Source organism: Polyodon spathula, chromosome 16, assembly GCF_017654505.1.
Source record: "Polyodon spathula isolate WHYD16114869_AA chromosome 16, ASM1765450v1, whole genome shotgun sequence".
NCBI lineage: Eukaryota > Metazoa > Chordata > Actinopteri > Acipenseriformes > Polyodontidae > Polyodon > Polyodon spathula.
The window spans coordinates 23,007,432-23,076,468 of record NC_054549.1 but is presented as its reverse complement, the minus strand read 5'-3'; the positions used below and the strand labels follow the sequence as shown (position 1 = coordinate 23,076,468).

At 39.3% G+C, this 69,037-nt stretch overlaps 3 protein-coding genes and 2 non-coding genes across 9 annotated transcripts; 2 read left to right on the top strand and 3 right to left on the bottom strand.

The window, feature by feature from the left end:
* Positions 1–1,556: 1,556 nt before the first annotated feature.
* ccdc115 (coiled-coil domain containing 115) lies at positions 1,557–13,997 on the bottom strand. Of its 4 annotated transcripts, none has more exons than XM_041273790.1 (6): positions 13,374–13,997; positions 10,923–11,026; positions 10,241–10,353; positions 9,917–10,117; positions 8,688–8,848; positions 1,557–1,640 (listed from the first exon to the last, which is right to left on the bottom strand). In XM_041273790.1, the coding sequence occupies exons 1-5, from the start codon at positions 13,488–13,490 to the stop codon at positions 8,733–8,735; spliced, it is 651 nt and encodes a 216-aa protein (XP_041129724.1). In that variant the 5' UTR covers positions 13,491–13,997; the 3' UTR covers positions 1,557–1,640; positions 8,688–8,732. The 4 variants fall into 4 exon arrangements, with proteins under 4 accessions (XP_041129724.1, XP_041129725.1, XP_041129723.1 ...); XM_041273791.1 differs by lacking the exon at positions 1,557–1,640 and adding an exon at positions 4,411–5,145; XM_041273789.1 differs by lacking the exon at positions 1,557–1,640 and having other exon boundaries at positions 8,522–8,848.
* An 862-nt stretch (positions 13,998–14,859) lies between these two features.
* Positions 14,860–14,931, top strand: trnah-gug. Its single transcript has one exon. It is a non-coding gene; the product is annotated as a tRNA-His (tRNA).
* A 482-nt stretch (positions 14,932–15,413) lies between these two features.
* On the bottom strand, positions 15,414–15,485 carry trnae-uuc. Its single transcript has one exon. It is a non-coding gene; the product is annotated as a tRNA-Glu (tRNA).
* A 13,842-nt stretch (positions 15,486–29,327) lies between these two features.
* LOC121329375 lies at positions 29,328–34,401 on the bottom strand. 2 transcript variants are annotated; one of them, XM_041274954.1, is made up of 5 exons: positions 33,918–34,401; positions 33,036–33,528; positions 32,778–32,870; positions 32,082–32,191; positions 29,328–30,951 (listed from the first exon to the last, which is right to left on the bottom strand). In XM_041274954.1, the coding sequence occupies exons 2-5, from the start codon at positions 33,499–33,501 to the stop codon at positions 30,868–30,870; spliced, it is 753 nt and encodes a 250-aa protein (XP_041130888.1). In that variant the 5' UTR covers positions 33,502–33,528; positions 33,918–34,401; the 3' UTR covers positions 29,328–30,867. The 2 variants fall into 2 exon arrangements, with proteins under 2 accessions (XP_041130888.1, XP_041130887.1); XM_041274953.1 differs by having other exon boundaries at positions 33,036–33,485; positions 33,918–34,398.
* A 5,001-nt stretch (positions 34,402–39,402) lies between these two features.
* On the top strand, positions 39,403–68,468 carry LOC121328396 (histone-lysine N-methyltransferase SUV39H1-like). The gene is made up of 6 exons (XM_041273031.1): positions 39,403–39,463; positions 46,764–46,909; positions 56,474–57,133; positions 64,969–65,115; positions 65,430–65,559; positions 67,648–68,468. The coding sequence occupies exons 1-6, from the start codon at positions 39,445–39,447 to the stop codon at positions 67,779–67,781; spliced, it is 1,236 nt and encodes a 411-aa protein (XP_041128965.1). The 5' UTR covers positions 39,403–39,444; the 3' UTR covers positions 67,782–68,468.
* Positions 68,469–69,037: the final 569 nt, after the last annotated feature.

Sequence of the window (69,037 nt, the reverse complement as noted above, 5' to 3'; positions counted from 1 at the left end):
ACTCTACTTACTCCCCCCCTTGTTCCTCCCCTTGCCTGTCCAGCAGACTACCTTCCCCCTCCCTTCCCAACAAGGCAGGCACCCCTTCTACCCCGGAGAGCCAGGTTTGGGGTGTCACGCAGAAAGAGGACAAGCAGCAGCCTTCAGTTTCCCTGCCGCCCCCCCAGGAATTCGGCAAAGGGAACCCCTTCATGCTTTTTATGTGTCTGTCCATTCTCCTGGAGCACAGGGACCACATAGTGAAGAACGGGCTGGATTACAACGAGCTGGCAATGCATTTCGACAGGCTGGTCCGCAAGCACAACCTGAACAGAGTTCTGCACCGCGCCAAGGCTCTATTCGCAGATTACCTGCACAGTGAGGTCTGGGACTCGGAGGAAGGGGACGAGGCCAGCTCCGACTCCCCGGCAGCCCAGAGCCCTTTGCAGCCTTTCTCCTGACCCCCTCCCCTCTCTCCTTTCCTCTGGTGGAAGCCAGCCAGTGACAAAGACCAATGCACAGCTCACAAGACGAACTCTTGTAACGCTCCTAACGGGGCTGCTGTTTCTTTCTTGTATGATGTACAGTAATGACAAAGTGACTGGTAACGATAATAATAATAATGATGATGATGATGATGTGAGACGGCATAAGAGGACAGGCATAGCATTCATAAGTATAAATCACATTTATGTCAAGAATTTGATCGACTCGCTCAAGAATATACAGTATCGTTCCGACAATGATGCTACAATGTCAGGAAGTGTTCTATTTTACTTCTGTTTTCATTACCTTTATGACGACCTTGACACATAACATTGTATCAATTCTAAGGTTGGATCAATGATAGATTTATTGGGGTATTATCCATAATGTCTTTGTTATTGATAGTGTTAAAGTATTATTTATAATATCATTAATGGTCCTGCAACAGCTCCCAAGATGTTTTATTCCTCTTATTTTCTGTAGACGTTGTATATAGAGGACGCTGGGCGGAGGATATGGCGGGGTGTTATGTACCATGTATTAAACTGGGAAATGGAAAATGACTTCAACACAGTTACTTTGACCCTCCCTCTCTCCTCTTTTGGTGAGAGACTACATTGGTATGACTTTATTTTTAAAAAGTGACAAAAACGAAACAACACATTATTTAACAAAACGATGGTTATAGAGATGAACGTTAGCCGGTAATTGAAAATGTTGTTACCATACAGCCCTAACCATTTCAAAACCTGTTTCAATGATGAAAGCCATGAACACATTAACAGGTCGAGCATCCTCTACTTGGTCAACGTGAGCTGGACTGACCCTCTTCATGGCCAGCCATAGAAGGCCATGTAGTTGTCACTGTGTTGTCCATTACGTACAACTGCTTTGTCACAGTAACTGGGGTAAGTTTTCACAAAACAACTAATGCAAAAGGTCAGATCTAATCAAGACCCAGAACCTTATTGCAAAGCAGTTCGGAGCTCAAGTGTCTAAGTGGTTTGAATTAATTACTGACCTTCAAAAATAAAATAGTAATAAAAACATATGAAACAGGAGCTCCAGAACCCAGCTGAAAAAGAATCTGGCTTGTTTCTAAGTGGGTCAAATTTACAGCAAAAACATAATGAAGTGGCCATTTGTCAGCACCAGGTTGCTCCAGCTTATTCATTCTGGAAGGATAATAAAATGGAAAGCATCAGATGTTTTTAAGTCTTAAGAGTATGCAAAAATAATAATAAAAAAAAACTTCTTGCATGCACTGTATGTATAGCATTCAGATTCTATAAAGTCAGAACCCTGTGGTTCTTTTATATTAACAGCCTCTGTTATAACTACTTTCTGGTGTTTTTCATAATAACAATACACAACATACCTACTCTTTCAAATCCAGATCTTTGAGTGTATCTGCAGATGATATCCAAGGCATAATTGGCCCAGATTTCAAGAACAAAATGTAACATACTGGTCAAGAATTATTATAAACAAGCTGAAAGCTGTACTGAAAGCAAAAGGAGGGCACACAGAATACTAAAGCAGGGGTGCCAATACTCATGTCATAAAATAATACTTTAAATTAAATACATTTTGTTTTTTCTTCAAGATTTGTAAATTACTAGACATTTTGTATTTTTACTTTTGATTTTTTTAAAGTGAAAACGTTTACTAAATGTGTGTCCTTAATCTGTCACTTTGAATTTTGGATAATAAGCATATGGTGCCAATAATTTTGTCTGCAACTTAAGAGTGTACATTTAATAATAGTTAAGTGATACATTTGGAAGTGTTTACTTCTATCTTTTCAAAAACTTAATTTATTTAACTTGAACCAAATTGCTGAGTAAAAAGACTGAAGTACCCCTAAGAAAGTTGGTTAACACACTGAAGTTTCAGCAGAGGAGTGCTGTTGCACTGGGGGCAGTTAAACAATGGCTATATCTTGAAGCACAAAAATGTTGAATAACCTGAAGTGTACAGTAAATTGAGCTGCAGTCAATATGAAACATTACAGAGTTTACTGTCATTTGAGCTATCCCAGGACACTTTGGTAGGAGTGACTGAATATAAGATAATAGTTGATATAGTTTTACATATGGCTCAAGTCTTACCTTTCCAATAGATTTCAGGTCGTCTATATTGGGGAGGCAAAATCTTAAAGGTCTGTGGCATTCCACAGGGTTCTATTCTAGGCCCTTTGTTATTTTCATTATATATCCTACCGTTAGGTGATGTTATCCACACACACAGAGTAAACTTCTACTGCTGTGCAGATACCCAGCTATATCTGTCCCTAAAGCCAGGAAATACTTCTGCTGGGGAATTAGTTGCTGCTTCTCTTGCAGACATCAAGTGTTAGATGTTTCAGAATAATTTAATACTAAATTCAGAAAAGGTTATGCTAGTTATGCTAAAACAGAGTTTATGCTAGTGAGAAATGTAGCCAAACTTAGACCAATGATTTCTGATGCTGAGATATTAATGCATACCTTTTTGTTTCTCTCTGGTATCCTAGGGTGACCATATGACTCCATGTACAGGCTTTTCAACTCGCACTGCAATGCATTCTGGTACGTTTTACCTGTCTCGGGTACCTTTCACAGCAGGACTACATTTACCAGGTGCATTGGGCGTGAGCTGAAAAGCCTGAAATGTCCTACGCTGTCCTAGTGTATATTGAGTCGTATGGTAACCCTAGCTTTCCCAAGTGTCTTACAGCTCGTTCAGAATGTCATCACTAGAATTCTGACTAAAACCAGGAAAAGTGAACATATTACCCATGTTGTAGCCTCCTTACACTGGCTCCCTTTGCAGTATAGAATATATTTTAAGATTTTGCTGTTAACCTATAAAGCCTTAAATGGATTAGCACCTAATTATTTGCAGGAGTTACTGACTGTGTATCATCCAAATTGGACTCTGAGAGGAAGGGCCTTTTCATGCAGAACCCTAAATTATGGAATGCCCTCCCTTCTTGCATCAGCGAAGGTGGGACTGTTAGTTTTTAAGTCAAGACGGCTGTGCTGTTTTTCCTGACTGACGTCACAATTGTCCCGGATGTACCTTATTTACGCAAAATATCTATCTGTGAAACACTGTCGGTATTAAATGGTACTGTATATATTAAACTGTACATATTAAACACAAAAGACCTGCCTGTGGAACAGGAAAACTACACATTAAAAGACAGTGAGAAACAACTCGGTTTTAACCAGAGTAATTCCCCATGTTGTTTGTCAGAGACCTGCCTCCTCAGTACATTGTAAACAGAACTCCATTCTAACAGGATCCTGTGTAAGTGGAGTGCGCTTACGCATAATCATCTAGCTTGTGTTCCGGAAGTCTCCAGCAGTGTTTCCCAACCCTGTTCCTGGCGGCACACCGTGTGTGCTGGTTTTCTTTCCAATGCAGCGCTCAATTGCACCCTTCATTGAACTAATAAAGTGATTAACTGGGCATTTTCCCGTTATTTTCAAGCTCTTTGTTGAGCTACTGAGCACTGCATTGGAACCAAAAGCAGCAGACACGGTGTGCCTCCAGGAGCAGGGCTGGGAAACACTGGTCTACAGCAGGCAACTGGAACAGAAGAGCAGCTCCTGAACTCATAAAACAGGGGTGGCCAAAGTTTGCCCTTCCACTCCTGGTCTTCGTTCCAACCCTTTTAAATTGGTTAACTGAAACTCGATTCAGACCCTGAAGTGGTTAATTCTACGATTGTAGCTGTTATTCCTGGAGTGGATTGGCCCTCCAGACCCGTGATTGGACAGACCCGTGATTGGACACCCTAGGCCTTAAACATTAATATATATATATATATATATATATATATATATATATATATATATATATATATATATAATATTATACCATTCATATCATATGTCATAAGTTTTATTGAAGTATTGAATCATTTATAATAACCATTCAAAATCACTTCAGACATCAGACAAAGGCTACAGTGAGAAACAAATACATAATTTGTATCAAGTAACTAAGATGATAGCAAGGGTTTTAGCAGCACAATATTACTTATGCATGCAAGTCAGTCTTAAATACCACTTTTTTTATTTATAGAAAAAGTACACACGTTCAAACCAGTAGAACTGAATCTTCAGTTATTTATCTTTCTGTGACTTATTTTTTTCCTTTCAATCAGAAATGGAGACAACAATTTAAAATAAAAGGATTGGTGAATTTAATCTGTGTATGCGAGCAGATGATGGGTACATCTTACCATCAGAGTAACCAGGAGAAATCAATGGATAGAGTTTCTCAGTGAAAGTGTAGATGTGAGATTGGGTCTCCACATTGTAAAAGGAGAGCTGCCCTCCCTCATAATCCAGACACATCCCCACCTTCTGGGGTTTGGGGCTCAGGAGGGGGGTCTCTGTACCAGTGGAAGAACTGAACAGAATTATTTCATCATCCCGTAGCATGGTCCAGAAACCCTGCTGGGGGTTCACACTGAAATACCCCTTCCTCTGAGATGACTCTCTGGTGACTCCCAGTCTCCAGCTTATCCTCTCCCCCAATTCCACTTCCCAGCAGCGTCTCCCTGAAGTGAAGCCCTCCTTGCCCAGGACACAGACATAATGATCAAATCTTTTTGGATGGTCAGGGAGAGGCTGTAGTTCCAGTGGTGGAGGGGGGCAAGAGGGGGGTGTAGGGAGAAATAATAGTCTGGAGATGGGAGGAAGAAAAAAGGTTAAGACAGCAATAGGTGATTACAAGAGTTCTAAATTGGATGATGGCATTTATTTAGCTCAAAGCATGGTAAACTCTTTTGTTCAGTTTCATTGCTGATCTTTGTGCAAGATTTGGGGGTCCCCCTGATTATTTCCTGTACACATTGAAAGGCCTCCCCAGCTGCTCAGTCCAGTGTTGCAGCCCTTGAGCAGCTTGGCTGACAAATCCTTTTCTCCACAATCCCCCTGTAGGGTTTCCAGTCTGTCTGCGCCCCTCCTGCTGCTCAGCAGCTCTTTGATAACATAGACGTCTCTTTCTGGACTCTGAGGAAAGCTGCGTCTCGACTCAAAGACCACCAGGGATTCTGGAAGATGACATAACCGTTCTCTCTAATACAGCCTTGAATAAGCTGAATAATTAGAACGCCATTATAATTATTATTAAGAAAAGCACAAGAGGTGCTTTGAGTTTTCTTAAGGTCTTTAGTTTGGAAAATAATAATTAAAACAACAGGTGACGTTTCTAGTATTGCAGAGGTTTCTGTTATAAAACTTGGAAAGGACATTCTTTATTGTTATCAATAGTTCATTATTATGTAGGTCTACTTTCTTTGTGTTTAGCTCTGAGTTTACACCTGTGGATGAGTATGTATGTTACTGACAAGTTTACTGTGTTGTCACAATTTATTACCACCATAGCCGCACAGTTGATGTGACCCTGGACCCTGATACAGCACAGCTCTCTCTCATCTTGTCTAAAGATGGCATGCATGTCAGACATGGAAATAAGCGACAGGCTCTCTCTGACAAGCCAAGGAGATTTGATAGCAAAGTCTTTGTCCTGGGCAAGGAGGGCTACACCTCAGGGAAACCCTAGTGGGAGGTGGGCATGGGAGAGAAGATATGCTGGAGACTAGGAGTCACCGGAGAGTCATCTCAGAGGAAAGGGAATGTCATTGTGAACCCCCAGAAGAGTTTTTGGACTATGCTATGGGATGATGAAACCAATGACTTCTGTGCAGCGACTAACCCTGTGACCCACCTTCCCAAGAACCCGAAGCCTCGGAAGGTGGGGGCGTGTCTGGATTATGAGGGAGGGCAGCTCTCCTTTTACAATGTGGAGACCCGATCTCACAGTTACACTTTCACTGACAAACTCTATCCATTGATTTCTCCTGGCCTTCATTATTCTGGTAAAAGTCCAGCCCCGTGTATCATCTGCCCTCATACATACACAGATTAAACTCACAATACCTTTTACTCAAAAGCGTCATCTCCAGTTTGTCAAAGAAAGAAAAAATTAACACAAATGTAACCAAAACAGAAATAAACAACTAAATCATTGAATGGTTTTAATGTGTGTTCTTGTCTCAACAAACAAAAAATACTGGTATTTAAGACTTCTTAGAACTTTAATTTGGTTCTGTATAAAGCACATAAGAAATAATAACAGAAGGCAGTGTGGTCCAGTGGTCAAAGTCCAGGGCTTGTAACCAGGTCACCAGTTTAAATCTCACCTCTGCCACTGACTGACTCAATGTGTGATCCAGAGCAAGTCATTTAACCTCCTTGTGCCCCATCCTGCGGGTGAGATGTTAAATCAATGTCCTATATAATGTACAGTTCACAGCCTACTACCTCTGTAAAGCGCTTTGTGATGGTGGTCCACTATAAAAAGCGCTATATATAAATAAAAGTCTTGGTATTATTATTATTATTATTATGATTATTATTATTATGCTGCTAAAACCCTTGCTGCTATATTCAAGAGTAAATTGATTCAAATTAAATCGTCTTGTATTGTAGTAATTTTTTACAAAGCTCTTACCTGTATATGATGTTTGAAATCATTTTGAATGGTTCTTATTACAGTTAGAAATACAAGGTGCTTAGACTACGAATTCAGGAGCAGTTCCTCAGTTCTAGACTCATGCTAGATCATTATTTTTATATCTCAGTAACTGGAGATGTGGTTTGTGGCTTTCCAGGTCACTTAGAAAAAAAAAAAAAAAGGTTTTATGGTCACGTTTTCAGTGTCATTACTCCAGTCTTTACTGGAAACATTGCGACTAAGAAACAAAGATCTGAGTATCTGAGATATTGATTTATTATTAGTTCTTAAGCGCAAGCATCATATGTATGCATGCATCAAAGGGAAGTTCCACAGCATGCATCATATGTAGGCTTCTGTTGGTGCAATAGCAGCAGCTATCCACTAGGTGGAGACATAGCCCAGAGGACTCTTAGAACCAGATTCACAGTTTAATCCCTTTTAAAACCCTGTGATAGTGCTAACCAGTTTTAAAAACAATAGCTTAACTCTTATTAACTCCAATAAATCTATTTTTTTTTTTTTTTATGAAACAGAAACCAACACCCCTTATATACATTAAAACCACAAGGAGAGGTTTTGTTTCCACTTTTGGCTCCAACACCAAAAGCCTTTTGTAATTGCAGCTTTTACAGTAACTACACCCGCTGTTATACAGTTGCTTTACCGTACGTCCGTGTTACTTTGAATTACCGTCGCCTTTCAATAAGCGCCACACTCGGATATCACATTTGTAATAAATGCCGCTCTCTGTACATTTTTTTCCCCTGCCCCAGCTCAAATAAATGCAGCACTTAATAAAGAAACGCATACAAAACATACTATGGTAAAACACTACAATAATCTTGAAAATGTATCTCATAATACAATTACACACTGGAGCATACCGGTATATGCCAGCTCAACAGCTTTCAACTTAAAAGCTAAGTTGTAAAACTACTTCGCCATCCTCATCAAATTCAATCCGCAGAAATAAACTTCAATATACGCCTCTCAAATACCGTAATAACCGCAATGAAAACAATTGCGCCTTTCAAAAACCACAGTAAAAGGAATTACCGCTACCCTTGAATAAGCGTGGCCGCTGCGTTTAGCCATTTAGAATAAATGCTGCAGAGTTAACTCAAAGTGATACGGTATGCATAGACCCATAGGCCCTGAATAACAAAAGTGGCTTCTGACAGTCCGAAACTCGCTCTCTTCGTCCGTTTTAGTCCCAAAGTTTTTTTTTTCCAGCATCAAAAGAAACGCTTTTCTGCTGTTTTCCTGAGTGGGGAAATGGGTTCAATTTACATAAAAAAAAGTGGCAGGAAAACTATTCAGCATTCAAATGAGAAACGACGCAAATGACAGCTTGTACGTCGTTTTGGGATTTGATCAATGGACCGGTGGGACTGAACGGCAGTAAAGGCGGAGAAAAACTAAACAGACAAACTAAACCGTGTTTCACGAGATGCGGAGAAACAAGACTCATTTCATAGGACACAACAAAAAAGTACATACGTCAGGACAAAAACAAAAGTAAACTTACAGTTAGAGGTCATTTTAATGCGGCCTCATTTTTAATGTATGCTCTCTGTTAATTAAATTACAGTTTCATGCAGTGGTTTCGGCAGATACTTTTATACCAAAATGAAAAATAAACGAATATTCAATAAATATAGAAATACAGCCTCCAGCTACACCTCGGCCAGGCTCTGCTCTACCTGGGGACAGGCAGTGGAAGCAAGGTCTCCTTTTTGTTTTGCCTCTTAAGATTCTCTCCCCTGCAGAAGCTGCTGTTTGCTCTTCAGCTGGGTCCTGAATTCTTCCCTTGTAGCTTCTATCTGGGTCTGGAGAGCTGCGATCTCAGCTGCCAGTTCAATAACTTGGATAGAGGAAGAAAAGAGGAGATAATCACTGTAAGACTGGGCAAATGTTAGTTGCAGATCTCGACATTACATGTTAGAGATGTTGTAACTTTATGAACATATTCTATAGAAAAGATGTTAAGGTGATAGCAATAACAGATTTGAAGGGTTAATACTGTTTATTACATTACCTGTGATATACAAACACTAGCTTTCAAGACCTCGGAAGTCTCTCCATCATAGTAGAAAAATGATCAGATTTTTTGAGCAATACAATTCTGAAAATACCCAACACTTTCCAGGTGAAGAGATCTCAGAGGGTCTTGAAAGCTAGCGTTTGAATATCATCTAACTAATCTAATAAACATTATCAACAATAGATCTGACGAGTTATTAGCCACCCAGCTGCTTGTCCCTTGATTTCCATGTGGAATAGCGTGCAGGCGCTTATGTGCATCTGTAAAGTTTAACACGTCCTTTTAATGTGCTTCAATGAAAAAATAAGAAAACTGTACTGTAAAAGTGTATGCAGTTTTGTTTTTTTACAGGCAGATGGCAGCAGTGCCTAAAAAATGTGCTTGACAGATTGGGACAGCTGAGAGTGAAAGAGACACCTGTGTATCTACAGAGAATAAAACTAGTTTTCTTTATTTGTTGGTGTTACAGGTTGCCAGGAAGCCTTGTCAGGTTTGGCACTGGTCAAAACAACCTATTTATTTATTGTACCTATACTTAACATATAATAATTCATAGAACAGCACCATACATCCACGCCTGAAACTGGGGAAGATACTGTATATATATATTTTGCGTCAAAATAATGACGCAATTTGACTAAAGACATTAGCACTGAGGGTTTGAAGTGCGTCTGCTTTGAAATCTATCATACAAATCACTTCTAAAAAGTGATATGCCTGCACAAGTACTATAATGCTGCCATTGTAAAAAATAAATAAATAAATACATAAATAAATAAATAATAACAGCAACAACCTCATCTGATGGTCAGTCCCCAGTTTCTGTGGCGAGCTCAATTCGAACAATCTGTGCAGCACTAATCTCTTTCAAATCAAAGCTAACCTTACCTTGTTTGAAGCTGGACTGAGCCTGTTTTAAACTCTGTGGCACCAAAATGCCAAACCACTTCAACGGGTCCTGAGAGGAAATCTGTCCCTTGACCATCCTGTCTGGCTCAGTCTTCTCTTTGGTGTCAGGCACATCTTTGGGCTCCAAAGGGTCCTCCTGGTCTGTCTTTTTATTGACTGTCTTTCGCCTTCTTACACCTACAATGGGGAAAGAAATAAAAAAATAAACTTACAGTAAACACTCAGAAGCCCTTATTTTATAGTACAGTATATTACAGTACAGTATATAGCTGCCTGCTCCCATTGTCTTATCTGGATCAGTACCTTCCTCCTTTGGCCCGATCTCTTCAACCTGTTTCGGCTCCTCTTTGGAATTCTCCACTGGTTTGGGCTCCATCCGTTCCGTTCTGAACTGCACCTCCCCTTTCTCCAAAGCCCTGCCCCAAATGAGTGGTAAAGAGGAATCTGAATGTATGAATCCATTGAACATTCACAGGTAGTCACTGGTCCAGCTTTTTACAACCTTGGTTTGTGAATATGTGCCCACACTGAAACACGCAACATTATTCAAATGCCAGCAGTGTTAAGATCCACTGAATACAGCCCACTGTCTTGTATGTTTATAAGTGTTCGGTGGCCTCCTCTAAATCGAGCAAGGTGGATCGCAAGAGAAAATACATGAAAGGCATGAAATACATGAAAAAATTTTTCACCACCGTCACGATTTCTGTGAGATTTTCTGTAGAGAAAATTCTGTTTCATCACAATTTTTTTTAGCTTTAAATAAATATTACATTGAAATATCTTTTGTTATGGACTCCCGAGTGGCGCATCTGGTAAAGGTGCTCCACGTGGAGTGCAGATTGCGCTCTAGAGCCTGGAGGTCGCCCGGCTCAAGGAGTCCAGGCTATTCCATGGACAGGAGTTCCAACTGTAAGTCGCCCTGGATAAGGGCGTCTGCTAATAAATAAATAATAATGGGAACAACACTTATAATTGTCCTTACCTTGTGTGAAGGCGGACGAGTGGCGCCATCTCGTGGCCGTACTGCAGAGAAGAAACGCACTTGTTCCCCATGGCATAGCGCGCTTTGGACATCGAGAACCAGCCCTGCACAGACACAAGGTTTACTGTTTTTAACGTTGAAGGGCGCACCAAAACTGCACTCTTCCAAGAAGGGTAATAAAAATAAACACTGATTAATCTTCAATCTTCAAGGATCTTATGCCAGCCTTTCACCACTATCTCCATAATGGCCTATAGAGAAAACGATAATTTCTCTGGCTGTGCCATGTGAATCTGTGATTTATTAGACTTGGCTGTGGAAGCACCTGCCAACCAAGCACATGCAATAAAAGTATGTTGTGGAACATGCAGCTTTTACAGTAAATTTTGGGGAACATCATTTTGAAACATAAGAAAGTTTACAAAACGAGAGGAGGCCATTCGGCCCATCTTGCTCGTTTGGTTGTTAGTAGCTTATTGATCCCAAAATCTCATCAAGCAGCTTCTTGAAGGATCCCAGGGTGTCAGCTTCAACAACATTACTGGGGAGTTGATTCCAGACCCTCACAATGCTCTGTGTAAAAAAGTGTCTCCTATTTTCTGTTCTGAATGCCCCTTTGTCTAAACTCCATTTGTGACCCCTGGTCCTTATTTCTTTTTTCAGGCTGAAAAAGTCCCTTGGGTCGACACCGTCAATACCTTTTAGAATTTTGAATGCTTGAATTAGGTCGCCACGTAGTCTTCTTTGTTCAAGACTGAACAGATTCAATTCTTTTAGCCTGTCTGCATATGACATGCCTTTTAAGCCAGGAATAATTCTGATCGCTCTTCTTTGCACTCTTTCTAGAGCAGCAATATCTTTTTTATAGCGAGGTGACCAGAACTGAACACAATATTCAAGATGAGGTCTTACTAGTGCATTGTACAGTTTTAACATTACTTCCCTTGATTTAAATTCAACACTTTTCACAATGTATCCGAGCATCTTGTTAGCCTTTTTTATAGCTTCCCCACATTGTCTAGATGAAGACATTTCTGAGTCAACAAAAACTCCTAGGTCTTTTTCATAGATTCCTTCTCCAATTTCAGTATCTCCCATATGATATTTATAATGTACATTTTTATTTCCTGCGTGCAGTACCTTACACTTTTCTCTATTAAATGTCATTTGCCATGTGTCTGCCCAGTTCTGAATCTTGTCTAGATCATTTTGAATGACCTTTGCTGCTACAACAGTGTTTGCCACTCCTCCTACTTTTGTGTCGTCTGCAAATTTAACAAGTTTGCTTACTATACCAGAATCTAAATCATTAATGTAGATTAGGAATAGCAGAGGACCTAATACTGATCCCTGTGGTACACCGCTGGTTACCACACTCCATTCTGAGGTTTTTCCTCTAATCAGTACTTTCTGTTTTCTACATGTTAACCACTCCCTAATCCATGTACATGTGTTTCCTTGAATCCCAACTGCGTTCAGTTTGAGAATTAATCTTTTGTGCGGGACTTTGTCAAAAGCTTTCTGGAAATCTAAATAAACCATGTTATATGCTTTGCAATTATCCATTATCGATGTTGCATCCTCAAAAAAATCAAGCAAAGTTAGTTAGACACGATCTCCCTTTCCTAAAGCCATGCTGACTGTCTCCCAGGACCCTGTTACCATATAGGTAATTTTCCATTTTGGATCTTATTATAGTTTCCATAAGTTTGCATATAATAGAAGTCAGGCTTACTGGTCTGTAGTTACCTGGTTCAGTTTTGTTTCCCTTTTTGCGGATCGGTATTACGTTTGCAATTTTCCAGTCTGTCGGTACCACCCCTGTGTCAAGAGACTGCTGCATGATCTTGGTTAGCGGTTTGTAAATTACTTCTTTCATTTCTTTGAGTACTACTGGGAGGATCTCATCCGGCCCAGGGGATTTGTTTATTTTAAGAGCTCCTAGTCCCTTTAACACTTCTGCCTCAGTTATGCTAAAGTTATTTAAAACTGGATAGGAACTGGATGACATGTGGGGCATGTTGTCAGTATCTTCCTTTGTAAAAACTTGTGAAAAGTAATCATTTAATATATTTGCTTTTTTTTTTTCTTCATCTACGATTTCGCCATTTGTATCTCTTAAACATTTAATCTCCTCTTTGAATGTTCGCTTGCTGTTGTAATATTGGAAAAACATTTTGGAATTGGTTTTAGCTCCCTTAGCAATGTTCATTTCTATTTCTCTCTTGGCCTTTCTAACTGAAACCTGGTTCCAGGAGACCTAGTTTGAAGTTGCTGCATCAAACTCCAAGTCTCCCCTGGTCTCCTGAAACCAAGTTCTAAGCCATAAAGTGGTTTTGTGTTCATTCAGCTAGTTATAAACCAGCACCGAATAATACAAATAAATACATATCAAACTCCATAGACCCAATATAATGTATTAATATACCCCGGATTTCGTTTAACACTTACAGCCTCGATGAGAGAATTGAGCATGATTCTTTTCTCTTGAAGATTTTCCATTTGGTCCATGAAACGAAGCAGCAGCCCGTCCAGTCGAACCGAGACCTCTCCGACCTCAAGACCCATTTTACTGCTTGGACTGAACTCGAACGGGCCGGGAAACAAGTACTGGATGAATTGACGGACAGGCTGACGTGCTTTTGACTGTAAATCTGTAAGTTTTACTACAAAAATGTACGTAAACACACAGTTTTAAAGAGAATAATGTTCAGTAGTAATTTAATCTGTTTTCGTATGTTCGATACTTATCCGTATTAAAACAAAAACAAAACTAGAATATTTCTGTAATGTATCGTCTAGATTGTATTTGTTTTATTAAAAGTGTATTAAATTTTTAGACGCGACCGTAACTTAACCTTGTACACTAAACACGAAATAAACATGAACACAACCCCGCTTTCTATAAACGTTTTTACACTGATCTTTCCAGTCTCCTTATCGCCGCTCTTTCGTCTTCTGAAATTCTTAACATTTCATTTATAACAATAAAGTTGAAATGTTTCGAGTCTGATGTCGGCACAACACGTCCATATTTGTTTGTAGTTCCTCTTGAGTCACACGACAACGTCTGCAGCTGCGCTCCAAATGAACCAATCCGCTCCTACGTCGAGGAAAAATGACAGCGGATGAATCCAACGACTAGCCAATGCTATTGTTTTGAGTTTAGAAAATAAACCAATCGCTTACGTTCGATTTGTTCCATGGGGCGGTTACCTTATCTATGTAGCCAAAGCATCCGTTTTGTTTTTGGGCAAACTGGAAGCCATTGCTGCATGGTGGGTGTGGGTGTGGGTGTGGGGGGGGGGGGGGGGGGATGCATGATGTGTGTGCATGTCCTGCATGTTGTGTGAATGTGTGTGGAAGGGAATTCGGTGTAATTGGCACGGAGGGGGGGAAGCAAGGACGGGGGATTGTGGAAGACGAGTGCGAGAGAAGGTTGTGCTGGGGGAGAACGGGTAGGGTAAAAGAAAAACTAATACAATTATTTGTTTTCATTTTACGACTCCCAGTTCACTTTCCTTCAATTTATAATTCTAATTTGTGATTATTTAATTAAGCTGAATAATAAACGGCGTAGCCTTCATCTACTCACGGTTGCAGTCTCATTCCTGTCCCAAAAAGAAGCCGAAACGCGACATTATTATTATTTTTATAAACTGCATATTCCCAAAATGTAAACCAAAAAATAAGAAACATTGAAAAATCAGAACAGATTTTGAAATTTAAAACCGTTTTCAAATCTCATTAATTTAAAGCGTTTATTATTATTATTATTAGTAGTAGCAGTAGCAGTAGTAGTATTTGGTTAAAATATGAACAAAAAATCCCCTGCATGTTTCCTAAACTAAATCATATTAACTCTGTCCAGGCGTTTTTAATGTGTGTGTACATGAAGCTAAAAAGCGAGATCTTGCCTGCAGCTCCTCAGTAGCTCGCCGTGATCGTATAGTGGTTAGTACTTTGCGTTGTGGCCGCAACAACCCCGGTTCGAATCCGGGTCACGGCAGGAGAAATCCTCGCACGGCAGAGAAGCTGATCTTTTCATATTTTTTTTTTAGATTATAAATAAATAAGATTATTACAAAAATAAAACTCGTTGTTAATTTGTAAACAACTACTGTAGTATTTTTATATTAATGTAATCGATTAATTTATCGAATGCGATTAAGACTTTGCTTTTTTAAAAGATTAGGAAACTGCAATACTATGGTCATTGTGCCTAAGATCCATTTAACGTTTCTAAAGGAGTCTTACACGACAATGTTTTTTTACAAAAAAAAGACGTGTTGCATTACGTAATATATATATATATAAAATATATATATATATATATATATATATATATATATATATATATATATATATATATATATATACACACACACACATACATACATATACACACACTTCCACAAAAAGTCGACGTATATTTAATATTACTGTATTAAGGACTTCTTATGCTATATTTAAATAACAAAAAAATTGCCATTCCCATACCGGGAGTCGAACCCGGGCCGCCTGGGTGAAAACCAGGAATCCTAACCGCTAGACCATATGGGATGCTACAATTAACGTCAGAAAATCTAACTTACTTTGGTATTGGTGACGCCTGGTGGTGAAATACAGCGTAGCAAGACATCGCAACAGCCAGCAGCTTTTATTGCACGGCCACAGGAATTTTCATTGAATCAGTCGTTCGAAGCAAGCTAACCCAAATGATAAAGCACTTCCTAGAATACAGTAGAAATGCGCTTTAAACTAAAGGGCAAAAAACATTTTCATCAGATGAAATATTTACAATTATTGCACATATAAACAAATAAATACATAAATCTGTACATTTTAACATTAATATATTATGTATTTTGTTACACGACTCCTGTAGTAAAACTCAGGTTCTTATATTAATTGGGAACTAGATGTATTTAATTACACATAACAGTAGCTTTCCTGTATATGGAAACAATGCAATGCAATACATTTCTATATAATGTACCATATTTATAAGGGACCATAGAAATATATTATTTATAGAACAAGTAGTGATTTGTATTGCTATTAGCCTTGCTCTTTAGTTCTAGTTGTCTCCCACTTTAATATAGAACATAAAGTTTATGAACGAGGGAAGGTCATTAGCCCATCTAAGCTTGTCCAGTTCCTAGTAGCTGATTGATCTCAGAACTCTGTCAGGTCAGGTCTTAAAGGATCCCAGTGATTCTACCTCAGCAACATGACTAGGTAACCCATTCCATCCCCTCACCACTCTCTGTGTGAAGAAGTGTCTCCTTCCCTCTGTCCTAAGTCTATCCACTTAATTTCCAGCTCTGTCCTCTGGTCCTGGTTTCTGTACTGCACTAAATGATGTGGGATGTCAACTCCTTTTAAGATTTTGGATGCAACATAGATCAGGCAGTGCAAATGCAAGAGCCCTTACTTGTTTGTTTCAGTGCCTTGGTATCTGATCGGGAGCGCTAAGCAAGGTCAGAGTCAGTCAGAACGTGGATGGGAATCCTCTATAGAAAAGAGGGGGGTGCAGGTTGTGTTAGGAGTAAGGGGGTGCTGGTCATTCAGATGAGATGTTGAACCAAATAAACAAGTATGAATAAAGAATTGGGGTGGGACACCCCTGAAAATGAGGTATTACATTGCAGTGGATTAATCCAGATTCATATCTTCAAGTGCCAGGTACCCTAACCCCTAGATAACATGTGATTCTGCCTTTCATAATAGAAGGTCATACTTTGACTGTAAGGTGTCTCTTACTTACTGTCATGCAGTTCAGGCCACTGAATTAAAGATGAGCTGCTGAAACTGTGCAGATGTATTTCTCTTATACGTACCCTGCACACAATTATAAATCACACAAACTAGTTCTCGCAAACTACTATCAAACATTTAAAAGGTGCTGCTATATATAAAAAAACAAAAAAAACTTTAGTAGTGTGCTGTATATTCTATATGCACAAGATGACATCTGTACACAGAACAAGATGCAGTTTTGACAGGAGTTTTCCTATACTGCTAGAGCGCTGTGCAGTTTTGAGAGTGGAGTTCTCTTTCCTATACTGCTAGAGCGCTGTGCAGTGTTGAGAGTGGAGTTCTCTTTCCTATACTGCTAGAGCGCTCTGCAGTGTTGAGAGTGGAGTTCACTTTCCTATACTGCTAGAGCGCTGTGCAGTGTTGAGAGTGGAGTTCTCTTTCCTATACTGCTAGAGCGCTGTGCAGTGTTGAGAGTGGAGTTCTCTTTCCTATACTGCTAGAGCGCTGTGCAGTGTTGAGAGTGGAGTTCTCTTTCCTATACTGCTAGAGCGCTGTGCAGTGTTGAGAGTGGAGTTCTCTTTCCTATACTGCTAGAGCGCTCTGCAGTGTTGAGAGTGGAGTTCTCTTTCCTATACTGCTAGAGCGCTGTGCAGTGTTGAGAGTGGAGTTCTCTTTCCTATACTGCTAGAGCGCTGTGCAGTGTTGAGAGTGGAGTTCTCTTTCCTATACTGCTAGAGCGCTGTGCAGTGTTGAGAGTGGAGTTCTCTTTCCTATACTGCTAGAGCGCTCTGCAGTGTTGAGTACTTTCTTTGAGTGGAGTGGAAGTTTCAGTACACAATGGGCAGCAGTGCACAGTGCAGCACGAATATGCTTCTGCACCTCACTTTCCCACAATCAGCTTTGAGGAGTCTTTTCAGAAGCTGGACTAGTTAGTAAACAGTGCAAAAAAAAAACTATAGAGAATCATACAGAAGACACAAAAGGATATTAAAACAGGTAAGATAATATATATTAGGATGATGACCTTTATAAGAGTCTAAAACAGTTTAATGAACAGCAAACCTTATTTAATTTATCAAACCATTCTTTGTGAATATATTCTGGCCCTATAGTTGAATACAGTAGTCACAGGACTGAACATTTCAAATTAATTTCACTTGTAGCAGTATCTTAATTCAAAACCAGGACTGTGAGTAAGCTGAATACTCCAGACTCTCTGCTCGAAAGAGCTGTTCACAGGGTCAAAGTTCACAGCAAGTCAGCCAAGTCCTCACGTCCCATAGCGATCATGTGATCAAACAGACCTCCCACAGTGGCTTCACTGATTTTACTCTGAAAAAAAAAAAATGATATAAAGTCTTCCCTTTTCTGTATTTCGACATCATTTCTGATGGTTTGACATATTTTAAAGACCAATGTATTTATGTTGCTCAGTGTCAAATAGTAAAGTATGGGTACAGTGGGTATAGGGTCAAGTTTGAGTTTTATACAACTGTGTTTATCTTGAAATTATAAAGATTGTTATTATGAAAGTGCAGATGTATGTTACTGCATTGGAATGGTAGACAGGCCCTTTGAAAGTGCAGGTTGCTGTCAGTTTCAATTAGTGTCGGGAGGCTGAGCTGTGCAGAGGTTTAAAAAGCCTGTATGATGTGGGTTTATCACAGGATACACCATTCTGTATTGAATCGGTATAAGGTAGTATAAGCCAGCATGCAGGTCCTATAGGAAGCTGTTGTATAATTCTCAATGAACGTGTTTCCCTCACGTCAAGGCTTCCCTATTAAGAATTATCGCAGGAACAAACAACAGCACGAGGGCCAAAATAAACAAAGCACAACAGTTTAACAAAACACAACAAGGAATATATAGAACGCAGATGTACACTGGCCAGTCTGAGCCACGCCTTCACTGGCCTATCTCCTTCCACCACCCAATAAAGGCTGTTCTCTCCTTTATATAGCTTGTGGCTAGAGCCTGATTAGCCATCAATCATTTAGTTAAGGCCCCAGCCACATTCCCATATCCTAGCAGGGAGGATTTTAACCCCCTCCCTGCCAACCCCATACCCACCTGACAGTGTTGAGTATTTACCTTCCAGGAGTCCAGCACCTTTTCTGCTGGGTTGCTGCAGTTCTGTCTCCAGAGGTCTCTGTAGGTGGCTGGGATGCCAAGCTTGTCTGCCAGCCAGCGCCAGTCATGTCCTGGGCAAAGACACAGAGGCAGGGTCAAAGGGGAAGCCCAGGTCTAGGTAAATGTCAAAGCATGCAGTGTGGGGCACGTGCTGTAGATGTGTGCAGTTCCTCATCTGTACCCACAAAATAATAGGGCTAGAATATACAGCAGACCCTGATATTGATGCGATACATCCCCCTGAAATGTCTTCAAAATATACAGAACTAGACCCTGATATTGATGAGATCCAGCCCCATTAAATGTCTTTAAAATAAACAGAACTAGACCCTGATATTGATGTGATACAGCCAAAGCACCTCCAAGACTTATAGCACTTTCTACCAGCCTCTACTTACCGTCATCTCGCTCCACGCTGAGAGACACAATTAACTGGTGCCAGACTGAGAATTTAAGTTTGTTGATTTCCATCTTTTCTTTTTCCTTAGGACCTTCAAGCAGAATTAAATGAGATCTATCAATATCACAGTCCACAGTTCATGGTACATTTTATAAAGCATGACATACAAAATGGCAACCACAAATGATTTAGATCAAGACTAGGGGTTGGAATTGTACAGCCCATGTTTACACACTCAGACCCTTTACTAAACACCCAGGTATTTCTGAATAGATACCTGTTCCCTCTTTAAAAATATGCTAAATATTTTATGAGCTAGACATCTCACAAGTAGAATGATCCCCTGAAATGTTCTCCTTATTCTAGGAAAGCAGTACGCTGGAGATGGGGAGTCTGTTGCCAGATAATATTATGCTCAAGATCTTAATGAGCAATCCATCGTACAAGTTTAGTAATGCCCTAAATATTATTTAATTACTAACCATGCTGTATGGTTGGGTGGAGCATTTGGTCTTTATTAAGACATACATACAAGACAGAATGTGAAGGAATATTGGACATTGTTACAAATACCGTATATCCTCAAATTAATGGCGCACTTGAATAAATGCTGCACTCAACGAGAAACAAATAAACAGGAAATAGGTTTAACAAGGTCGCCACCCTCCAAAACCATACACCTTCCAATAAACGCCACTCTCCACTAAGCGTTGCCCTTGAATAAATGGTGCAGCTGTTTTGGGCAATTTAAAATAAATGCTGCAATGTCCATTTGAAGATGAACAACTTGTTCTTACCAAGCTGTGGGAGCAGTGTCTTCTGGGAATGCATGATGTCGACCACATCCTGTCGGCTCACACTTTTCAGAGCTTCACAGAGCCGACGGAGGTTAGAACAGCACCCCCTGGAGTGCAGGAACTGACGCACACTCACACTGCCACTCTGTCAACAACCCGTGGAAAGAAAATTCAATGTTGGAGTAAAAACCAATTGCTTTCAGGAATGTAGTGACCTACAGAGCAGGAAGAGGTTGGGTACCATGAAACAAACTTTAATCTATACTGCAGTAATAGCATATAACATTTACCTAACATTTCTTTAAATCATTTTTTTTATATGTAAATTTAGAGTGCCCAATTATTTTAGCCCTGATTTTCTGCCCAATTTAGAATAGCCAATAATCCCCCCCCCTCACTGCAGCAATTCCCCCTCACTGCTGCTCAGGAGAACTGAAGGCTCAAGGGGCGTCCTCCGATCCCACGACTGAGCCAGCTTCCTCTTTTACACCCAGGAACTCGAGAGCAGATAAAGGCCAGCCTTGCAGGTGACCGCTCTGAGCTCACTGGGCACCTGGCCAGCTGGGTTCGCCGTAGCACGATGAGGAGAAACATCATTATTTTTACGAAAACAATCCAACCACAAACTGTGCTCAAACTGGTGACTATACTTTTAGGTATTGGCTTGTTCCATCTAATTTTATGGCTTCAAATAGCAAAAGTTAACAAATGTACTTCATACAGAACTAACTCGGTGAACAAAAACAATAAACAACTTATTTTCACATGGAAATCAAGCAATATATATATAGTAAGGTGGCAGGGGGAGGGTCAGATTCCATCCTGCCTAAAAACATGTGCAAATGCATGTTTTGTTTAATTTGATTGTTAATTGTTTTATTGTTAATTATCCCCTGCACCTGGAGGTAACTGTACATTAGAACCCGGTGCAGGGTATTTAAAGAATGCAGCCAGTTTGTTCGGGGCTGTGGCTGTAGAGTAAAGAGCTTGATTGTTACGGTGTGCTAATATAGATGTTAGCTGTCCTGCGTGTTAGTCAGGGAGCTGCCAGTGATTAGTGAGTGCTCAGTGAAAGCTAGGTATTTGTTTTGTTTATTTGTATTTTGAATAAAAGTGTGCATAAGCGCTAAAATCAAAGTTTTTACCTCTGGGTCACGTTTTTAAAGGGGCACGAACCCAAACTACATCCAGCCTGTTCACAATTATATATATATTGATTAATATAGTAATTTTAAAAGAATGTGGAAGTGAAGGGGGCTTAAAACTTCCCTCGCAACCGTAGAGCTTTTAAATCAAGTCCTTGAAATTATCAAGAGACTGTTATTGCCAATTCTCATAGGATGGGGCAGTTTTTAAGGAATAACTTACATAAAGCCAGGCCCATAACCATGGATAGCTCTACGAGTGACGAGATTCAAAATCAAAATCACGCTTCACTGGGAGCCAATGTAGTGGCCTTAAAACTGGAGAGATGTGGCATGTAGCCGTTATATCCTGGCTGCAGTGAATCAATGCCTCAGCGTTACATTGGGACAGCACGGGTTTCAGCCCAGCTGTGTCTAATATACCGCAGGCCTGTCTAATTTTGTCCATCCCATAGTAATTCTGCAGTCCTACCTTTTCTGGTAACACCCCTTCACACTCTCCCATCTCCTCCCGCAGAGCTCGCATTTCCTTCGTGGTGAAGTCTGGCAGCTTCTCAAATGCCTGAAGTGTGACGCCTGTCCACAAGGTGCCATCTAAGAGCCAGGTACAAGTTATATAGACTAGGATACAGAATGATTGTTCATGGTATACAGCCTATCAGGGCTTGTGATTTACTGGGACATCCTCCAAAGGCAAATAAAAGCTGTACACCAATATTTAATAGTAAATCAGTTCATTCAGGCATTATTTTACCTGACAGATCTTTACTTTCTTTTTCAACAGACTATGCTTCATTTTGAACCCTGTTTATGGTCGCTTCGCAATGTTCTTTCTGTCAGTCTTTCAGTCTGTCTGTAGATGGCATAGTTACAATGTACCGAACATGTAAATCGTTTTTTGCATGATATATGTAACTACACAATTGTATTGGGGTTAGGGTTAAATCGTGTAATTGATTTACAGGTTAAGTACGTTGTAACTGTATGATAACATTGTAATTATGTGTAAGCACACACATATAAATACTAAGTAACTACTATCTACATACACAGTAATTAGAGACATTTAATGTAAAGTATTACCTAAAATTCTTACCCCAATAAAGCCCTATAATCATTAAGCCCTATAATAATATAATGCAAATACATGTAATAATAATATTATACATAAGATACTATAGATGTACCTTGATCATCTATGATTAGTCTGTCGACTCCAAGCTTGGTTCTTCAGACTTACAACAATCTGAAGATTAAAATACAAAGTGAATGTGACCATGAAAACCAAAGCATATGACGGTCTATACTGCAGCAAATGTAAAGGATAGGATAAAATGAAGTTAACTGATAGCTGAAAATGCACTCTTTAATAATAATAATAATAATAATAATAATAATAATAATAATAATAATAATAATGAGCCATGCAGCCTATCAATGCATACATAGCTGATCAGACCAAGTCATGTCTTATAGGATCTAGCTAGGTAACCCATTCCATCCCCTCCCCACTCTCTGTGTGAAGAAGTGTCTCCTTCAGCAACATGACTAGGTATCCCATTCCATCCCCCTCACCACTATCTGTGTGAAGAAGTGTCTCCTTCAGCAACATGACTAGGTAACCCATTCCATCCCCTCCCCACTCTCTGTGTGAAGAAGAGTCTCCTTCAGCAACATGACTAGGTAACCCATTCCACCCCCTCACCACTATCTGTGTGAAGAAGTGTCTCCTTCCCTCTGTCCTAAGTCTGTCTCCGCTTCATTCCCAGCTGTCCTCTGGTCCTGGTTTCTGTGTAGCGTTAGGGTTATCTTTTTCAAATCTTTTAAAGATTTTGAAGATTTCTATCAACTCTCCCCCCCTCACATCTTTGTAGCTCATTCCTTTAAGCCCTGTTGGGATTAGTCTGGTTGCTCTTCGCTGGACTCTCTCCGGGGCCACACTGTCATTTTGTATTGTAGGAGACAGAACTGGACACAGTATTCTCAGTGCAGTCTAACCTGTGCATGACACAACCTCATCATAACCTCCTTAGACTTGTACTTTACACATTTGGCTATATATTTAACTATTTTACCTGCACTCCATTCTCTGCTCAGTTTCTGAGCAACATCTCGTATATTAATGGACTCCAAGATCTCTATAGCCTTCGTCACCGCTTTCTCCACGAACACCTGCTTCATTTTATCTACTGTGTCACTCACATCTGCGCCTTCCAACGCACTCCAAGGAATGCTCCCTTCATCACGGAGTTTCACACGGAATCTCTTAAATTCATCCTTTCCTAGGTTGTCCAGGTTTCTCCTCAGAATATTGCCGGTATTCATTGTTTATTATCTGGAATGACAGCGCAAAGCGGCACCACTAATTATTCATACAGTTGCCCAGACTTAAGAACTCAGTCCATCAGTGCTCATTTGGTTCCTAGTTGATCTCAGAACTATGTCAAGTTGGGTTTTAAAAGATCCCAGTGATTCACCAACAACATGACTAGGTAACCCATTCCATCTCCTCCCCACTCTCTGTGTGAAGAAGTGTCTCCTTCAGCAACATGACTAGGTAACCCATTCCATCCCCTCACCACTCTCTGTGTGAAGAAGTGTCTCCTTCAGCAACATGACTAGGTAACCCATTCCATCCCCCTCACCACTCTCTGTGTAAAGAAGGGTCTCCTTCAGCAACATGACTAGGTAACCCATTCCACACCCTCACCACTCTCTGTCCCTAACTCATTTATATCTTGTATTTAACAAATAATAAATAAATAAATAGTGCGTTTATATCATTCAAATTTACTTTTTTAAGTTTAGTTTTTCGATTACAATCTGGTCTTTTCGTGCAAACGCAGTCCTGAGGGGAGCTTAGATAACACAGATTTAACCAGTGTGTTATTAGATAAAGTTCGATACTCATTCACAAAGCTGTTCTTTAACCCCAGTCTGAACACGTAGGCCTGTAGGCTTTCAAACGCGTTGTGTGTGTGTGTGTGTGTGTGTGTGTGTGTACATATATGTGTAATGCAGTTATTACTGGTTCATAAATAAATTCTAACTGACAGAAAGTATACTGCAGACAAGGGGTGCAGGGTTACTACTAACAGAAAATGAAAGTGAAATTATCCTTAGACAAAGTACGATAATTACTCTAATCAAAACTCGGTTAATAAAATTTGCAAATAAAATGATCTTGACCCAGTTCAATGAGAATCTTAAATCATTGTACTAATTGCAACGTATCAAATGTAGCTATGCCTGTGCATTTATTAAATTACATCATCATAGTTATATTTGCACGTTTTATCGTTCCTCTTTGAACTGTGTAGGTTCCATTTTATATCGGTAGCAAACTACGGAAATACAGAAACAATACTTTACAGTGAGATTCACCGTTTGCTGGTTAACGAAACAATTGCGTAAGTTAAATTGGGCTGTATTAAAATACTGCAATTGAATTAATTCATTAAATATGTTAAATAATAGAAAATAATGGATAATCTTTAGTCTTCTTAAATATAACCAGTCAACAAAACCAGAATTAATTAATTAATTAATTAAGCCTAATAGTTGCCGTTTGTTTTACAAATAAAGTATTTCAATAGTTAAATAAAAGAACTAACCAGGAATTATTCCAACGTCCTTTTTCTTTGTCTTCCGTGATTTCCGTTTACAGGCGAACGACAGACCAATTATGAATGTAATTTTTGTGTGTCAACCACGCAATAACCGCACCACCTATTTGTTTACTGATCGTGTAAAACATACCAATAAAACATAAATTGCACTATAAAATGTAGAAGTGTGTGTGTGTGTGTGTGTGTGAGAGAGTGTGAGCTCACGTTGTGTAAAATGAATAGGAGTTTGTACCTGTTTGAAAAGACCAATTATGAATGTAATTTTTGTGTGTCAACCACGCAATAACCGCACCACCTATTTGTGTTTACTGATCGTGTAAAACATACCAATAAAACATAAATTGCACTATAAAATGTAGAAGTGTGTGTGTGTGTGTGTGTGTGTGTGTGTGTGTGTGTGTGTGTGTGTGTGAGTGTGAGTGTGTGTGTGTGTGTGAGAGAGAGAGAGAGAGAGAGAGAGAGAGAGAGTTCACGTTGTGTAAAATGAATAGGAGTTTGTACCTGTTTGAAAAGATAGGCCTAACTAAAGACTGGTGTAAATGCTTTAAAATGTCCCATCGGGTCGGGAGACCCGAGACCTTTCCGAATTTCAGGTCGTTGTGTGTGGAGACAGAACACGATTGTTTGATCCGTCTGTCTAAAAGTATCTTGTTCTTGCGATGGACAGTTTCAAGTTAAGTAGATTTTATAACGTTGTGGATTCCCTGGACAAGCTTAAGACATCAGTGTATTTTTAAAAGTATTATTAATCAGTACTAGTCTTAGTCGTTGTCGTAGTATAGCACTGTAAAATTGTATAAAGAGTCATAGTGGCCAATACTGCAGCACCAGCGCCAGTTACGTATATCTCAAATGCGGAAGTGAATGATAAGATATCAATAACAATTTTTTTTTTTTTTTTTTTTTAACAATTGATTTTTGTCTCCCACGTAACTGTCAAACGTCTCTCGAGACCACAATCAAGTCGATATTTTCAAATATAATGTGTACGTATATTTGCTGACATACATTATCACCTCGACAATTATTCAGAATAATTTAAATAGTATTCGCACAGGCTTTTTTACAACTTACAGCGTGGTAGAATCTAGACAGCTGTATAGTGTATTGGACTCTGAAACAAACTGTAACAAGCATGGCGAGAAATAGAAAAAAGAAAAAAAAGACGGTGCTTTTGGGAATTGAGTTTCACATTTTACATGCTGTCACTTCACCTAACTGTCTAATTTAACCATGTTGATAAAAAGAAAAAAAAAAGAAAGAAAGAAAGCAAGGGATTCATATCAATCCTGTAAACCGACCTTTAAAAACCTGAAAGAAGATTTTTATTTCGCCAATCGGGTTAACACGGGTTAAACCTGTTTGATTACACTGGCATAGACTGGGAAAGCATGGTATAATAGGTGTCTACAGTAACTGTTGCGAATTTAAGGCGGCCTCTTACTTTTCAAAGTGACATAGAGCCTAGTGTGCGATAGGTCGAGTTTTATCTTTTAGATTTTTTTTTTTTTTTTTTTTTTTTTTTTTGGGGGGGGGGGGGGTCAACTTAATACTTAGGCTAATACGGGTGCCAGTAAAAAATGATGATATATCGGGCACAAAACTGAAATTATAATTGGCGGTTGCTTGCCTTCCAGTCCGAGGCTTCATCCCGGAGTCCCGGGGGTGGTGTGATTGCGGGGTTTATGTTACCCCTCAGTGTGCTCCAGATTATTTAACATAGATAAGGGATAAGAGATGAGCTACCAAATAGTGTTTTGTTACATTGGCATTTTTTATGAACGGCAGGAGCAAGTGTGACGTGTTTAATAAATATCTTCCCTATAGGTCTCTTTAGAGGTGATTATTTAGAATACTTCTTCGGAATATCAGTCTTTCTCTTTCTTGTGTTTGTGGTCTGATCACAAGTGTCAAAATGTACGGGGTGTGGAGAGTGTCTTTCTGAATGTGGAACAAGTGGTTCATCCCAATCGATGGCAAGGTTATGAAGGACAGCACATACAACAATGATGCTGCTGGCTCTTACTGGACTGGTACGCAAACCAAAGCGGAGACCTTGTTTTAATATTAGTTTTTATGACTCCTGTTATGTCGCCGCTCTGCTCATTGTGCACAGGTGTCAGAAGATACCTCCCTAAAGGACAACCATGCTCACCCAAGAGGACTCCACAATACAAGCCTTCCTCAAAATTTAGGCTGCTGTTGTCGAAAATTCGTGGGGTTTTTTGTTTGTTTTTTTTTCCTTAAAAAATGTAGTCGTCTCCAATTTTTTACCACGGGTTTTTCCCCAATTTTGTGTGCCCAATTACTATCTGTATCGGCTCACCGCTCGCAGCCACTCCCACCGACTCGGGGAGCGAAGGCTGGAGCATGAGTCCTCGGAAACGTGCTCCTGCCAGTCCGTCATTTTTAGCACGGCGGATCCACACCGAGGCCACCAGACCTATAATGCCGGAAGACAACACAGGTCTGGAGGCTCCACTGCAGAACAACAGGCGCCCTATCGGTCACAGGGGTCGCTGCTGCGCGGAGAGCCGTGGATTCCCCTGCCGACCTAAGCCCTCCCTACCCAGGCAGCGCTCTGCCAAATGTGCGCCACCCCCTAGAGCTCCCGGTCACGGTCGGCTGTGACATCACGGTAAGTATTCTTAGGTCATGGTCACTCGCCATCTGAAAACTGATAGTATACCCACACCTGTTAATGCAAGTCAGATCTTTATGTTACCTGTGAAAGTGAATGTGTGAGCGGTCAATAGCTCCAACAACACCTGGTATTCCCTCTTTGGTGTGAAAGGCTGTGCAGATGTCCCGCTGCTCCTCTTCATATGGCATGGCAATACAAGATTCATGTAGCGTTGCAATGAGTTTAGTGATCTTATGAACATATGGCAAACAGTGCCCCCCCCCAACCCCAACCCCAACCCAATGAAAAAAAACCTGCAGTGTTGGAATTTTTCACATTTGATCCAGTTAGTACAGTACTATAAATCTTTAGTCTATAGAAATTGTTAAACCAACTTAATCCCATGCTTGAGTATCCTCTAAAGCAGGGTTTCCCAACCCCAGTCTTGGGGACTCCCCTGTGTCTGCTTGTTCTCATTCCAGCCGAGTTCTCAATTACTTAACTAGCCTCTTAATTGAACTGATAATTGGCTTAGTTAGACCTTTTCAATTGTTTTAAGCTCTTGAACAGCTGCAGAATTCAAGCTACTTATAAAATATTAAACCTAATTTGAAATCTGCAACTGTTTAACAGCTGAAAACAATTTTTAAAAAAAGGTATAATTAAGCAAATTATCAGTCCAATTAAGTAACTGATAACTCAGTTGGAATGAAAACCAGCAGACACAGAGGGTCCCCAGGACCAGGGTTGGGAAGCGCTGATCTAGAGGGCAACAGCAGTTACTTTGGGTTTGCTGCAACTGAGAGCATTTTTAGTATGCAGCCAAGTTTGTTGCAATTGGTATTTAACTTGCATACTAGTTTAGCACGGACCTCCATGGTTCAGCGAGTGAGCCAGGATTGAAACCAGGTACCTCCTGATTACAAGCCCTTTTCTTTAACCACTGGACCACACAGCCTCCTAATAAAGCAACTACACATTGTAGCATAACGACTCCCTGTGAGATACGATATCTTTACATATCCGAGGGACCCTGGAACCAGTTACATCAGACGGGTTGTATATAGGGTGCTTTACGATACAAGCTATATAAGCTATAAGATATACTGGGAGACCGTGACTGGGTGAAAATCACCATGTCTCTTACCCTGCCCATAAACCTGTATGGTGCAAAATATAGATAAATAAGAACAATTAAACAGTATAGCTGTTTTCAACATGACGTCAATTCCATCTAATAAAAATACATTTACGATGGCAATCCACATCTTTTTTTCAATATTTGCCATGATTTTCCGATGGTTATACTGTGCATTTACCATATTACACTAATTTTACTGTGCCATACCATGGTAATCAGAATGAGTATGTGATTTGTATGGTAATGCATGATAATATATTTAAATGAGGCACCCCGCTCTAATGAGACGAGTATCGTATTTACTAAAGTGAGAGAACTCTATTGTGCACATTAAAGTGAGCGATAATTAGCTTGTTTGGACACCAGGCTAGAACTACCCATAGGCGCTATTTAAACCTATTTTTCTGGCCTGAAAACTAGCGATGTGCAGTTTGATTATTTTTACTGGCTCAATTCATTCAGTCTAGTGAATCAATTCAACAGATTTGTTCATTTAAGAACATAAGAACATAAGAAAGTTTACAAACGAGAGGAGGCCATTCGGCCCATCTTGCTCATTTGGTTGTTAGTAGCTTATTGATCCCCAAATCTCAATCAAGCAGCTTCTTGAAGGATCCCAAGGTGTCAGCTTCAACAACATTACTGGGGAGTTGATTCCAGACCCTCACAATTCTCTGTGTAAAAAAGTGCCTCCTATTTTCTGTTCTGAATGCCCCTTTGTCTAATCTCCATTTGTGACCCCTGATTCACTAACGCGAAATAAATACATCTTGCTGAATTGATTATGAAAATTTATTTGAATGGAAATATCTGGCAGCAAGAGCCATTTAAGTTAAGACTGTTCACCTCGTGGGCCGCACCATAAAAAAAAATTACATTACATACACACCTCGTAATGTACCTGAAAATGTCTATATAAACTGTATGCAGGCCAATATACACAAATATAATACATTACATAAACACATTAATTAGTAGCTGCTTTCCTAGCACACTAACTAAAAAAAACTCAATATCACAAATGTAATATAATGCAGGAATCAGATCAGATAATGCAAAGTCAATATTTAATAATATTTTTAACAGCACTGAAAAAAAAGCTACTGACAAGCTGTGAAAATGTGATATAGTAAACAATACCGCTATGAAATGCACCTTTTTATGACTTGATAACAATGCTCATATGTGTTCTAATTCTGTAGCTTTTCCACGCAATGTAAGAAAATGGGTACTTCTCCATTTGTTTCTTTCATTTTTTCCAGCACTCTGCTGCTAGCCAATCAAACTCTTTTGCTCAGTCATATGGTGCACCCTCTGTTGTAATCCCACCAGTTAGTTTCTTCCAAAAGGTAATTCTGCACTTTCCATGGCTTCTTGAAGTTAAAAAAGTCCTTTCCTTTGACTAAGACTCCACAGCTTCTTTAAATTTCCAGTAAACTCAAAAAGCTGCTTTGTGTAGCGTACCATAGTGACGTGGTATGATATTGTGACAAGCTGGGCTGAGCTTGTCACATGCAGGACGATCTTCAGCACTCCAACAAGGTTTTTAAAAAGGGCAGGCCTGTATGTTTATTTTAAACGCAAAACAAAATGAACAAGACAAAAACCTAACTCCTTCAGGAGTTTGAACTTCACATTGCGGTTCTAAACTAATAAACTGAACAGCGAAACCGCTTACTAGTGTCAAACATATATTTTCTCAAAGTATATACACTATTTGACACAAAGTAAAATAAATAGTTTAAACAAGCCTTCGCTTCTCTATCCTAATCAAAATGATGTGTGCTGTGTGCGTGAGGAAACTGATCCTGTGTGCTGTTTGATTGGCTATTTCACTACCTCTGTGAGCTGTGATTGGCTGAATGGCAATGTCACTCATATAATGCATACTGCACGTGTTGAATACGAGTGTTATATTAAGAGAGGCAGGTTGTTTAAAAGAATTCCAAAACAATACAATATAATGCAATTTTATAAACGAATGGGTGGGCTGTATGCATTAAACGAGAAAGAAAAAGGTATTTATTTTATGTAACACAAGGAATACATGGTAAAAGTAAAAGATAAACACTGCAGTTTCACTTTACATTGCCTCCGCCTGTCCCCTGGGGAGTGCTGTGTCTGTGCTCATTTCTGGTCAATATAGGCCACCACCTTCACAAGAAGATACTGACCAAGAGATACGCCTGGACTGCTGGGGCTTTTGATATCACGGTGGTCAAGGGTAAGTCTCCTTGAAATAGTTTTTTATTTCCATATTTCACCTGGACTGAGCTGAAACCAGTTTGAAATCAGTCCACTGGGCACAGCCAGTTTACAAAATGTCTGCCAAGTCTTCTCGCTCCATACTGATCATGTGATTAAACAGAGTTCCAACAGTCGCTTCTCCGATTTTATTCTGGATCAAAAAAATATATATATATTGTTTTGCTGGGGAAAGGTTTAGAAATATATATATATATATATATATATATATATATATATATATATATATATATATATATATATATATATAAACATAATTTATATATTATTTAACATCATGTAATCAAAAAAAACTACAAAATGATATTGAAAGTCTTCTGGAAGCCACAATAGTAGTACAGCATTTCATTTTAGATTTTGAAATGTCACATTCTTCAATGTTTTTCATTTTTCATTAAATACATGGAAAAATAACAAAGACGGCTGTAGTGGGTGATGTCAGACCATAACCAGGAACCAACACAGAATAGACAGAGAGACGTGGAGGTTTGGTGAAGCTGAGCGCTTGCTTGAGCTCAGCATTTCATCATTAAATAAACAGAAAATAAACGGCTGAAAGGCAAACAAAACACAGGACATGGCACTTGAGGCCAAAATAAATAGACAAACATTGCTGCTGCTGCCATTGCTCAAACCTGAATGCCTAGCCAGGTTTTAACAAAGATGGCCATGCATCTACCGACACCAGCAATAAGACACAAAACCCTGATCAGCAGAGGAGAGCTTGAAGCATATATGAAAGCTACTGTAAAATCTAGGTCACTGCATTAGGTCTGCAAACAAAAATGCAATCTTTAATTATAACAGCCAGTACCTTTTTGTTTTCAAATAAACCCTGATAGTGGTTAAAAAGTCTTCTTTAAACTACCCTCATGTTAGCCATTGGATTCACTAAAGCATTTGTTTATTTTTCATATGTGCAATATATGACTAAATGGGAAGAACTGTTTTAGTTTTTTAGTTTAATTACACACTTTCTGATAGTCTTACTAGGCCATAGACAGGCCAACACCTCTATTACACCAATGAGATCATAAACAACGCGAGATGTTGCTGTCATTTTACAGAGTATTAAAATGACTGGCTTACAGTGTGTGGAATCTTGTATGTAGCAATGTGTGACAGACAGACGGATGTACAGACAGAGAGTCACCAGCCTATATGTACACAGTCTGACATTCCCAAAAACTTATGCTAAATAATGTTAAAGTTTCATCATAATTAATAAGCGTTTACAGAAAATGTAAAGCCATCTGAAATTACCTTCCAGGAGTCCAGCACCTTTTCTGCTGGGTTGCTGCAGTTCTGTCTCCAGAGGTCTCTGTAGGTGGCTGGGATGCCAAGCTTGTCTGCCAGCCAGCGCCAGTCATGTCCTGGGCAAAGACACAGAGGCAGGGTCAAAGGGGAAGCCCAGGTCTAGGTAAATATCAAAGCATGCAGTGTGGGGCAGGTGCCGTAGATGTGTGCAGTTCCTTATCTGTACCCAGATAATAGAAACCCTGATATTGATGTGATCCAGCCCTCTGAAATGTCTTGATAATATATAGCACTACACCCTGATATTGATGTGATACAGCCCTCTGAAATTTGTTTTAATAGTTTTGTATCTTACGGAGATGAAGTCACAATAGGATCAGCTATAAGATATGAGATACAAGGTGACCACAATAATCATGATTACCTTGACATTGTAACTCCCACTGATCGCAACTTTCTCTCGTCTTTTTTTTATTTTTAATATGAATCCCTACCACTGTTCTCTCCTACAAGTAGTGGTGATTGAATTCAAGTCATTAATAATGACATGGCACTCAACACCTCTCTGCATCTCTTTATGGATAAACTGACTGTCTACAGCAAGTGAGAGGCTCATTTTCAATAATAACACAACGAACCTGTACTGTACTTTAAACCTGTACTGCAGGGAGCTGTACTGCACTTCTCCCAGTCTCCACTCACCGTCCGCTCGCTGCACGCTGAGAGCCACGGTGAACTGGTGCCAGATAGAGAAGGGCAGGTCTTTGATGAACATGTCTGGGTTGAGCTTCGGACCTGCAAGCGGAATACAAACCATGTCAAGAAGACGATGAAGAAAATAAGATTGGGTGTTTTTGTAACTGCAACGTCGGGGGGTGAGAAGGTTCAGGAAAAACATTTATTAAAATGATATACATCAAAAAAAAAAATTGAGAACCGCTGACCGCTGGGCTATCTTACCTTGCAGACTCCTGCTGAACTTTGCAGGGCACCCAGTTGGCGAATCCAAAATAGGGGACGACACCTCCTGCTCCAGTAGGCAACTCTCCTTTCCCAGCATCACCTGCGGTGAGCAACTCTCCTTTCCCAGCATCACCTGCGGTGAGCAACTCTTCTTTCCCAGCATCCCCTGCGGTGAGCAACTGTCCTTTCCTAGCATCCCCTGCGGTGAGCAGCTGGGGGTCAGAGCAGTGGGCGTCAGAGCAGTGGGCGTGATCTGTGCCGAACCCGGTTTGAAATGGTTTTCGTCGCTCTCCTCCGGTTCGTTCACGGGCTGGGTACCACAGAGGCAGCTCCCAGATTCTGATACTGGAGGGTGGGAGCTGATGAACAAACCGTCGTCTGATGTGTCTCCAATGTTAAATCGCTGGAAATCCTCAATGCAATCGCTGCTGAGTCCACTGAGAAATGCTGGGAAGAGTGACATTAAAGCTGTAACATTTTCCAATGTGTCCTTTTAAAAAAAAAAATTATATAGATAGATATGCTGACGATTTTAATTAGCAATCTGTCTCATAAGTTCAGTGGATTGTTGTTTTGATGCTTTATAAGCACTTGAAGTTAATAGAAACGTGATGTCGTGCACAGTACTTCCACAAATATGGGCCTTGTGAGAAAAGTATTCTAAACAAGCATGACAGCTGATATATTATTCCTTTAACAATTGAAGCAGTACAACTCTAATTCAATGACAAACGTTTCGGCTGTGTCGTTATTTGAGTATCTCTACGTAGAACGTGTACATTAATCACGTTACAGAACTGTATGTTAACATTTCAAGAAAGAAAGAAAGAAAGAAAGAAAGAAAGACTATCGGTACTTTGATGATCCGTAAGTCTGTACCTGTCTCTCGCAGAACGGCGGCTCTGTCCTCGTACTCCGAGCAGAGCTGGGTTAGGTGTCCAAGCTCCAGCGCATCAAACTGGGCTTTAAGCAGCTCAATGTTGGTGAGGGAAACGTGGTCACCTTCCAACAGCATTAGCAGGAAATGGCTGATATCTGTCGCCGAATCGAGTTTCTGTTTAGGGACTATCCCTGCCCAAAGCGTCTTGAGCCATTGAAAACTGTTTTGGTCCCTTAAGTTTCGGCATATTTGCACAGCCAGCTTGTTAAATTCAAACCGCAATAGCCTTTGTAGCTGTTCCGGACTCGCTGAATCCATATTTTATTCTACAATAAAATTCCGAATTCAACAAAACGTTTAAACAATCGCCACCGTGCTCTCTGTACATCAGGTGGCAACAGAAACAGTCAGAGGCGGTAACCTGTGTGAAAGCGAAACTAAATGGAAGGTGCTGTGATAAGGAAGTAATTTTAGCGTTGCGTAATGAAAAGAGATCCACCCACACACATATCGAAAGACAAAGAGCTCAGTCATTGAAAAGTCCTACTGGCTAGAGTCGAAATGATCCATTGAAAGCCAGCATGACTGGCGTGTCGACTTGAGTAATGTATAAACCGTCCCACACATCTAAAAAGCCTATGTGTACACTGAGATTATCATAATAAAAACACGAAAACGCTTCTCCGTTTTACCTGTAGATTGGCATTGAATTGAAGTTGGTTTCCCATCGAAGTCATTGGTAAGACGTCTTTACTGCTAACGTGCAGTTTTGAAAGAAACACATGTTGTTGTTTTTTAAAGGGGGTTTCAGTTTGCTTGGCTTGCTTTCAGGTTGGTTGGTTTTTGTTTCACTAACTAGGTCGCCTGTGACTTCAGGGGCAAAGCAATTCGGTTACTATGCTAAATTAAAAGTATGCACAATAAGGTTTTTACGTGTAGTTCAACTTAGAAAGCGAAGGCACATTTTTTGATAGTTTAATGTGAAAACAGTAATAGTGATAAATAGGCCTACACTAGATTCAAATAAGACACATTAAAGAAAAATAAATATACACATTTCAACTCCGTGTCGTGTGTTATCGCTTCATATTGCTTCCCATTATATATTGAACCCCCTTCAATAGAGTTCAAAGGATTGTGCACAAGAGCTTCTTCAGGGTTACCAGATTTACAAAGTGAAAAAACAGCAATTTAATTTGTTTTCTTCAGTTCATTGTAGCAACTCCGGCGTGCTTAAAATAAGTGTATAATAACACAACCATAATGTGACATTCTGTGTAATGCAGGTTAGGGTAACCAAATAGTCTTTATATTATTGCGCAAGAGCGCCATCTAGTGACCAGCAATGTATCCGTATACAAATTTCCTATAGTAAAAGCACATCAAAGTGTAATAGAGCACGGTGAAAGCATGGTGAAGCATTGTAAAGCACAGCATGGTAAAAGAAAAAAAAAACCCTTATTAAAGTGTCCCACAGTAAAAACTCACAAAGTTCTACAGGAATACATAATAGTTGTACAGTATTGCATGTTAGATTTTAAAATGTCCCATTCATTTTTTCTCAGTCTCTGTCATTAAGTACAGTGCCTATAGAAAGTTTACACCCCCTTGACCTTTTTTTTCACATTTTGTTGTGTCAGTGTCTCAGAGTTTCATGCGTTTTCATGATTTTTTTTCCCCACTACTCCACACTGTTAAGGGGAAAAAAAAATTTATTGAGAAAAAAATATATTAAAAATGCAAAACTGAAAGATCATAATTGGATAAGTCTCCACCCCCCTGAGTTAATACTGTACTGGAAGCACCTTTGGGATAGGTCTCTACCAACTTTGTACACCTAGATTTGACAATATTTGACCATTCTTCTTTACAAAACTGTTCAAGCTCTGTCAAGTTCCTTGGGGAGCGTTGATGGACAGCAATCTTCAAGTCATGTCACAAATTTTCGACATTTCACTTCATAAAGTCGAATGAAACCAGTGAATAATGTCACATTTTTTTCACTTGGAAATTGTGGGGTAGGATGTGTAGATAAATGAAAAAAAAATTTGAATGCATTTTAATTCAAGGCTATAAGGCAACAAAAGGTGAACATTTTGAAAGGGGGTGTAGATTTTCTATAGGCACTGTATATGGAAACTACAAAGCGGTGTGTAATTCAATATGCCAACATGACATTATTCATCAGGTATCATTCGACTTTATGAAGCAAATTGAGTGAATTCTCTAGGGTGAAACGAAACTTTTGCCCATAGTTGTAGGCAGGAAAGAAGGTGTTGAAGGGGGTGGGGACAGTTTTACTATAGAGATGACTAAAGAAGAGCAAGCAGAAAGCAGGGCTTGCACACAGAGATTTCATTAACCTAGGATCAGCTTTTTCAAATGAACTTTCATGTCTGAATCTGTCTTTCTTTCAAAACCGGACATCTGGTACCTCTATAGTGAAAAAGGCCTATTGGATTGCAATTTGGTTTGTGAGCTACAAAATCTGCATTACACTTTGCTGTGTTGTTAGATAGAGAAGGGGAGTGGGAGAGTCCTGTTCCAGGTCCAACCACTTCCTTCCTGCATTGGTGTTTCAGCTAATAGTTTCAATTCATAAAGAGAAAGCTGTATTTATATTGTAAACTATATACATTTTCAACATCATCTGTCCTTCATGGAAAACCCTGAGTATTTAGTGACGTTTGCTCTAAGGGGTCATCTTGAAAGGTCAGTTTAATTATACAGTCAACTCAAACGTACATCAAGGTTCATCCAGAAGCTGAAACAAAATACAGTGCTGAAAGGATCCGTTTTAGACAGCATCTGCCAACTGAGCACTTACAACTAATACCCAGGACCAGGCTCCTTTTGATGAGATAGCTGATCTCAGATTGGACAAACAGACAAGGATAATTCAATCAATTATATCTAAAGAAAAAAATACACCATTTAAAACAAAGGGGTGGGGTGGAGAGAAAGACAACGTCAACAACATATACTAAGCAATACTTCACCTAACACATCAATACAATATAGAACAAAAAATTTAAAAAAGTAAAACAGTCCAATCAGCTCAATTACACTTTCCCAACAAAATCACAACAGTGTAAAACAGTGAAAATATACTATTCAACAAATCAAAGAAAAAAAGTAAAGAAATCCCATATAACACAATGTGTAAAATCAACACATTTACAAAAGAACCAAAATATTAGCAGCACAGGGCAAAATGGTTGAGGTAGATTAATGAACTAGTTTACAATTCATAAATAGACTATATATGATAATGATGCACTGAAGAATAACTATGAGGTCGACCCTGTAAACAAAGCTCACATCCCCTAACGCCCAGAAAGAACATAGATTTTAAAATGCACACACAAAACACGATTACTACAATGTCTAATATACCACCGGATTCAAGTCACTAAAATAGATACATCATACAAATCAATTTAACCCCATAAATAGCTAGTGCCCTAACACGAGGGAAAAAACAGACAGCCAATACGTTACAAAAGTCAGTTTAATCGTATACTTTCTCAACTACACACCAGTTTGGTTTGTTCTCACCACATACAGTAATCATTAACGATCACGACTCTTCCGCTGGGCAACTCACTCGTGGGTAAGACAATTAATTTTCCTTTCAAACTGGAGTAAACGCTAAACAAAAACAACCAACCAACCAACCCTCTATCTTTCCCTGGAGTTCGCAAATAACATTTCTTTCGGTCAAAGCACACACGGTTACCATCCAGCAGCCAGTTTTTAAAGCAGCACATCAATTAAAGACAGCTGCTTTATCCAATGGACTGCATGCAGGACATATTGCACTTGTTCATTTTAATGAAGTCGTGATGGTAGCAGGACCATCAGGAAGAATCCCGAACTGGATAAATAAAAACAACTCTTGCAAAGAAAGAACGAGCAAAGTCAAACACTGCAGTAACCCAGTACAACAGATAATGAATACAAAACATTAAATCACGTGTGTATTCATTTAACAACTACGGTTCCCAAGAATGATAGTGTAATACTGATAATAATGAGTAAGCTCCGTTTACACAGCTATGGGCAAAAGTTTTGCATTACCCCGTAGAATTCATTCATTTCGCTTCATAAAGTCGAATGAAACCAGTGAATAATGTCAAATTAGCACACTGAATTACACACCGCGTTGTAGTTTTCCATGTACTTAACGACAAGCTGAGAGAAATTGAACAACCAGACATTCTGAAATCTAACATGCAATACTGTACAACTGTTATGTCTGCCTCTAGAATTTTGCTAACTTTTACTGTGGGAAACTTTTATAAGGGTTAGTTTACCATGCTGTGCTTTACAATGCATCCCTATGCTTTACCTTACCTCTCTGTGCTTTACAATGCTTGCCTATGCTTTACCATACCTCTCTGTGCTTTACAATGCTTGCCAATGCTTTACCAGACCTCTCTGTGCTTTACAATGCTTCTGTATGCTTTACCAGACCTCTCTGTGCTTTACAGTGCTTCTCTATGATTTACTATGCTTTCGCTGTGCTCTATTACACTTGCTTTTACCAAAGGAAACTTTGATAAAGGTAAACTACTGGTCACTAGATGGCGCTCTTGTTTAATAATATAAAGACTGCTTGGTTTCCATAGTCTGCATTATATTACATTATGGTTGTGTTATTATACACGCCTTCGCTTTCTACGTTGAACTACCTGTAATAACCATACTGTGGATAATTTTAATTTAGCATAGTAACCCAAATGAAAAATATTATCTGGAACCATAATTATGTTTGCTGATTGTTTACGTAGTTTACGTCAGGGGTGTTATCTGGCTCTTTAAAAACCGGGGCTTTAAGTTTTGGGGGGAAATGCCAAGAGGTATTGTTCGTATACAATGTCACTATAAAACGATTGTAACACACTACAGTCTGTCTGCATGCGTGGTATACTAACAAATTTAAGGACATATTTTGTATTTGTTCAAGACCACGTCTCGGCCTCTGGTCACCCAACAACAAGATCCTCCAATCACAACACTCACTTTTTATTCGTGTTGCAAAACTGCTGACGCTTTATCCAATGAGCACATTTTCTCCAGACCCTGCGAATGTTCTTCAATCGCTATTGGCCAAGAAAGTCCAGCCTTTAACATCACTGACCTATCCCTGTTTACCTTCCCTTAAATCACCGGCCGTTAGATCCACCACAGACGTGTTCGCTCCCTTTTCAGTGATCTACCAATAGTAAAGCTCTCAGGCAGCAAAATCCCACTCAGATTGGTAAACATTACTGTCAATCAACAGTCTGCTCGGTTGAAGTGAGGAGCCACGCCCGTCTCAAACATTGTGGAGAGGGACTATTACACCACCGCTAATAGGTGAATTAAGCCGTCAATTACATTACAAGCTCAGACCCCGTCAGATCCCAAAGCCAATTGGCTGGCCAAAGTGTCACTCATACGGCAAGCGAACCAACCATCGCGCGCCTTTTCTATTAGCCCACCTCTCAACTCGAGCTGGCAGTTTTGGCGGCGGTGTAGAAGATGGCGGAAAATTTAAACGGTAAGACCTGTTTTCGTTTCATCAACCACATATTTTGGGACGGGGTTGTAGGCGAGAATCGCCTTTTAAACAAGTTCGGAGTGCAGTCCAAACACAGTCGAAACTTTTATTAAAACGGCGTAGTAAACGCTGGTCAGTACAGGGACAGTCTTTCAACTGTGTTTATGAATCGACACATTAGTTTAGGAACAAAGTAACAGACTTGCACTGATGAAGGGATTTCCTGCCGCTTTCCATTGTCATTTATGTGATTACTATATTATTATTCCCGTATTAAATATTTGGATTGTTTAAACTGCCTTTGTTGGCTGTGCTGTGGGTGTCTGATTGACTGGTCATCACAGGGATTGTTGTGCAGTGTGTCAAAATGGAACTGTAATCTTTTAAATGTGCACTGTTGTATTTTGGTGTGGAAAATGTGTATGTAGCAAGCAGATGTGATATTAATAAGCGAGTCTTTATATATATATATATATATATATGTGTGTGTGTATATATATATATATATATATATATATATAGTGTGTGTGTGTGTGTGTGTGTGTGTGTGTGTGTGTGTGTGAATATATACATATAATATTAATATAACGTATTTATATAACGTATTAATTGCTAGTAGCAGCCATTCGTACAAGTGTGTGCTGTAGACTGCCTACTCACGATATGCCGGTAGTATAAGTAATCTCCTGTACTACCGCCCTGCTGTATAATGTGCTGACAGTAATGAAGAGCAGTCAGAGTACAGTGTGTCGATATCATAATTTAACGGAGTGATTAGAATCAATAAAACCTCTCCTGGCGGCAATCTGTTTGTGGTTTCCCATTCGAGTACAAATTCAACTGCCAGTAAGAAGCACCCCCCCCCCCCCCCCAAAAAAGAAAAAGACTGCTGCTGCTAGTTCAACACCATCAGGGCTGAAGAAAGAGAAACGCTTCTGTTGTAATATTGATTAAGTTTAGAGAAAGTGAAATGGGTCGTTATATTGAGAATGTGTTTTGTGCAGGCACTGGCATCATATGCCTCGGTGTTAGCACAGCTTGTAAAATTAACATCTCTGCCTTGCTTTAGTTGGCATTTGGTTCGGAACGCCAACTTCAATTGTCGTCTGTATTATTTTTTATTTATTTAATATATAAAGCACTTTTTTTTTTTTTTAACTGGGTACGGTTTAGAGTGTACTACAAACTGCAAATGTATCTATTTTCATGTCAAAATGTGCGGTCACGGTGGTTAATTTGAGAAGCGTTCGGGGTTTCAGCTTGCTTGTCATACAAAACTCACACTACTCTCATAATCCTGTGCTATGTGTTGCATGCTGATTAATGTCAAAAACGCCACGTGCTTCATTTATTTTGTGTAATCTATACTATAGTACCACATCTTCTATTACTTAAAACGTGGATGGTGTTGCATGCTTTGTTGTGTTAAGTTAATGTACCAGTAGCTCGCTTGTTAGGTTTGGCGCACGATGTAGGTTTCACTATGCCGAGGTCATTTTGTAGAGGTAATCTTCCATTATTTTTACCTGAATAATTCAGACGTGTTCTTCATCACAAATATACTTCCTTGGTTAATTCTAATACTATAGTACAGTATTGGGGATACCTTTTGAAATTACACAAATGCACCTAACAAGTAGAGAATGGGTAAATAGAGAGGATGGGTGCGCCCTCCAGTCCAGGTGTGAGACATGGAGACTCAACTGCTCCCTCACCCCCTAACAGCAAGGGTGCTTGAGGCATGGAGACTGAACTGTTCCCTCACCCCTGAGGGTTTGAGGCATGTTGCTACAGGGACATTAAAAAAAGCTCACATTTGCCATTGCTTGTGCCAACTCTGATATCAAGTTTAGCGGTACTTGCATGGCACTGTTCTGTTGCAATTAACATGTAGCGGGTAGCAAAATGATTAATAGACAGGGGTTCACATAACTTTTATCGTTCTCATGCAAGTAACAGGAGAAAAGGTTTGGTATGCTCCAAAATTTGGGGTCCTCGTCCAAGTCGCTGTCTAGTTCCACCTCCTCCATCGACAAGACAAACAATTGGGATGGCCATGCCAGAGACCACAACAATACTTTCTGAATGTTTAAGTAGGAGTCTGGATTGCTGGGTATGACAATGAACAAATCATCACGCATTCTCTATTTATTTAAATATCCTTCCACTATATTCCCACCCTGTGAATTAAAAAGCAAAAACTTGAACACTTTGTCGGTTTGAGTGCTGTTTGATGACACAACGGTATTTATATAAGGATATAACTAAGGGCGAAAATGTATATTATTTTAAGTAAATGTATTTTTTTAAACTTACATTTAAATGTAGCAGCTTTCAAACATCGACACCTCCTCTCATTCCCGCTTAGTTTGTTAAGCGAATCGTGAGCGGGCCTGCATAACGCCACTCCGTAACTGCATCCCTCTTCTCTGAATGGCCGGCTTAATAGAGATCTCTGCTCTCATTGGTTGTTTCAAGTGCCCATTTAAAAAATGGTAGCTGTATGGCTCACCTTGCAAGCATGCACCCTCCCTCGCTGCCTTTATGAAAAATGCTTTCCTGTTAAAACTACTGACGGTTTGCCTTCGTGTCCTAAAAACAATATGGAAGCCTACATTTTTCTTTATTGGCCCGCCTGCGTACCAATTATGTGAACCTGTGTTAACAAATTAAGAACAAGAGGCTGTAATATGGGATGCTGCCTACAAGCGACAGCCAAAAATGAAATATTTCCAGTGGGAGTTGTATCACCTTTAATGGACTTACCATAGGGTTTATTTGCAGAAATTAACTTGTTTATTGCAGCATCCTTCTTGTTTCTATGGGTATCGAGTCCTACAACATCCACTTGTGTACATTTTCCTAACTTTAAGATAATTTGTCCTGCTTGCTTCCACTGTTTTAATGTGAGTGCCATCTTCAGTCTTCGGCATGCTGTTTAGCTTTATGAAATATGATGAATATTAAAAGATTATGTAAGTTGGCGCTAAGATTAACCAATGGATGCAAAGTAAGAACAATGATCTTGAAGTTAGCACCGTTGCTCAAGTGGGCCAATGTAGGGGTGGGGCGGAAAAATACAAGATCATTTCTGCAAATTTAGTTAGTTCCATTTGATGGTGAAATAACTTCCATCGTACTTTTGGGTGTCATGCTTCTAGGCAAAATTTCCATATACAACTGTGGTCAAAAGTTTTGCATCACCCTATAGAATGAACTAATTTTGCTTCCTGAAGTTGAATGCAACCTGCTGAATAATGTTACGTTAACATGTTGAATTTAGGTCTGTCAATTAATCGCAGTTAACGTCTGCAATTAACAGGTTCATTCTTTGGAGATTAAATTGTTTAACGGGCGTTAATTGCACTCCTCTGTCTTGACCCTCTTAGCATACCGTAATTAATTCCCTGCGCCACCATTTTAATATACGTAAACGATGAGTGCAGTCAGCGTTTGCATAGAAAGTTAGTCATATAACTTCATTATGGAGCAAAGTACTAAAAATGAAGGACTTGTGAATGGAAGTTTATTTAAAACCGTTCTGAAGTACCACCTGCTTGCTGTGTTCGAAGGTTTGAAGATTCATTCGCCAGAATCACATGCAAAAGTTTTGGTCTTTTGATTTGAATAAGAACATAGGAAAGTTTATAAATGAGTATAGGCCAGTCGGCCCATCTTGCTCATTTGGTTGTTAGTAGCTTATTGAGCCCAGAATCTCATCAAGCAGCTTCTTGAAGGATCCCAGGGTGACAGCTTCAACAACATTACTGGGGAGTTGGTTCCAGACCCTCAATTCTCTGTGTAACAAAGTGCCTCCTATTTTCTGTTCTGAATGCCCATTTATCTAATCTCCATTTGTGACCCCTGGTCCTTCTTTCTTTTTTCAGGTTGAAAAAGCCCCTTGGGTCAACATTGTCAATACCTTTTAGAATTTTGAATACTTGAATTAGGTCGCCGCGTAGTCTTCTTTGTTCAAGACTGAACAGATTAAATTCTTTTAGCCTGTCTGCATATGACATGCCTTTTAAATCCAGAAAAATTCTGGTCTCTCTTCTTTGCACTCTTTCTAGGCAGCAATATCCTTTTTGTAGCGAGGTGACCAGAACTGAGCACAGTATTCAAGATGAGGTCTTACTAATGCATTGTACAGTTTTAACATTACTTCCCTTGATTTAAATTCAAGTCAACATAAACTCCTAGGTCTTTTTCATAGATTTCTTCTTCAATTTCAGAATCTCTCATATGATATTTATAATGCACATTTTTGTTGCCTGCGTGCAGTACCTTACACTTTTCTCTATTAAATGAACACTTTTCTCTATTAAAAACATTTGCCATGTCTGCCTAGTTCTGAATGCTGTCTAAATCATTTTGAATGACCTTTGCTGCTGCAACAGTGTTTGCCACTCCTCCAATTTTTGTGTCTGCAAATTTAACAAGTTTGCTTACTATACCAGAATCTAAGGCATTAATGTACACCACTGGTTACCTCTCTCCATTTTGAGGTTTTTCCTCTAATCAGTATTTTCTGTTTTCTACATATTACGTAATCAAAAGTTGTTGTTTTAAAATCCACTACCAAATCATTAAACGTAGCAACTCCAAATGGTGCCACTACCATGTATGGAACAGGGTATATTGTCCTAAAGCACTAGGTGGGGTGGGGAGGGGTACCTGTAGCGGTTGTAGTGCTTCAGTAAATACCTGGTGTACAAGACAGTGTAAGAGAAGTGCTGTGGTAGAATATGTTTGAAACACATATAGTATATGCTAACACTAATAATTTAAATTCTGAGCACCGTCCACCCATTCCCAGGGTTAGAAACTACCGTAAAAAACGATGAATAAGTTGATTTTCTAGGCATTTTGGCAGGGCCCTTAAAAGGAGGAGCGACCAATACACCGGTGTGACGTTTGCGCTAGTGTGTCTAATAAACTGCTCTACCAGTGCCACAGTGGGACTACTACAGCCATGGTTATGTCTCAACTGTCAACAAGCCAATTTATTTGTTCATGTTCTACGGCATTCGGGTCCTGTTGCTAGGTAGAAACACAAAACCACTGTTCTAATTAAAAGTTTTAATTTCTTACTCTCAATGCCCTTAGTCATTTTCAGCTTTGCTCTCTTTCTTGCTGTTGCCAGCAGTCGATAAGCAGCTCGGTTTGACTATTGCTATGGCTGTTTTAAACAAACGGCCGGTAAGCATTGCGTTTATGATGCTTGCTTTGTTTAATTCAAATTCATTTAAAAGCTACAACAACACGCTGCCAATATCTGCAACCGTGCGCTTCGTGATATAAAAACATTGCACAAAAAAAAAAGCTTTCTCGACTGGTGCATTGAAACGTCACTGCTACATGCACACAGTCCGTTTCTCTCAAAGGGGAACGCATTAAAAGGCTGATTGCTAGAAGGCTTTCTTTCTGTTTCCTTTCTATTGCCTATTTTTAATATTTATTTATTTAGTGAGGTGTTTAATTGATCAGGGCGGATATGTGACAGTCGGATATGCGATGTTCCTGTGTGTGTGTGTGGGTGTGTATATAATATATATATATATATATATATATATATATATATATATATATATATATATATATATATGTGTGTGGTGTTTTCAGTCTGTTTCATGGGGTACACTGTTCACAATACTTTATTTGTTGAAGTAAAGGCTACTTATTTGATCTTTTTGGTAAGAAACTATCTATACAACAGCTGTAGATAAAACATTCTGTATTGGAAGCCACATGGTTATTATTAATGGATCACAGAGTTATCAGTGACATAAAGTAGGGGTGTACCGGTGATGACCCAACCATACTGGCCGATACCGATATAATATTAAGTAACAGTGCAGGTCATTTCAAAATACTGACGTAAATCAACCTAAGATTTTTTTGTTGGTGTTTATAAAACGTGCACACTTATTTTTGCCTTGCTGCTTTTAGATACATTTGGAAGCAAAAATCCACACAAATATGAACTTTTACTTTTAAAACAAATGCAAAAAAGTAGTTCACATATCTTGTAAAGCACTGTGTGTTGGTGGTCCACTATAAAAGGTGCTATATAAAAATAAAGATTTATTATTATTACACACACAGTTTAGGAGACTATAACTGTTACTCAATGAGTGCTTTGTTTTATTTAGACAATTTTAAGTTATTAATAAGATAACACTTGTTTAAAAGAAACTGATAAGAAAATAAACTGTGTAATTTGAAATGCCTTAAAGTGAGTAATAAACTGACTCTGATTTAGCAGTTGGTTCAAACATAAATAATGTAAAACTATAAAGGAGCAACAATATTAATCCAGAAATAGAACATGCCAGGGACATATGGGTGAGCAGATCTTGAAGCTAAGATTAATAAGAACTTCAGTAATAATAATAATAATATTATTATTATCGTAGTCATTATTTTGTTTGAACTTGATCTTGCTAATATCATATAGTTAGACACTTTAACACTAATTTTGATTCTAGTGTCACTAGATTATCGTATTTCCTTTTTTAAAAATTTTAGTCCTGTCAGAATTACTTAATGTATTGTGAAACTTCAAAAGTTATATGAATTACTTTTTTGACTGTTTCACTTTTATAACATCTCAAACTCTAACATGAAATACTGTACTAGTATTATGGCTTCCGGTAGACTTTTTTGCGGAATCATTTTGTAGTTTCTCTGTTTACATGATGTTAAACAAAATATCATTCTTATGTGCGTTCAACTCAATCTTAGAATCTCCCTTTACATGCTTCAGATACGCTCTCCCTATCCTAGCAGCAGATGGCTTTTGCACTCAGATAAAAACAGTTGCTACACCAGCAATTTAATTGGTTCTGCATCAATTTGAAGTCCGGGAGTATATAAAACCTGCATTTAGATCAACATAAAGCCTATCAAAGCTCTTCCGGTTCTTAGTAACTGATTTAATCTCAAAACTTTGTCAAGTCCTTAAAGGATCCCAGTGATTCAACATCAACAACATGACTAGGTAGCCCATTCCATACCCTCACCACGTGTGAAGAAGTGTCTCCTTCCATCCTGTTCTAAGTCTGTCTTCACAATTTCCAAATGTGTCCGGTACTGGTTTCAGTACAGCGCTAAGGTTTGGGTTAACTGTCCTTTTAAGATTTTAAAGACGGCACGTCTGATTCTTTTTTGTTCCAGTCTAAATAGATTCTTTCAGTCTGTCTTGGTGGCCAAAGTCCATGATGAACAGCAGACCAGCAATATATTGCATGGCTCTCCTAAGCTGTGCCTCCAGTGTAACCCTGTGTGTTTCTGTGTGCAGGATGCCGCGTGGTGTGCAAATCCTCCCGGAGTCAACTGCAGCACCTGTGCCGCTTGGAGAGAGTGGCGTGTAGAGACCTGGGCATCAGTAAGAAGAACCTCAATCACTTTGAGGTGGAGTACTTGTGCGACTACAAGAAAAAGGGGGTGAGTCAAGCTTGCAAACGAGGCCATTCGGCCTATCGGTGCTCGTCCGGTTCTTAAAAGACCCCATCTGGGAAACGTTTCAAACCATCGTCTCAAGCTCCTTCAGAGGCCTATTTTGCTGATACCATTTCCCAAGCGCTGGCTAAACAACACGGAGCCCTCGAGTTGATGATCTCTAATGCCGTTAGCAGTGCGATAGAAGGGGTGAATACTTTGCTTCGAGAAAGCAGAGATACTATACAATCTCTTAAAACTGGTATATTCTCCAAGAACGCACACTCTATGAAAACAAATTCTGTAACGTTAGCGAGCTACAAGTCACTACCACACATAAAGAAAATGGTCAAAAAGTTCTCAAACATGTATTCGACTACCCAAAGTGAGCTTAAATTTAAAAAGCTCTCATACAGTGACTAAAAGTGAATGTCATTACTTCCCTTTGAGCTTTAGAAAAGGGAACAAAAACAAAGCAGGAATAGAGGCATGAGTTGAGCATAACATACATCTCAGCTGCATCAGTCAACTGAATTCAAATTGATAAAATTAAATGTAGGTACTTACATTACTGGTGCATTTGTTGATCGCCAGTTCGTTTTCTTTTTACAAAATTTGTCGGGACATAGCTAAAGTGTAAGACACAAATATAGCTCCGGTTTACTGCATAGTTGGCCAAATGTTCTGTATTATTATATTTCTTAGCAGACACCCTTATCCTGGGCGACTTACAGTTGTTACAAGATATCACATTATTTTGTACATACAATTACCCATTTATACAGTATAAATAACTAAAGCTGGTTGCTTGCGTGCCTTGCAATAAAAAAAAGTTCCTGTATGTTTGTTGCCGACACGCTTAATTTCGATACTACACTATCGAAGACGCAAGGTCTCAGCTGCCCAATCAGCAAACTTTTTTTCATAACCATGACAAAGGTACTGAGATGGGTGGGACGGATATATTTTTTGAACCACGAGGATGAGCTAGACTCACCGCAGTGGATTACATTCTGATACGGTTTGGCATGAACTGTTTTTAATTGTCAGTCTCTCCATAACTGGGTGGGCCCATGAGCAAAATGAGTGGGCTTAGTTCCAAGCGTGAACAACCCACCCCACCCCCCGGTTTTTCATCACGGCATAAAATGCACTCAAGAATCGACTATATTATGTCTTCTCCTGAGTTATTTAAATTTGCCAATACAATAACAGTGCTTCCTGCGATTATCTCGGACCACAACCCTATACGGTGTGAATTTTAGTTTCGTACTACAATGCAAAAATCATCACGCTGGCAATTTAGTGTAACTTTATTAGAAAACCCAGAATTCGTTTCACAATTTAAAACTAAGTTAGTGGAGATTTTGGAAATTAATAGTCCCTCAGTGAACGACCCGCTATAGTATGGGAAGCTACCAAAGGCTTCGTAGGAGACAACACTTCCTCATTTGCTTCTCACGTTAAAATATCAAGATTAAAACAAATTAGTGACCTAGAAAAACGATGCTTGTGGCTTGAAAATGCTCAAAAAAGTAACTATACCCAAACTAATGAAGAAAAACTGCGAGCTGCCAGGGTACAACTTAATGATCTTTTACGAAGAAGGGCAGAATTTGTTATGCATAGTTAGACAAAAATACTACTTTCAAGGCAGTAAACCCAGCTGATTACTTACACTAAAATTAAAAGAAAGTCAATCTCGTGCATCTATTGAAACAATCCGCTCACCTTCAAAAGGTCTAATCTGCGACCCCAAAGAGATTAGTGAAACCTTTCACTCCTGTTTTTATAATTTGTGTAATTCCAGCTCCACCCTAGATAAGGAGGCTTGCACTGACTTCCTGCAAAACCTAAATCTTCCCAGACTATCTGAGATAGAGGCAGTGGAATTAGGCAGACCCATCTCTATTGATGAGCTTAAAGCAGCACTAGTGACTACTAAAAAAGGTAAAACTCCAGGACTTGATGGCATCCCCCCAGAGCTGCTGCTGTTATTTTGGGACATACTTGGCCCAATTAGGCTTTACGTGATAAACGCAGCAGTCAAGAAAGGTGATTTTCACCGTGATTTAACATGGCTTTAATTTCTTTAATTCCTAAAAAAGAGAAAGATCCCACTGAATGTGCCAACTATCGTCCAATTTCATTAATTAACTCAAACATGAAGCTGTATTCTAGAATTTTAGCCTTACATTTTACAAACTGTGTTGGGAAACTTAGTCACCATGATCAGTCTGGCTTTATTAAGGGGCGCTTTGCTGCAGACAACGTCTGCTGCCTACTACATATAATACATGGAGCAAAAGATCGAAATAATCCTATAATTAGATGCGGAGAAGGCATTTGGTAGACTTGAATGGAACTTCCTTTAGCTGGTATTAGAGAGATTTGGTTTGGGTGAAAGTTTTATCAATATGGTTCGTGCAATGTATGCCAATCCTTCTGCTATGGTCTCTACTGGTGGTTTACATCCCGAACCCTTTAAGATTTTGAGGGGAAAGGGCATCCTTGCCAGTTTATCACCTATGCTGTTTGCTCTTTCGCTTGAACCACTAGCGCAGAACATTAGACAGAACGCTATAGTGCCTCCCATCAAATTGAAGTCTTCCAACCATGCTATATCAGCGTATGCAGAGGATATTCTTTTGTATATTGCAGATATTCAGAATTCTATTCCAAAAATTAACAACTTTCAGTGAATTTAGTGACTTCTCGGGCTATAAAATTAATTTGGCAAAGTCGGCCCTGATGCCTCTCAACGCAATAGCAGGTAGGGTCTTCTTACCCTCCATCATTCCAATTAAAAAACAATTTAGATTCGTAGGCATTGATATACAACCATCCCTTCAATCCATTGTTAAAAATAATTATCACAAAGTACTAAGGGAGGTGAAGGGAGATATAGAGAGGTGGACAGTGATGCCCGCCTCCCTACAAGCCCGGATTGCTACAGTCAAAATTAATGTTCTTCCTTGAGTTAATTTTATTAGTGCCATGATTCCACACCCTCCATTTATGTATTGTTGGACTAAAATGGACTCTTTATTAAGGAACTTCTTGTGGAATGGCAAGGAATCACAAATCAAGTTAAATATACTACAGCGCACAAAAGTAGATGGATGCTTAGCTGTCCCTAATTTGAAGTTATACCTCTGGGCTTTCCAGTTGTGCTCCCTCAGGGTATGGTTAAATCCACTGTCTGCTGTGTCCTGGTGAGAGATTGAAGAGGCACTAGTGTCTCCCATAAGACTACAAGATCTCTTATTTACAGGTCTTAAAAACAAAAAATGTGCTCTACATTATGATCCTATCATTGCTAATACTATAACTAATTTCAGGGCAATAGAAAAACACATGAAGTATAATATTAAATGGCACCAAGATTCACTTGTCTGGCATAATAGTGCTCTTCGGTCAGGTAACCAACCCTTTGCTCTCGACTCCTGGTTTAGAAAAGGCATTAACATTCTTAAGGTCATATGCAATAAGGACGGGCTTATTAATTTCCAGGAATTGAGTTCACACTTTTAAACTACCAGGATCATCCTTTTTCTTATCTTAGACTGTGTTCTGTTTACGTGCATATGGGGTTCCCTGGGGATCGGAACTTGCATTACATCCTATAGTGGATTGGGTCTCAGGTGATTCCTCTAAAGGGCTAGTTTCAACTGTACACTTGCATCTACTAAAAGCTTCATATAACCCACTGCCATTGTCAAATTATCGGTGAAAGATCTAGCCTTAGATGATGGGCTAATTGATGGGAATGCAGTCTGGGACAATATATTTAATGCATCGAAAAACCCCAATCGCCAACTAATTCATTTCAAATTATGTCACAGGTCATACTGGACTGCTCGTAAGAGATACCTTGTGGAAATCACCTCAGACTCCCTGTGTAAACTCTGTAGTCTTAACACACCTGGCACGCTAATGCACATGATCTAGGAATGTCCAGAAGTTAACTCCTTTTGGAGCCAGGTGATATCTATACTGTCTGGAATAACTGAGAGAGACATACCATTAGATCTGGTTGTACTATTACTTAATGAACAAAACTTCAGTTACTGGAGCGCCAGCAGAAAATTTAGCTTGCTAGTTTAACAGCATCAAAGAAACTGATAGTACAGCACTGGCTCCCTCCTCATAGACTACCTATTTGGAAATGGATGTCATATTTCACAGACATAGTCATGCTACAACTATCTACCGCCAGAACAAAAAACACCACTTTAGTTATGTTAGCTGCAGCTCCTTTCCAGATTTCTAAACTACTGTCTGAAGTCTGATTGTCATTGCAGTGGATAAACTGTGTGACTCTTGGGATGCATTATCTATCAGCTAGTGTCTGTGTCAATTTTATTTGCAAGAGGTCCAGGGAGCGATGAGGGTGACCGCTAGGGAAAGGAGGGAGGGAGGGGGAATATAGTATATTATGTAATATTGTTTTTTCTTTTGTTTGTTTGTCTGTCTGTTCTGTGAAAAAACAATAAACATTTGATCACAAAAAAGGATTGCAGTGATTCACAGTCAAACATCCTTTAGTTGAGATGCAGCAGTTAATCAATCGATTTATTGATCCTTGAATTACCAGAGCTTCGATTACACATTGGTGAATTGATGAGAGGGAGAGGCATGTGTGTTTTTTATAATTTATTTTTCACATGTTTTGTTTTATCCACTAACAATGTTTTATTTTGTTAGTGCAGATACACATAAAATAACTCATAGATGGATGTCTATAAATAAAAACAAAGTATACATCGTATTTTAACTATGTATCTATTTTTTTTTTTTTTTGCACAAAATTTCTCATTAGCGACACTAACGGTAACGTATGTGAAGTCCCCCACTGTTTTTAATTAACTTCCTGTTTATAGTAAATACTGTCCATGCTCTCTATAAAAATACAATAAGATAAAATACAAAAATACTTGAATTACTGCACAATGGAAATCCAATCAGCATGAAGGATATTAAATCAACAAACACAAAAAATGGCTTTTTTCAGAAAGTTGTACAATTCAGCATTAACTCAAAACGCAGGTTACTACAAATTTGGATATTTTACACATGTGTTCGTAAAGAGCTTCAATCTTGCACATATATTCAAGTTAAGAATTAAACGCAAGCATACACAGAGCGCTGCATTTTAGTTTTTGATGGTTTGTTTGTCACTTAGTCAGTGAATACTTGGGAGGGGAGGTGGGGGGAGGTACGAGTGTTTAGTCAATGGAAACCACAGGGTACATGAGACAAGAAATCACGGTATTGGATAAGCTGGCATTCTGACACCTGAGCCCAAACGGCATGTCAATAATATCTTCAGAGCCGTCAAAGTTAATTTTAACTGAATCTTTCACACTGTCGCTTAGTTTCATTCACCACAACACAAAATAATGTATTTACACTTCTGTCAACAGTGGCACGTTCACAATTCATTCTTGCAACATTTGTACCCACTGATGCCAGAGTGGCTATCTCCCGTAGATTTAACAGCTAGCCAAGAGAAGTCATGAGAAATTCTTTGCAACGTTGTTTAATTGTTATGTGCGGTTTAGGCATTTTAGAATCACAGTTTTAAACCTTTGCAGGTCCATTTATGCAGCGCTTGTCAGGTGCGTCAGGTCCAATTTATTTTCACACGCGCTGTTTATTTTACACATGCCATTTAAATTATTATTTTTTTTTTTTGAGTACAACAGGTTTAAAAGGCACTGTATGGCAAAAGGACACTCAGTACTGTATCTCCAGCCAAGCCACACCACTTGTTCGCTGTATTATACTGATAAATCCTCTCCTGATCACTCATTTTATCACCAAACTCCTCAATAATGTGATCCAAGTCATTATTTTATTACTATAAAAGCTCTGCAAATGTCTGTGATATTCTTTTAGGGCGGTATGCAGAAGCAGCTGTCCGTGTTATCTTTAGTGCATTGGGCTATGAGATACGCCCCCTTTTTTTTTCTGCTTCTGTCGGTCTCACCGGCCATTGAAAGGTTTTCTTGGCTTTTTTGGGAGAAAAAACGACTAAAAACCTGTGCTTGACGTCTTTTTGATGATGTCTGACAGGGTCCGACATCGGACTGAAAAGGGGAAATTGTAATGTCGGACCTGGTCTGACGTAGGACGGCAAAGGGTTAATTCCCAAATGACTCGCTTCAAATTATATATCTGGTAAGTGCTAGTCAGAGCTTCGGTTTCCCTCCAGACCGCGTCTGTGGGAACGGCTGAGCTTTGACAACTACGATTGCAATATTTATTTCAAGTATTTTTTGTATAAACCTCCCAGTTGAAAAATGTCTTTTTCGTTAGATTTCGTTTTATATGTTTCATTTCGTTTTGTTTCGTATTTGTGAAAAACACAGGGCTCTTTTTTTTTTTTTTTTAAATCGGAAGTGTTCTCATTTTGGATGTAAGTTGTGCCCTTTCTGTTTTAACTATTATGCACAGCAGATGTTTTAGTTACTGGATCTACTGATGATAAGCTACATTTTTTTGTTCTGGATTTTGAATAATTAAATGTTGTTGATGCATCAATTTATTGTCAATTAATGTGCATGTGAAATTGAGTTGCTGATGTCACTGCTATGACTTGGTAACCCAATGCAAACCGTTACCACTTCATGCAATACCCATAATTCAATAGTGCTGAATTTAGAAATACAAAATTTAATAAATTCAGTGACATACCTTCTGACTAGTAGTCTTTTCTTTTTGTATTTCTAGATATATTGTCATATATGTGTTTCTTAAGTCTATGCCAAAATGAGCTATTTTGCCTGAAGTCATTCTAAATCCTTTGTTTGTCGTTTTCATGCTTGCTGAACTGCTCTACCCTGATTTCTTCTGCCTAGACGGTGTCAACATGTCTTGGCACATCGCAAATGTTTGCATTTTTTTGGATGTGTAAAATTGCTTGTTTAAAAATGCTAAGTAAAACAAAATGGCAAAACTTCCATATTTGTGAGACGACTTTCTCAACCCCGCAAGCATGCATTTATTCAAACGGGGTCATTCAATCGCAACTGTTTTCTTCATATGTGGTTCATCCACAAACACTTTATTCTTCATTCAAGAACCTCTCTGCGAACTCCAGTGAGCTGTGCTATGGTCTTGTATTACGATGCTGCAAGGTTTGTGTCCAGCAAGACAAAAGCCAGAGTGGGTCGTCTAGTTTTTAAAGCGCATTAAAAATTAATCCTTGTAACTGAAACGAATGAAGGCAAAGCCTGCCAAACAATGCACATCAAAAGCTAACTCCCTTGCAAAGCATCCACCTTCGTATTCTGATTTTGAATGGAGGTGTGACCTGGATGAGGCAAAAGGATTAAATGTGGGGAGAACCTGTACACATTCTGACAGTTCCATTACCGAGGCACTGGTATGCTATGTGAAGTATGCTGTCAACAGTGCTGTCCACACAGACTTTAGTGGGGTTCGGAATGTGGGGAAGGCAGATGTAGAAACCCAATCATCTGGGAATGAGCATTAATGTTTATTGTATCCTGTTTTTGTTTGTTTGTTTGTTTGTTTGTTTGTTTGTTTGTTTTTTAATCCAATAAAAAATTCTAAATTTTGTTTATTTATGAAAATGAAATTGAAGCCTAATATTTCTGATTCCGACCAGGAACTTCACATAAGGACTAATAGGTTTACATAAGGGCTAGCAAGTTCAAAAGGTATTAGTCCTTAGGACTTGTATATTTTCTTATGTTCTTATGCCTGATGCATAGAAAGGAAGAACTGGGCAATTCAAGTAAACTGACTTATGTTTGGCCTCATTTTCCACAGATGGGATGACCTACAAAAGTAACATTTTATGAACTTTCCAACAAAAAAAAAAAAAAAAAAATTGACAATTCACTGAGGTTCAGTTTGGTCCACTTGAGCTGGACTGACCCCACTGTACCTTCAGTGCAATGCATACTGAGCGCACAGCTATGGCCAAAAGTTTAGCGTTACCTAGAATGTTAGGACTAAAGCATGATTTGCACTGAGCTGAAAACCAGATGTCCTAGGAGTAGGACAAAAGCAGAGGATGTCAATAACCTCCAGGACGTGGATTAGTAAATTCAAAATGAAATGCGATGTAGAGGCCAGAGAAGGTGCTTTTGTGTGTGATTTGTAAACGGCGAGCAGGATGTCAATAACTAATTTAGTTGTACCTTCTTTTCTAAATGCTAGAATAACCGTTTTGTACTTTCAGTGATGTGTATTTTGATACATATGTTCAAATATGCCGTTAAAAACATTCATTTAAGTCGACAGTGATGTGTTATTTTTTCACACGGCCCAGTTTAGTTATTAACCAGGAAGTCACATTGAGATTCAAAATCTCTTTTTCAAGAGAGACTAGACCAGGAAAGCAGCAATACAAGAACAATCACACACACAAAACTCCACAGATTAACATTTCAAAAATAATAATACCATTAAAAAAATAATTAATCAGTGCATTTCATTGGATTATTTGCAACTTTAAAATTAATTAAAACGAGTACATTTATTAGAAATAAAATTTCCAAGCTGATTTTTAAATCTTGTAATGATATATTATCAGATAGTTTTAAGTGTTTTTGAAGGTTGTTCCCTGACCAAGAGGCAGAATAACTGAAAGCCTTTTTCCCCAAACCTGGTACATATTTCGGGAATTGAAGAATGTAATATTGACTGGAATCTAAGTTGGTAAATATTAGTCCTGGTGATTACCAGAGCACTAAGATGAGATGGAAGTTTTCCCAGAATAACTTTATATACAAAGATATACCAGTGCTTCAGTCTGCGTGAAAAAAGTGAGGTCCACCCCATTCACCTGAACAGCTCACAATATGACCAAGAGTACTGGTTTACTGTCAAATACTCATGACGAATTGTACCAGTTTTAATATTATATTATGGTTTACTGCAAACGCTGTTGTTGCTTTGAGGCGAATACCCCAGAAATGCTGTATCAATTGTAACATAACTCTGACATGGTGATAAGCATGGGACTAAAGACACAGGATGCCTGAGTTTGAAATTTGTACTGATGTACTGTAAAAAAAGATCCGGAGGATCTCTGAAAATGATCTGGCATAAAAAGAAATGGACAGTTCGCCAGGACTAAATTTCACCAATGTCGGTAAAAATTCCAAAACCACCTGTTTTGTGGTGATTTTAGTCCTGTGAATTTAGATCACTTATTTACATCGTGCAATCAGAGAAACTACATAATATTGCAAAAGTCTACTGGAAGCCATGTTAGTACAGTATTTCATGTTCGATGTCACATTTTCTCAATTTGTCAGTTTTTCGTTAAGTATATGGAAAAGCAGTGTGTAATTCAATATATTAACCTAGGTTTCATTCATCTTTTTGAAGCAAAATCAGTTAGTTCTATAGGTTGATGCAAAACTTTCGACCATAGCTGTTCATCCCCAAGTCTGTACTATATCCCCTGCAATAGCGATAATTAAGGACTTCCTTTAGAAGCAATCATAATGTAATAGGCTTAATCAGCTCGTCATTGTTCAAACAGACAGATGGCTGCATGCTCCTCACTCCGCTCGTTTCTCCCTCCAGGACCAGGAGTTCTACCTGGTGAAATGGAAGGGCTACCCGGAGTCCCAGAACACCTGGGAGCCGCGCAAGAACCTCAGGTGCCTGAAGATCCTCAAGCAGTTCCGCCTGGACCTGGAGCGGGAGCTGCAGCGGCGCAAGCAACGGCGCAGCCTGAAGAAGCTGGACCACAGCCTGGCGCATTTCATGCTGCAGAAAGCTAAGCAGCGGCAGCAGCTGGATCGCTGGGAGGCCTCCCTGAACTCCACGCGGCAGCACAAGGGGCGGATCTGCGTCCGGAATGACGTGGACCTCGACGGGCCCCCCAAGGACTTCACCTACATTAACAACTACAAAGTGGGCGAGGGGATCGTGCTGACGGAGGTGGCGGTGGGCTGCGAGTGCCAGGACTGCTTCAAGGAGCCCCTGAACGGCTGCTGCGCCGGGGCCTCGCTCCACAGGTTTGCCTACAACGACAAGGGCCAGGTGAGGCTGAAGGCAGGGCAGCCCGTGTACGAGTGTAACGCTCGCTGCCGCTGCGGTCCCGAGTGCCTGAACCGCGTGGTGCAGAAGGGCATTCAGTACGACATGAGCATCTTCAAGACAGACGACGACCGGGGGTGGGGGGTGCGGACCATGGAGAAGATCAGGAAGAACAGCTTTGTCATGGAGTACGTCGGAGAGGTAAGAGCGAAAGGAGATGGTCCTTGTGCTTGAAAAAAGCGTAGAAATATCCAAAGATGTCTACGGCGATGGCCAACAGTGTAGCATCACCTAGAATTTTACGATTGAGACATTATTAAAAGATAAACTACATGAACATGATTTAGATTTTGTGTAATCAAAGAAACTACAAAATGATATTGTAACCACAATAGTAGTACAGTATTTCATGTTAGATTTTGAAATGTCAAATTTGGTTTTGTGCCAGCTTTTCAAGAAGTATATGGGGGGAAAACTACAAAGCGGTATGTAATTCAGTATGTTAATGTGACTTTATTCAGCAGGTTTCATTTTACTTTGTGAAGCAAAATGACTTTAATAGGGTGATGCATCATTTTTGGCATTGTCAATACAAACCCAAGTCTCCACTATAACCCCTGCAAAGGGGATAATTAAGGATGTCCTTTAGAAGCAATCCAAATTTAATCTGCTCAATCAGCTATTTTATTTTTATTTAGGCTTTTTCTGGAGAAAGAAACTGTTTATTCACCAGCTATATAACATTATAGCTGATTGTTTGCAAACAGATTGTTGAATATCCTCCAGATTCATTCTTGAGAGAAACCACAGGTTTAATGCAGTTCAGATGCACACTTTCTCTGGTTGTACACAGCTTGCCAAGCTGTTTGTTGTTATTTAACATGTAGATTCAAGTGATCACAGCTTACAATTATGCAAAACAGTCCTAAGCAGTAATGCAATGCTGTTTAATCAGGGAAGGCAGTTTTTGAAGTGACTGATTGCTATCTGTTTGCAGCATATCATAACTAAGGCTATGTTTTTGTCACGGAAATTGTGAAAATTTGAAAAAAGTCAGTGAAATCTTGGAAATGGATGTAAATACATTTTAGGCGCTTCCTTTATTTCCTTTAAAAAAATGCAGTATGTCATGTATTGAATATGCACGCAGCATTTACATGTAGCTATATAGGTCAGCGAATGAGATAGCTGAGTGAGCAAGCATGTAAATTGGTGACTGCTAAAAGGCAAAAAAAAAAAGTGAAGTTTTGTGAAAAGACAGAACAAATGCATCGGAGGACAGAAGTTCACCAACTTAGATGCTTTCTTTAGAACATGCTGTTTGTTTCAGAATCATGGACAACTATTAAAGCCTGGTTCATATAGCACTTCTGTTGCAGATGAATGGGTACATCAGGCGCAGACAGCTAGCTGTGCATCTTTGTTCTTTTCTGCACGGGACGCATCGTGTCGCAGCCCTTTTGTCTGTGGAAAGTGGTTGCCACTGTTCATACTTTAAATACAGACTGTATCCGCGAAATTGGATTCATTTACATTTAAGTAGATGTGCTGAATTTGTATCTCCTATACAGGACGATTTAAAAAAAAAAAAAAAAAAAAAAAAAAAAAAAAAAAGAGAGAGAGTTCATTGGTATATCTGCCCTCTCAACCAACGGAGAGCCCGAAAGGGAGAATTTAAAAACATTATTTAGAGATATTTTAGAATGACAGGTGAAAGGCTTGACGATCTCTTAAGGCTGTACGCCTTTCCAAAAAAGACGCAAGATTGTAGATGACGGAATTCCGACTTTTCGCACAGGGTTGGAGGCCCTCGGCTTCGACCAGAAATAATGTCAGAGTCTGAAGAACATACTATACGTTTTGTACTCCTAAATTAACATTTAAACTTCTCAGCAGTCAAAAGCAATAGGCTTCATATTATTGGTTTTGGTGTACTATTTAAAAGCGCTTGTGTATGTCGATGTAGCTAGAATTACCTGACTTGGTGACCTTTCCGTGAAGTCCTGTTTTTTTGCCGCACCTCACCCATGAAATGTACTAAACATTACCGTGCCAAAATGCAGCCTTAATCATAACCTCTTGTGTAGCTGTCTTAGAAGCTAAGAACAAGCGCATTGTAAACTGTCTAATCTTGGAAAAAACAAGCTATGATGTGGGATGTTTAGCCACCCACACGAACAGTCTTTTAAAATAAATGACAACTTATGTTTAAAACTTGTGAACCACACACTCCTGGTTCATATAGTTACAACCAAGGCAACAAAACTATAATCTCCACTTGATTTTTGATTTCTCTCAAACAGCTTCTGTAAATACACTCTAGCTACTTCAAACGGGGACCCTAAAGACCGTGAAACCTGAATAAGATACAGTGCCTTGCAAAAGTATTCAGACCCTTCCTATGGTGTCCTGTTTTGTGAAATTACAAAATGATGCATACACATTTAAACTTAATATTTTATTCAAAACTTGAATGCTCAAACTGAAGACTTCTAAGGGTAATACAAGTTACAGTAAATGTTAGCAAAAACTAAAGAAAAAAAACTGAAATATGTTGATTGCGTAAATATTCAGACCTGTCAACTCAATATTTGGTGGAAGCACCTTTGGCAGCAATTGCAGCTGCAAGTCTTTTTGGGTAAGTGTCTACCAACTTTGCACATCGGCTTGGTGCTATTTGTGCCCATTCTTCTTGGGAGATTTGCTCAAGCTCTCTCAAGTTGCTTGGGGATCGCTTATGGAGAGCAGTTTTCAAGTTTTTCCATAGATTCTCAATAGGATTCAAGTCAGGACTTTGACTGGGCCACTCAAGGACATTCACTTTCTTATTCTGAAGCCACTCAAGTGTTGCTCTGGCCTTGTGCTTTGGATCATTGTCCTGCTGAAATGTGAATTTTCGCCCCAGTTTTAAGTCTTTAGCAGACTGACACAGGTTTTCCTCTAGTATTTGCCTATACTTTGCTCCATCCATTTTTCCTTCAATCCTAACAAGCTTGTGAGTCCCTGCTGAGGAGAAGCATCCCCATAGCATGATGCTGCCACCACCATGCTTGACTGTAGGGATGGTGTTGACTGGGAGATGTGCTGTGTTGGGTCTGCGCCAAATGTAACGCTTGGCATTTAGACCAAAAAGTTCCAAATTGGTCTCATCTGACCACAACGCGTTTTGCCACATTTTTGCAGGATCACTCAGGTGCTTTGTTGCAAACTCCATACAGGCTTTGAGATGGCTTATTTTTAGTAATGGCTTCCTTCTTGCCACCCTACCATACAGGCTACTATTGTGAAGTGTTCTGGATGTTGTTGACTGAGGCACATTTTCTCCCATCTCAGCCACTGAACTCTGTAGCTCTTTCAAAGTTGTCGTTAGTCTCACAGTGGCATCCCTCACCAGTTTCATCCTTTGATCTAGGCAGTGTCTGGGTGGTACAATGCACCTTCCATTTCTTGATGATTGAGTAGACTGTGCTCACATGGCTATTCAGAGACGTCAATATTTTTTTGTACCCTTCTCTTGATCTGTGCTTGAAATTCACTACCTGACCAAGGAATCTCACAAATACAGGCGTGTTTATTTTGAAATCATGAGAACCACTAATATTGCACACAGACAGAGGCCATTCAGCTAATTTTGTGGCTCGTTAAGGTCATTTTGTGCACCTGAATTAATTTAGGTTTTCCACACCAAAGGGTTTGAATATTTATGCAATCATGACTTTTCCATTTTTATTTCATATTAATTATTTTTGTTTTTGCTGTGAATGTGTGGAGTAGGTTGTGTATATAACACATTAATTCCTTTTTCAGTGTCATGACTGCAAGTTTTAAAGCAACAAAATGTGAAAACTGTGAGTCTGAATACTTTTGCAAGGCACTGTATAACAAAGCTGCACACCCAAGCCTGTGACGCAGTCATGCTCGTCCCCGAGGGCATAACTGGACTGCAGACACAGGTCTCCTCATATTTCCTTTCATCTAAACCTGACAGGAGAGCTACAAAGAGATAAGTAACAAGTTACTTTTAGCTGCTTTTGTGCATTAGACGTAGTATGCCATATTATTGACGTTGTATTGCTATTTACACAGAATTGTGCACTCAGCCGGTTTTATTAAGTCCCGCTGGGACCTTGTGCCCCACGTGAAGCAAGCTGCTCCGTTGCCCCCTTCTCGGTACAGACAACCTAAAGGCCCTTACACACCAGATGCGACGCGACAAAGTGACGCGAGAAAATCAGTCAAACCCCTGCTTTTCATTAGCGCTCTTCACACAAAGGTGGCACGACAAGCGACGTCACTGCGACACAAATTCCAACGGGAGCGATGAAAGAAAATAATAGAACCTGGTCCTATTTTTGCAGATTCGTCAAGCAATGACTACACAACTGAGCAATCAGAGAACAGCATCATGTCATGTGGTTTGAAATCAGCCCTGTTTCACTTGGTGACGGGGTGCACACCCCTTGGGTGTGTTTTATTATTTATGTAGGTACTATTTGTTGTTGCTGTCGTCGTTATTATTATTATATAAATTTATTGTGTTTATGTGCGGATGAATTAAAGCCGTCCGAGCCATGCGTTTTGTGTTTTGTTTATTTATTTAAAAACCTTGTTCTGAAGGTGACCATCTCCCAAGTTAATTAATTGATTATTTATTGCTAATCGGGAGACGGTCACCAGTATAAAAACCTGCAGCTTTCTGCACTCCAGGAGAGTCAGAGGCGAGACGTGAGTCTAAATTAATAGAGAAACAATTGCTATATCTAAAATATACTTGTTTAGAATTGTTTTACTTCGCCCAGAGTGTCGTGTGTTCTTTTGTTTAAACTGTTTATTTTATTCTTTATTAAATGCCAGCGCAGCAATTCATTTTGTGGTCTGACGGTACCACTCAAAGCAAAGGGCAGTGGTTATGGTGAACTCGGTTTCTCATTTTAGTTTAGTCAGCGAGGCAGTTTAAGAAATTACTTTTTAGTTTTTTTTAATAATAAACAAAAATGTTTCAAATGACTATTTCTTGTACTGTGTTTCATTTAATATTATTACTTAAACGTGATGCAAGAAAGAGTGGCAACGAGTAACAAGATTATAAAAATAATTGTAATTATTAATTACTAACAATTATTTACATGATATTTTGCTTCAGGTTGCCTTTCTTTCTTGTTATGTTATGTTAAGTTAATAAACTTCCAGCCTTATTATTATTTTCTGTTATGCAGCAGTATCAACCTGTGATGAAGTACCCGCCTCTGTGTGTATTTTCTGCTATATGTTGCGTGTTGTGTGTTTAATGTTGGTGTATAGTCATTGGTACACGGGATATAAACGGGTCTGTGTAACACGAGTGTTTAAAATGTATATTTGTAGTCACGGATTGCACAGCACTTCACATGCAAGTAAAAGGTGAGCACGGGGAATTGCACTTTATTAATTCATGTGCCGTTGTACCGAGACTCCTATTGAATGATTGATTAACAATTGAGTCTCGGTACAGCTGCGTAAAAGCAGCATGTTTTCACTCACTCGGGGCTGTGTGTTCGGTGAGTGGAGAACGGGATTGGAGACGGAGGTAATAAGTGTATCGTATAATAATAATAATCTTTAAATAGAAGTTCACCTTGTGGTGTCTGTACAGTCCGTTTTGTTTTGGCAACAAGTGCCGTGTCCTGTTACAACCTTTTTATTTTCTGTTCTGTTTATTTATTAAATGCTGAGCGAAAGCGTTCGCTCAGCTCCACCAAACTCCACCTCTCTGTTGCTTATTTCCTGGCTCTGGTCTGACGCCACCCACTCCGGCCGTCTTTGTGACACAGCCCTAGAGAGTTAGGGATTCAAAAGAGAGAAAGAGAAGATTTCAGGCAGTTGAGAGCAGAGTGCTTTGTCACATTGTGTGCTTTTCTTCTTTATGCAAACATGGTTTCTGTAGTGGTATTGTTTATATATTGGTTATGCTACATTAGTAGTGACTTCAATATAATGCACACCTTTATGTTTTGTAGATTTGAAAGTGCTGTTGATAAGTTATTGAAGTTTTGTTGTTTTTAATTAAAATAAAAAATAAAAAAACATTTAATCAGGAACCTTTTTGTGACTTTTTTCCCCCGAAGAATGATGTTATTAGAATAATCGCTAATCATAATCGGGATTATTTTCAAATAGAGAATTGATAATTGTAAAAGTGATAATCACTAGTACCTCCGTACCAGACTGCACAGAGTGGACTACGAAACCAAGTATTGTTACAGGAGCTGCAGTGTTTGCAGTACTGTATGCTGCACCTGTCCTGTTACACAGCGGCGTTGCTGCTTGAGGAGACGTGCCCCGTCTTGGTCGGGGCGTTGTCTAGAATGGCAGGGGGGTGCAGAGTATGTGTAACCCCCATTGCGTAGTAATGTACAGTACACCCTTGCTATAGTGCCCTTCATTATAACAAACCTTCGCCTATGACAAACCTGGCCTCTGGACCCCCCCCCCCCAAAAAAAAAAAAGAAATATAACATAAACGCACACTGTCAACATCACGGTCTGTACGCATGGGGGATGCCACTTCCGCTTAATAAAAAATGTGCCCTGTGTAACTATGCCTCCAAAACGAAAATCATTTTATGTTGCAACAAAGCTGGAAACTATATTGATCGTTTGAAAAAGCAGTAACGCAGGCGTATCTCTGTCGTGGATATAGGTTGTCAAAAAGCACTAAATTAATAATAGCTTTAGGTTGTAATAGCCTAAATTAGCTCAGGTGTAACCAATCTCCTTCAAAATCACACACCAAGTTAAGTGGCCTCCACCTGTGTTTAAATTGTAGTGATTCACTTGATTTCAGGTTAAATTCATTAGTTCCTATAGGTTCCCTCTGCATTTCAAAGCAAAGATTCAACCATGAGCACCAAGGTGCTTTCAAAAGAACTCCGGGACAAAGTTGTTGAAAGGCACAGATCAGGAGCTGGATATAAAAAAATATTAAAGGCCTTGAATATTCCTAGGAGTATGGTCAAGACGATTATTAAGAAGTGGAAGGTGTATGGCACCACCAAGCCTAGATCAGGCCGTCTCTCCAAACCGAGCAAGAAGTAGAGGCTACCAAGAGGCTAATGGCAACTTTGCAAGAGCTACAGGCTTATTATGGCCAAGAATGGTCAAAGTGTGCATGTGACAACAATATCCCAAGCACTCCACAAATCTGGCTGATGCACAAATTTTAGTTGATGCAAAACTTTTGGCCAGAGCTGTAGGTTAACCCTTAGCAGTCCATTTTTGCAGCGCTTGTCAGGTGCGTCAGGTCCAATTTATTTTCATCCACGCTGTTTATTTTACACGCGCTGTTTTACAATATTTTTTCAGAGTAAAACCGGTTTAAAAGGCATTGAATCGCAAAAAAACACTCAGTACTGTATCTACAGCCAAGCCTCACCCCTTGTTTGCTGTATTTTTCACATACCTCTATAGACGTGCATATTGATAAATCCTTTCCTGATCATTCGTTTTATCACCAAACTCCTCAATAATGCGATCCATGTCATTATTTTATTACTATAACATCTCGAAAGGCTCTGCAAATGTCTGTGATATTCTTTGAGCGCTGGATGCGAAAGCAACTACCTCCTTTATTATGTCTGTGTTATCTCTGTAATGCATGGGGCTATGAGAAACGCCTTTTTTTCGGTTTCATTCGGCCATTGAAAGGTTTTCTCTGCTTTTTCCGGAGAAAAAAACGACTAGAGACCTGTGCTTTATGTCTGTGTTGTAATGTCGGACCTGGTCCTGACATAGGACCGCAAAGGGTTAAAGCTGCTTTCCTTTGTATTCTGGGCATCGGAAAATTACTTTGTTTCAGTCTCTCCTCTGTTGTATGAGATCAGGGTGTGGCTTTATTTAAAAGCCACAATCAAGTTCATTATTGTCCAACCCCAAATCGCCATGTAAAAATACTTTACGACCATAATATGTGTCTCTTTTCTTGCTTGCTTTCACGATTATTCACCAGTTTAAACTGTGTGCGATTTCATTCAGTGCCACGATTCGACTTCTTTTTGCAGATCATAACCTCAGAAGAGGCGGAGCGGCGAGGCCATATCTATGACCGGCAGGGCGCCACCTACCTGTTTGATCTGGACTACGTGGAGGACGTGTATACCGTGGACGCAGCTCACCACGGGAACATCTCGCACTTCGTCAACCACAGTGTGAGTACAGAGAGCCAGCGATTCCTCCTGAAACACCAGTGCAAGCAATTGCATACAGAAACGTAAAGAAATTCAATGACAAACATTTCCACTAGAAGTATCTCAGTGTCTTCAATAGAAGCACTAAAATGCAATACATTCACTTTTCTTCAAATTGATTCAAGGTGTTTTTGTGACGCTAAAGCCACATGACTTTGGAGTGCTTGTCTATAAGTGTTCCAAAACTGAAAATCGAAATGGGGATTGTCATGAAAACCTAGAAGTAGTGAAATAGAAAGTCACCGTTTCTTGTGCCCCTCTCTCCCCACACACAGTGCACCCCGAATCTGCAAGTCTACAATGTGTTCATTAATAACATTGACGAGAGGCTGCCGAGGATCGCTTTCTTCGCCACCAGAACGATCAAAGCTGGAGAAGAGCTGACCTTCGACTACAAGATGCAAAGTAAGGGAAGCGCTTCAGAAGCCCACGACTCCACTAGAGGGCAGTCTGACAGGAGCATCTACCTACACACGATAAAGCCATGTCTGTAAAACTCAATCTCATTCCACCAAACTGCAGCCGGTTCAGTCTGCAACTGGACATTACCTCTACAGAATCACCTCTACAGCTCTGGCCAAAAGTTTTGCATCACCCTGTAGAATTAACATTAGAACCGCTGCGGTTATACTCATTCCAAAAACTGACGCAGGCATTCATTTTAAACAACGTCAGTATTAAAATGAAAGACAAACTGTCGGATACAACTCAAAAGTTTTATTCAAGCACATCATATCAAACATCTGCACAGCCCAAACGCCATATTTAAATGAACAATTAAACATAAAAGGGTTTATTTTCTGACTTGCCACATATAAAGCATTACTTCAAAAATTTAAAAACTATAATAAACTAAACATTTCAAAAGTAACTAGTGTGTAAACAGGTATATGTACATACAACCATGTAAAAATGGAATTATTTTAATTTAAAACAAAATGTGTTTTAAACATGTTTTCTCTTGCATGTGTGTCACTCGGTGCAGCACAGAGTCCAGGTTATGCTGCTGCAGCCTGCAGCTTTGCAGTTTTCTGATTGTATTGTGGCTATTTTCAAGATGAAATCTCTCCTCATATTTTCCCCGGTGCATTCTTTGTGAAAAATGAAGGAATTGATGGCTGCCAGGTCCAGTAGAGATAGCAACAGGCTTTTGTGTGTGTGTGTGTATATATATATATATATATATATATATATATATATATATATATAGTAAACGATCCTCGCACTCACGGAGTTCGTTGCCCCTTTTAAAGTAGACCCAGGACACAGAAATGGAATTTTTTTAGCGCTGACGCGCACTTTTAATAAACATAAAACAAAACAGAAATAAACACCTAACTCCGTTTTGGAGCTCTCACTATACACCAGCCGATCCCTGACTAACACACAGGACGGCTAAGCCGTTTACCTGACAAACACCAAAACACAAACGGGCTTCTCTCAACACTCTCTTCAATACGACTGGACACACACGCAGTCGGGCTCTTCACTCAGCAGCCCCGATCAGTCTGGCTGCCTCTCTTAAATACCCTGCACCTGTCTCTAATTTATAATTACGATCAGGTGCCGAGGATTAACTAAATCATTAAAACAATTACACAATTAAACCCCATAACACCCAAATGTGCATTCTCACAAGGTTTTTAGCAGGGAAGGATTTTAACCCCCTCCCTATATATATACAATATATAGATATATATATATATATATATATATAATATTTGGTTATATTCAAAATAAAAACATGTATTGTAAAAGGAAGTCAAAATTTACTGCTTTGGTGGTTCTAGGTGGGCGTGATTATAGTTTCCTTACTTCCGTGATCCTGCCTTTCAAACGCCGTCGGGGTGTTTAATACATATATTTAGAAAAAGTCAAGAACGGACAACCGCATAACTTTCAGACACCCCGAGTAATTTAAATTAGAAAACCTCAAACCATCATAGTGACTGCTGTGGCGGTTCTAGTGTCAATTAATTTTGCTTCATCAACTCAAATGAAACCTGCTGAATCCCTCAATCCTAAAATTCTAGGCGATGCAAAACTTTTGGTATTAGCTGTAGAGATCACATTTTTTAATAACTATTACAAAAATAACAAAAAACAACCTGTTAATCACGGATTTTGGAATCCAACAACTCTCATACCTTGAGTTGAGACCATAGTATAGGCACAGCACAGCTTTAACACACAGCCACATTATACACCTGCTCGTTTATGATCTCTAGGGTTAGGTTGGGTTCATAGTGAAGGGTGTGTCTGGTACTTCTGCAGATATCATCTTGTTATAAAAAAAAAAAAAAAAAAAAAAAAAAATCAACTAGTTTTTAAAAATGTATCATTTAATAATTTGCATTGCTTAGCTCAGCCATCTTTCTGTTGGATGACTTTGCTGGCTCTAAGGAGAATCCAAATGGAGAAACACCTTAATATTGATACCATTAATGTGCCTGTCCCTGGCTGCCTGTTTCTCATGTATTGTGTGTTTTGTAGTCGATCCAGTGGACGCTGAAAGCACGAGAATGGATTCCAATTTCGGCCTGGCTGGAATGACCGGCTCCCCAAAGAAACGGGTTCGAGTGGAGTGCAAATGTGGAATGGAGTCGTGTCGGAAGTATCTGTTTTAAAACTCAAGGGGGAGGGTAACAAATGAAACCCCTTTTCAAAACTGGACTCCTTGCCCTGCACCCAGCCCTGTGTTTAGGTTTTGAGATTTGTTACTAAAACCATCCGAGCATTTGGGAGGCCCTTCGAAATGCCCTTCTGAAATTTTAACTTTAACATTTTAACTTCCTTTTGATAATCGTTTGCCGGAATTCTATTCTCATTGCAATTACTCAAATATTGTTTCTTGTTAGTTTGTGTTAATCGCAGTTTAGGAGCAGCTTTGCAGTTTGTCTCTATAGTCGCATGAACCACAGCCAGTGCACAAAACTTCATTCACAGTAGCTGTCACTGGCACTGGCTGATCTAGCTTGTGTTACTCTTGTCTACGAAAATAGCATTTGAAGGGGTTCTCTCTAAGGTTAACTGGAACCCAGCATTTATTACTAGAACTCTAGTTCAGGATAAGCAGTAACGAGATTGCTCACATTTCTAGCAGTCTTCATTTAAAAAAAAAAATTAAACAAAATACAGGACAGGAACATTGAAATTGTCCAGTCTAAAGTGTGTGTGTGTGTGTATTTCTTGAGGAAAACACTTGCCATTGTTTATAGCTTTTTAAGTAAAGCAATACCACAAATACAACCAAGAAGAACTAGAATACAGGACATCAAAATATTAAATTATTTTATTAAACTTTTTTTGATTGTAGTGAGATGACTTTTATTAAAATTTTCGAAATTTAATATATATATATATATATGATTATATATTATATATATATATATATATATATATATATATATATATATATATATATATATATAAAATATATAAGTTTCTTGAATTTGTATTATTTTTAATAGACCCTTCTGGCTCCGATAGGTAGCGGTGAATCCACATTGTTAGATTACAAGCACTGTTTGTTACATTACCTCATATTCTCCCTACACAAAGTGCTTGAATACTAGTTAGTTGATTCATTCTTAATCTTTAATTCAATGCAGTTTCATTCCTTGTCCAATCCTAGGTTTCAAAGGCCAGCCATGCAAACAGTTTAAGAAATGTCAATGGTTTTAATAAATTTGCACACCAGCAATCTACACCCTCAGTCTGGAGAATAATACAGTGATACAGCACAGCAATGCAGTACACATTATGGTTCTAAAGTCTTAACCTGAACATAATGCTTGTTTTTAAACAAAATCCCTTCATGCAGCTTGCCCAGTCATTCAGCCTCTTTTAGCTTGAAAATAAAACCTGCGCTGTGTTTAAAACT

What these genes read in the sequence shown, in the direction of transcription:
- ccdc115 (XM_041273790.1), bottom strand. Translation starts at nt 13,490, where the DNA reads ATGGGTCTTGAGGTCGGAGAGGTCTCGGTTCGACTGGACGGGCTGCTG. An exon ending in TCAATTCTCTCATCGAGGCT is followed by an intron (nt 11,027 to 13,373) that starts GTAAGTGTTAAA and finishes GTGTCTGTGCAG; the next exon opens with GGCTGGTTCTCGATGTCCAA. An exon ending in GATCGGGCCAAAGGAGGAAG is followed by an intron (nt 10,118 to 10,240) that starts GTACTGATCCAG and finishes CTTTCCCCATTG; the next exon opens with TAGGTGTAAGAAGGCGAAAG.
- LOC121329375 (XM_041274953.1), bottom strand. Translation starts at nt 34,236, where the DNA reads ATGGATTCAGCGAGTCCGGAACAGCTACAAAGGCTATTGCGGTTTGAA. An exon ending in CGCCGTTCTGCGAGAGACAG is followed by an intron (nt 33,486 to 33,917) that starts GTACAGACTTAC and finishes CACTCTTCCCAG; the next exon opens with CATTTCTCAGTGGACTCAGC. An exon ending in CAGCGTGCAGCGAGCGGACG is followed by an intron (nt 32,192 to 32,777) that starts GTGAGTGGAGAC and finishes GTCTTTGCCCAG; the next exon opens with GACATGACTGGCGCTGGCTG.
- LOC121328396 (XM_041273031.1), top strand. An exon ending in GCGACTACAAGAAAAAGGGG is followed by an intron (nt 46,910 to 56,473) that starts GTGAGTCAAGCT and finishes TTCTCCCTCCAG; the next exon opens with GACCAGGAGTTCTACCTGGT. An exon ending in TCATGGAGTACGTCGGAGAG is followed by an intron (nt 57,134 to 64,968) that starts GTAAGAGCGAAA and finishes TTCTTTTTGCAG; the next exon opens with ATCATAACCTCAGAAGAGGC.